The following is a 72,089-nucleotide window of genomic DNA, read 5'->3' as shown; positions in this document are numbered from 1 at the left end:
ATTTTGCATAGCAACTGCTAGATAACATATCCAAATCGTAACTCAGTGTGAATCTTTTGCTGTACTGTTTATTTGAATCATCATTTTGCTTTCTTCCTAGTTCAATGAGCAGCAATTTCACCATGCTCCATAGGTATCCACATTTTATGTATCCTGTTCACAGTTAGACAGATCGATTAAATAGCGCACAAACCAAATTATGATCACTGTTTGAAAGCTTGAAGGTACAGATAACCGCACAACATGTGTCCCACCTTGAAGTGGTACTTCCAATTTAAACAAACAAACAAAAAAACAGTCGGGATGTCATCATGGGATATCATCATGCCATCATTCAAGACGAAATGTGACATAATTCACGGACCACAAAAGTTGAAACTGCTTACCTGGTATTTGAGTTCAAGCCACAAACACACAACCATAGTCGGAAAAATATTCAACTCAAATCTCTACGCAATTGAACATCGCATATTGCCACCCGATTCTCCCATTAAAGAGGAGGGAAGATGAGAATGAATACAACTATAAACAAGAAAAAAAAAATCTATTATTACCTGCATTTAAATGTATGTATTTTTAATTCTATTTATTTTCCAAATGCAATTCGCATTGAATCCCAACACCACAGTTGTGGTGCGTGTGGAAAGGCCAGCAGTGCGGTGCTAATTTTGTAGATTTTATACAGCAGGTTCATTACTGCATTAGGTTGGGTTCGCATCGTCGAAGCACAAGCTATTGCAATATGTAGGCCTCGCATAATTAACCCTAATTATGAGGATGAAAATGTGATTGAATTGTAGTTATACGGTCGGCTATTTGACAGTCAAGTGACATGGTTAGTTTGAAAACCAAAAACAGCAGTGCTAAATATAAGATGAATAAATGTGTAGATTTAGCTGTCAGATTACAACATTGTCTGTCTAAGAATAAACCGGTATATTACACATACATTGAAACAAATATTAGTTTCTTACCGACGCCATTTTCCCTCGTCTTCAGTGTTCTACTTTTATGACAAGGTCGTATGAGTAGAAAAGTAAACTCCGATATGCATGTTTTGCGCTGTACTGCGTGACACTTTCTGAAAGATGCTCAATAACAACACTGTATACGAGGTATGCAAGGACCCAGTAATCCAAATTTCAGCCTTCGATAAACTTAGATGTGACGACAGGTCAGTCGCCCCGTAATTGTCACTACTCATAAAAAGCGCCTTTTTTTAGAAGGCCACGTCTCCAGAGGGCTCAGCTACACCTGTGAACTCATTAAGGTCTAGCGGTGATTCGTTGAGCGACAAGCAGCGCCTCACCTCACAGTCTAGGTGACAAATTGCGCGTGACAACAACGAACTTGATATCCTATGCTGTACTCTATAGCAAATACCTTTAAAGGAAAATGATGCAATGCATTCTCATCATAATCTTAAAATTCTGTATTGATAAAAAAATTTGCTAATGGAATTGAACAGGGTTATTTTTAAACTGCTGTTCATAATAGCAGTACTCTAGAATTAGTTTATCAGGATTTGAAGGCTGATAGCCAATTCTACAAGTGGATTTGTGTGTGGATTTGCTACAACTTGCAGGTTACTCAGTTGTGGACAAATTGGTAAAATAAGTCAACTTTGTTTTGAATTAATGTACTTTATTGAACCACCATTTATTATGAGTCTATGATCTATGTTTCATGCTCCATTTCAGCAGGAGCCAGTAACGGAGCCTTTCATTATTTGTAGTTACCATAAAATGCAAAAGAGTCATTGACTGAACACTGCTATATTTGAGGAATGTAAAAAAAAACCTGCCTGGTTGGTTGGTCATGGTAAAGGAGCAAATTAAACTGTGATTTACAGTATCACACTGCTGAACCTGTTTATTGACCATGTTGAGTGTGAAGTCTTCCTTGGCAACAGATTTGCTACAGCCTGTGTTTTTACATTTACGAGCTCAAGATGTTGGTGTAAGAGGCAGACAGCTGAATAAATTCTGAGAAGATGACACCATCCTCATGTGCACTCTGGTCTGCATGACGTCATTAGTGGGATATCAGCTACACATAGCTACTGGGAGATGAGAATTATCATTTTCTTAAACATGGTCTCTATTCATAATAGCACTGTACTTCCAGATAAGTTTGTGTTTAGCTTATGATACAGTACAAAGGTTTACGCTACTCAGTGTATTCTACACGGCTTCAGATTGTGAGACTTACAGGACGATGTCTGTTATGGCTTCATTTAACATGACTTCCTGTGGTCCAGTTTCTCTTTTCTGTACTTAATGGTTATGTTGCTTCTCTGTGATCCTGAGGGACACCTTTACACCTTTAATAACTCGCTGTGTAATTAAAAAAAGCTTTGTTGAGGCTTAAGATAGTTTTCAGACTGTATTTAAGTGCACTTTATCCCCCCGCCCCGTGCACACACACACCCACTCACACAATTACACGGGCTCACAAAGCCAACATTTCTGAGGTGCTGTTAGGTCTTATACACTTGCCATTTTTCAGTGACAGTATTGATTCCTCAGCCATACACACTGTAATTTCTGTGCATAGTTCCTGCCTGAACTCCCCTTGTGGTGATTTCTTCCCCTTGGGCGCCTCTTGCTACACAGGCCTGTTGGCTGCGTCTGAGTGTACTGTTGTTAATTTCCCCTCATTTCTTCATCTTGGTGCCCAGTCTAGGCAGACAAAAAAAGCAAATAAGCTGACAAAAAAGCTTGCTTTTATAGAACACAAAAATACTCTCAGACATATGTTGCTGGGGAACAGACAATATTCAATATGCACGCACCCACACACTATCAGGCACACATATCGAACACAAAAATATGTATAAAACAAATGCATGCGATTCTGTATAAGTACAAGAACAATACTTCTAAGTACTATAACCTGTTTGTCTGGCTTTCAGGTTTAATGTTTGATTTCCATTTTATGTTAAAAATATATCAACCACTAAGAATTTACTGGATTTCCAATTTGTGTGAAGTAAAATAAACACAAGCAATTGGCAATAGTGGTTTTGATACTTTGAACCAATTTTGGTTTCACTCATAAAACAATTGATAATGCACATCTGATATTGTGGATGTTAATGTTGGCATGATTAAGATCAGATGCACATTGACCACATTGTCAAACACATGCTAATCGTTCATGGTACAGTGAAACCACAGCTGTCATTGATCCATGAGGTTGTCTTGTCAAATGCCAATCCGACCAGTTTGCCATTTGAATAACGCAGTGGCATAATCCCCAGATTAGGTGCGTGTTAATGCTTTGGCTCAATAATACCACTGTGGGCTTAAGCTGTGGAGGAGTCTGCAGCCGGTGAGACTGAAACGGTAATTGGGGGCTTTTGGAGCAGAGGCATGCAAATATCTCCGGCTTTGCTCAGATGCCCTTCTGTTCCACTTCCACTTGATTCCAATCCCCTCATTCCACCTGACTGCCGAACGCACAGCTGCCTTTTGTTGCCTCCCCCCGGCCCTTTGGCGGGGCCACACTCCACAGTCCTCGTCGGCCTGATTAAAGATGTGTTTTCACTGGCGTGTCATGCACTGTACATCAGAGGAGATCAGCAGCCAGCCTGAAAGTCAGATGACACCGAACACATGCACTGCCCCGCCGCCCGCCCCGACAGAGACGGTGGCCTGAAGAAGCAGTGCCCATAACGCCAAAAAAATGGTTAAAGGAACTGACAGGGAGGAAATATTTGGACTTTATCTGAGGCGCTGTCAGATCCTTAGATCTTCTGTCTTTGTGTTTAATGGGTATGTCTGAAACCCTGTTATCTGAACAACTTAGCATTCAAAAGGAAACATTATTAACGCACACTGATTTAGTACTGACGGTCCAGCTGGATGAACTGATGTTTTGACATCTCATAGAGTGTGTTTTACTTTGATTGTTTTCCATTATAACTCAAAATAGTTGTAAAAATGGGCTGTTGCAGTGTACTGTAGATGAAGTCTCACACTCTTAATAAACAAACCGCCCAAAAACCGGCAGCCTGTACTGTCATCTTCGCGTAATAAATTGCATTACGACTCATTGGGTACATATGCGACAGCCATCAGGTAAACACATCCTGAAGAAAGTCTGGTCGGGAGGGTTTTTTTTGCTTGCACAGCACATTAATTACAGATGCCTCCCTGTCAGCTCTCCCTCTGGGCTCTCTCGGGCTCCCATGGGTGGTGAGACTTAGAGGGAATCCACATGTCACACAAAGTGTTGAGTGTTGAGTGGCCCGTCTCCGCAACGCTGCCACACACAACGCTTCCGGCCTTCGTGGCCCCACGGAACGCTGAGGAAGTCCCACTTCCTGGAGCCATCACTCTTGCTGCCCATGGGTCAGACATAAATGTGACTCCTGGCCTAAACCTTCCCCTGAATAATACCGTGGAGCAACGTGGAGCAATATTTTTCCAGCGCTAAGAGAAACACGCTCGGCAATCAAAGGTTGGAGGGCGAATATGTTTTTTTTCACAGTGTTGTTTTTTAACTGAAGGAAGCCTTTGTTTGTTATTTTCCCAACTAGACACCCTCTGTGCCTCAGATCAGCCCCTAGTGATCACCATGCTGGGACATCAACTGAATCTGGACTTAAAAGGTGCTTATGGTGCTTCTCTGAGGAGAAGTGACTTGGGGAAGGTGTGTTGTTGGTCACACCATTTACATAGATTTATAAATGTGACTAAACACTTTCTCTAGGGTCCATTGACAGTTCCAGAAAGATTAAACAATTCTAACAAACTAATAAATAATCTATATTTATTCATTCTTAAAGCAAATGATTTCCACACTACCCCTCTGACAGGTTTCCAGTCTTTTGTTGAGAGACAGACGAGCTGACAACCAAATTCCTTGTGAAATAATTTACTCTAATGATGCTTATACGTTTAACATCATTTTAGATCCAGGCATCTCTTTATGTCTCTTTTGATTGGACTTGGTATTTTCTATTTAGAGCACTAATGGCTATGACCATGCATGCCCATTTTCATATCTCTTATTCTATTATCTGAAACTGATATGTTAATGTTTTTGATCATTGTCATAAGCCTAAGGTGCAACATTACTCCGCTGATGAACATGATAAGTACAGTACAGCTTTTTAAATGTTTCCCTGAAGCACTGCATTGCTCAAGCTCTCAGAAGTTCTCGTTTGATCACATATTTCCTCTCTTGCCTTAACACTGCGCCTGGCAATCAATGACTTTGTCACATCCGTGCCATGCCATCCATGAAAATGTGAACAGACAAACCTGGTTCAGGCATTCATGCACAAATGAAACACCTTAATGACTTTGGACAGAATTTCAAACTGTTTATCTCCTTATGTAAGTCAAGTCAAATATATTAATTCACCACCCATGGGTCATAAAGTCAATACATCACTGGTTCACTTTTCTTAACTCTTGAAACTTTTTTGCTTCCCTCTTGCAGTGAATGCAAATATAGAATTGTTGCGGCACTAAAAAAGAAACTAAAATGCAATCATTTAAAAATATGCTGGAACTGTACTCATAAGCGCAGACACTAACAGTGGGCTTGTAATACCTGCTTTCTCCTACATACTGTAGATTTATGTTACATTTTCACACAGAGAATTCAATTTGTTCATAAATGAATTGTGCGATATTGCATTAGGGCTAAAATGATCTCTTCTACATATTCATAAGAAAATCTCTCATTTAAAATAAATCAAAAAATGGATTAGCAAAAAAAAAATGTGAGCGATATCTTCTCATTTACTTGTTGTTTCTTCCTGCAAAAAAGCTCCAGCATGGGTAAAATAATAAGTAATACCAGCAGATATATGTTAAAATAACGGAGATGGTACCAGAAAGCCTTAATTGCATATTTCTTGCAATGTCCACAGTCCAAGACTAGTGATGTGTGCTTTGTGAGAGGACAGAGATCACTGGCTGTGGAAGGAGAAATGGAGAAGAGGGGGGATTATGGAGGGAGCAGCATTGTCAAGATAACTGTCCAAGATCCTGACCAGCGCTAACTACTTCTCTCACTTTGATGGGTAAATATCAGGGAACAGCAAGCCGGGGACGTGCTGGACATTCACTATGAAAGTCCCCTTTGCCCTTTAGATTCAGAAGCTGCAGTAGGTCTTCTCCAATACCCACAGGGTACACTGCTGCCTGAGCGTGCCTGACTGCAGTGTCAGATAGCTTAAAGCATTTTTTAAATGTATTTTTCAAGAGGGGAAAAATCAATATAACGGCCAGAGAACAGCGGCTGGTGAAACATGAACTTCTGATATTCAGTGTTAGCGTCCATGAGCAAGACGTGTTTGCGGGGTGGGGGTCTGTTTGTGGATCAACCTCTGCAAGCTCTTTTTTCCGTAGGAAAGTAAATATATGAGATAATGGGTTTCAATTGAAGTAAACCGCGTCTGTTGCCAAAATGCTTTAATAATGATAACAAGCATTCTAATACTAATAAATATCACCACTATTAGATAATATTACTACAGTACTACTCACACTGCTAATAATAATAGCCAACCAACAGTCCTTTGATGACTGCCCCTAATACTACAACAATAACTACTACTACTACTACTAATAATAATAATAATAATAATAATAATAATAATAATAATAATAATAATAATAATAATAATAATAATAATAATAATAATAATAATAATAATAATAATAAGAGGGGCGGCATGGATGGTGCAGTGGGTAGCACTGCCGCCTCACAGCAAGGAGGTCCTGGGTTCGAATCCCCGTCGGCCGGGGCCTCTCTGTGCGGAGTTTGCATGTTCTCCCCGTGTCTGCGTGGGTTTCCTCCGGGTACTCCGGTTTCCTCCCACAGTCCAAAGACATGCATGTTAGGCTGATTGGAGAGTCTAAATTGCCCATAGGTATGAGTGTGTGAGTGAATGGTGTGTGTGCCCTGCGATGGACTGGCGACCTGTCCAGGGTGTATTCCTGCCTTTCGCCCAATGTATGCTGGGATAGGCTCCAGCCCCCCTGCGACCCTGATCAGGATAAGCAGGTTCAGATAATGGATGGATGGATGGATGGATAATAATAAGAAGAAGAAGAAGAAGAAGAAGAAGAAGAAGAAGAAGAAGAAGAAGAATAATATAAAATAATTTATGACTATTATTCCTTTTTTAGTATTGCATTGCAATTATCAATTGCCTTTGTGCTCTCTTAATTGAATGCTATGTACTTCATTTCCAAACTACTTGCCGAAATATAAGTACATTAGTGAATAAAAATCAATATTTTTTACTCAGGTCAAGTTCATAATTTGAGTCTTTGAAAAATGAAACAACAACAACAAAAAAAACTCAGCAGTGTTTCCACTGGCTTAACATGTTGATGTTATTAGTGTGACAACACAACTGTTCAATTCAATTTTGAATAACACACAACAAAATTCAAGTTTATTATTATTCTGCCAGGTTTTTGTCTGACTACTCTTCCCACAGTTTTTAAGATATCAACACCAAACCAAATGGAGAATATCCAACTCAGTCTCGTATGGTGTGCTTGTACATAACTTTTCGATATTCCCAATAATGTCAGGGAAAAATGTCCCATATGAATGTACAGTTTCTAGAGTGGTGACAGTTAAAATAAAATATAAATTTCACAGGTTTTTAAAGCATACACTCAGTGAGATCTTTATTAGGTAGACCTGTATACCAGCTTTTTACTGCAATTATTTAATCAACCAATTAAGTGGCAGTACATTAAGTACATAAAAACATGAAGATGTGGTCAAGAGGTTCAGCAGTTTTTCAGACCAAATGTCAGAATGCCACCTAGCAACACCTTAGAAACCACTTAGCAACACCTTAGCAACCACCTAGCAACATCCTAGCCACCACCTAGCAACACCATAACAACCATCTAGCAACACCCTAACAACCACTGGCAACACATTAGCAACCACCTGGCCACCACCTTGCAACACCCTAGCAACCACTGAATAAAACCCTAGCAACTACCTAGCAACACCTAGCAACCACCTAAAACATCTTAGCAACCACCTAGCAACCACCTAACAACACCCTAACAACACGCTAGCAACCACCGAGAAATACCTTAACAACCACCTAACAACACCATAGCAACCATCTAGCAGCACCCTAGCAACCACTAGCAACAAACTCGCAACTACTAGCAACATGTTAGCAACCACCTTGCAACCACCTAGCAACAGCCTACCAAACACCAGGCACACCATTATATTAGCATTAGTAGCAATCATCCACCGATTTGCTACAATCACACACATTTTCTTTAGGAAATACACATCTCTATTTGTATACTGTATTGCACTGACCTCTGACACAAGAGGGTCAGGACATGGAATTAGAGCTCTAACTGTATAGCTGCATCCCACATTTTGCCCAAAGATGTGACAAATTCACAACTCTCCACAACGTGAAGCCAGGGGGATTTTCAAAGCACGGATATGGACTTGATTGCCCTCCAGGAGCAAAATAAATGAAATTACTGGCAACAGTAGAGCTTAGCTACTGACCAAAATTGGCAAGCATTGGCAATGACCAGGGAGGCCCTTGGCTACTGTTCCTCTAACTGCTCCCAGTACCCAACAGGCATTGCTGTGGATTCAACAAAAGTGCTCCTGTCAGAGGAACACTGACTCTGAAGCGAGCAATTTCCAAACTGCAATGAGAAAAAAATAACATCCATGTGGCAGATACGCACTAGATTCCAACAAGCCTCAGAGTTGTGGGCAAATAGCACTGCATGGCAGGTCTACAAAAGACCAAGTGTACAATGTGACAGTGGCAACCAGTTGGCTCTTCTTCATACTCATTAATTTCCATTAAAAATTATCTACCATCATGTATAGGATCAGTGATCACTGTCCATTATTTTAATGGTTCATTTCTCCTGGTGACATACAGCACTGCGGAGTGCAGGTAAGACTTATACAGATGAGATAAGCCCAAAGTTGTGACACATTTCTCACAGTAGCTGCCATTTCGGTTCGAGTTGCCAGCCTCTTTCCTTAGGAATGTGTGTCTCTCTATGCACAGCTGTGGAAAAAGGTGAATATGAGTGCTGGGATCAAAGGGCAGTCATGAGGCTCCTATGGAAAAAAAAAAAAAACTCTTCTTTTTGGCTGTGTTGTCCAAGACCAGCAGTCAGGCTCCACCATACCCAAAGTACGCACGCACGCACACACACACACACACACACACGCACACACACATGCACAGGCGCAGATACAAAAACCAAACATGCACACTTTCACATGCACACATATGCATGCACACGCACACATGCACACACACACACACACACATATACACACACAGACATGTGCACACACAGAAACACATGCACACACAAGCAGGCATACACACACACACACACGCACGCAAAAACACACATGATGCAAACTCAAGCATGCCCGCTTTTACGCTCACACATATGCCCGCACATATGCGCACACATACACACAGCACTAACTCAGCTTGGAAGTACATTGCACATTGCCTCCTCCTACACACAGTCATGCTTGAGGAGAAGCTGTCTGCTCCCCTGCGCTGTCTATCAGGGCTCAGATCACACACTGACACCACACCACTTCAAAGCCGGTCCTTTTGATGCTCACCATCAATATGCGTTTCATCAAACACAGCTTGGTTTAAGCATCCTCTGCTGTTTTCCTCAGCGTAATTGCTTTTAAAGTCGATTAGAGCAAATAATTCGCAACCATTCTGCCTATGAGTCTGAGCCGAAGAGTGAGAGATACCGGGCGTTCACTGTGACGTGTGCTTCACCAGCCCCGTGACTCCATACTGGCTGGATTTCATGATTAGCATCAACCATATCGACTGAAAATATGGCGTTTGATTCTTAAAATGCACCAGCAAAAAAAAAACTGGCAATTGACTATTTTCAGGCCTACTTTTTGGCATATTTTTTAATGTAATGGAATAGCAAATATGTTTATCTAATTTGTCAAGTTTTCTGCTGGAGGTTTACATCAGCAGGTTTAATTGATGTTTCCCTAATGCTGTCAAGGGTCATTTCATCATGGTGCCCGAAACCCACTTGGAAAATACATTTTTTACTCAGAAAGCCAGATCAAAGGCTAAGTTCTGAGATCAAAGACCAGTATCATGCAGCTTTGGTCACATCGGTGTTGTTTACATGAATGCTAAAGGCACTTATATCAAAATTTCTGACTGAAAATGTACGTCTTGTATCAAAGTATTTTGATGTCACTTTTGAAGTACATCAATGCATTTGGGAATAATTTTGAAATTTTACATTACCAGTTTTAAGGCAATAACAAGATTGGCAAAGTAAACCGGAACTGTACATGCATCTGCTAATGCATATCAGACTTTTTAAACCCAGACATTTCCACAGGGTCAACATTATGCAAAGTCTTCCGTTTCCCTGTAGCTGTTAGAGGAACTCAGCTTCCATCCATCATATCGCTGGCATTAATATAGCTTAAATGTGTTTGTGTTGAACTAATTACTGCACCTAAAAAAGTGCAGACGGCAGAGTGGTGCCAAGATGAACTCCAACATTTAGCTGGAATGCTGGTCACTCCTTCACCATACAGTGTGGATTCTTTGCCCTGAACCCAGATGGCGGTTAAATGATGCGTTGGATGCTATAGGCTCATGATTAAATCAGCAGGATCTCGACGCAAAGGGGCTCTCCTTTACGCACACAGAGGAGGGGAGAGGGGAGCGGTGTGCATCGTCTCCCCCCTGACCTTTGACAGCGAGGCATTTGTGAGGGGAATTGTGGCAGGGGAATGTGTGGTTTGGGGCGGTCTGAGAGTCTGAGTCTGTCTCCCCCATGGGGCACGGCCCTGAGAGCTATGTCTACCTTCAGCCATCTTAACCCCTCCAGCAGATTCCAGCCCAATGGGGGAATAATGGAGGAGCCCCAGGAGCATCTGAAGGTTCTTTAACCCTGTTTACATTATAGCCCAGCTACAGTAAAACTGAGCTCACCACCTGCAGCATGTAAGCAGTTCCATTCTAGCAGTTTTATTTATCTATCTATCTATCTATCTATCTATCTATCTATCTATCTATCTATCTATCTATCTATCTATCATCTATCTATCTATCTATCTATCTATCTATCTATCTATCTATCTATCTATCTATCTATCTATCTATCTATCTATCTACATCAGACACATCCAATGAGTCCTACAGTTTGTAGACCTAATACCCATAAGTGAGCTGTTATGTGCCTTAAAAAAGTAAGTCAGTAATGTCAGTATAGTAAGACTACAACATACTCTCACATTCAGGGGGGCAGGGTAGAATGAAACTTGCAGTGTAGCCATTGTTGTAGTTCAAATTTAAACTTGCTTTTATAAAGCACATAGCAGCTTAGAAATATTGGGTTGAGACATCTACGGATGTAACTTAACTAACAAAATTTTAAACTCCCTTAAGCTTACGTTGACCTGAGACCTTATTTTTGGCAGAAATCAAAATCTCTATGGAAAAAAGCATTGGAAATCAGCCAAGGAAAACTTCCAGGTTGGCCTACAAAGATACGTCATCTCTGTAACTCTTTTGCTTCCATAGTGCAGGTATAAGAGAGATATTTCAGTATCTAGTCTTGACTCTAGGCTTTTGATTGCCTTTGGAGTTATTGGCTTTTGTCAACACGAGGACCAGAGTTGTGTCAATGAAAGGAATCCAATCAAAGTCGAGGAAGCCATAATGAGGCTGATAAATAAGAAGAAAAAAACTGTCGGATACATAGGCCAAACCTTAGGCTTACAAAAATCAACCATTTGCAACATCATTATAAGAAAAATATAATGGTGCATATAATAAAGAAAAACCCAGAAACACCTGTCTGACAGATCAGAAACACTCTTCAGGAGGTATGCATGGATGTGTGAATGGCTACTGTCCACTGAAGACTTCACAAACAGACCTACAGGTGGCCAGGTTTCAGTACTCTGTACTCTGAATGTGAATGAGTTCTGGAAAAAAGGTCTTGTGAACAGATGAGACCAAAATTGAGTTGTATCAGAGTGATGGCAAGAGCAAGGTGTCGAGGCTAAAAGGAACTGCCCTTCCTCCATTATCTCTGATAGCGAGAGCTAATGGCGCTGTCCTTTTCATAGGTTACCATTCATACGTACTTAATTTGAAATATCTATAGAAGTTTCCCTAATATTGAAAAGTTGTATGTTCATAGATCTAGTTGGCCACTGACCAAAGATGTCTCCATATTGTAGAGCCAATTGTAGGTTTTAGATTTAAATGCGTACACTTTTATTCTAGTTTTTAGTTTAAGAATGTAACAAATATAAAATGCAGCTGTGGAAAATATGCACTAGTAAATACAAATACGATCTTTCAGTCGTTTGAGGGAAATTGGTTCTGCGGTACATAAATGGTCCATTCTCCTGCATGTTTCCAGTGTGACTTATCTTTCTCACAATAGCTGAAACCAGAGCGTGGTACAGTTGACCTCAAGCTGCAAGAATATTTCCTAGGGCAGCTATAGATTCAGGAAAAAAACACCATGAAACACAAGCAGACACGTCCAAGGCCACATGATGGCAAAACAGGTCAGATATAGGTGAGCGAGGCCAATCAAAACAAGGTGTTCGTCTCTCTTTGCTTCAGAGCAATAGCTAAATGTGTCCTTCGTCACAATGTGGTGTGTGTTCACACACAGTATAGGCTCTTTTATATCAGTGATTTTTTAAGGATCCTTCAGGCAAACACTAATTTGTTTACCTGAGGGAGTGAAAGTACTTCACGCTTTGAGTGCTGGACCCTTTGACCCAGGCAGTGAAGATTAAACTGTATCATTCTTAAAAGGTAGCTGACAGAATTCTTTCTTTTTCAAAGCATAAATGCCAGCGGATTGAAATCAGAAGAGAAGCTTTATGGTCAACATTTATATTTAAATGGAGACAGAGCGGGGAGAACTGAGAATATTATGTACATTTGGCATTTAAGGGTAAGTGTATGTCTATGTCTGTGTGTATTTTTGTTATGTGTGCGTGCATTTAGTATTCAGTTATAACTTCATGTTACATGCATTTTACCGATTTACTCAAATAAAACAACCTTTTCTACCATTTTGCCAGATATTTAGAAAATTATTCAAATTAACTGGTCTATATTTATCATAAAACAGTGGCACTTTGAAACATGATATGATACATTTTTTTAAATCTGCTAAAACATATATTTTGAGGGCTTGACAGAGTGCATTTCCTGAAAATCTAAGCTGCATTCATAGAGCAGAGGAAAGAATATGAAAAATACAGAAATCCCAAAAGAATGAAAAAAAAAACAACATAAGAAAGCATACATGTCCAGTATTTAGGAGCGGCAGCATTCGGTTAATTCCAGCGGGCAGGTATGTGCTTCAAGGTCCTTCACTGCTTGATGGACAGTTTGCTCTCGCAGGGCTCGGTAGCAGAAACATTTCAAGTGTAAACTGCTGCATATCTGGCTAGTTTCAGATGTCATTCCAGAGTCTTGTGGCTCAGTGAAATAACAGATGCACTTTGACACTATGGGGCCCGGAGCGAGCCCAACAAACGGACGCCTGTTTAAGAAACCGGAAGAGCTGGCACAATGCATCAGGTAACATCGCTCTTCTGGCTTGCTTCCATTGCCCTGTCACACAAACTGTCATATTATTATGTCATGTCTCGACAGAGATCGGACCGGACTGGCACACGCAGACTTTGAAAGGTGTGGGAAGAAACATCTTGCAGTTGCCAGCCACTGCTTTCTACAGTCACACTCCCGTGTGGATGGCATGAGGACCTGCCCTTTTCTACTCTTATGGGTCTTCTGGTGGCTTCACAAACAAGTGAAGGATTATGGGTAAATAAAGAATAATGGGTCTTGCGAGAATGGTCTTCCTTCACCTACTGCTTCGTACTTTGTAAAATAAACGCTGTAATATTTATGTTTATCAAACCATATGTGTGAGTCTATATACAGTATATACGGTCATGCTTCTGTTAGATAATGTCCGTACATAAAATACATATATAGATATATATATATATATATATATATATATATATATATATATATATATATATATATATAAAAACTTAAATATGTTTAAAGGCATGTAGGCATTTATGGTATTTATTTGATGATTCATATCAGAGAGATATTTTACATACTCTTTAATAGTATGTATAGTATGTACAAAAACATAGCAATGATATAATAACAAGAGAATAAAATATGTGGTGGTCAGTAAGACATGAAAAATGAATAACGGGAGATGAGAGGCAGAGAGCTAATACACATTCATAGTACTATGTGAATGCGATTGCTCCATGCCATATATACGTAGCTTATCTGTACTTCCCAAACCCAACATTTGATAAAATTTGTATTCCTTTTAATATCTGCTATTTGTTTTTTTTAATGTATGGCACTAGTAATGAATATTATCAAAAATGTATATTGAATGTCTGAAAATATGTCAGTAGCAATTTGCTTTCAATTGCACTTTATGTTTCCTGCTACCCTGAATTTTTACACCTGTGGGAAATCAAATGTATAATTTTCACATTTCTTAAAATTCTGAATGACTTGGAACAAATGCTATATAAAAGAAGTGATATTCAGAGATAAGGACAAAAATTAGTGTTAATTGACGAGTGAACTCCAGGTTCCCAACAAAATTGTTGCTGCTAATTACAATTTATTTCCAGTGAATGACCTTCAGTCTTGTTAGGAATAATTATATCCTGCCAAGGGACATATTTAATGTGCTGGGTATTATTTCGGTAGGTGCTCTAAAGGAAATTACAGCATAAATAGATTCAGCAGGAGAATCCTTTTGGTGTAGATCTGGGGTCTTATTTTAAAATATTAAAAGATACTGTAGGGTCGTTTCAAATGTGATTTTGTCATCATTTTTTTGTATATAATTTTACAGGTTTGAGGAATACAAAAATTATGAGAATTTGTCTGGCCTGGGTTATACCAGTTTGGTTCTATTCCCTTTTCAAGGAAAAAAAAAATCAATCTGGTGAGTGCGTGTGGATGTACACTGTAGCTACAAGAGGTGATATGCAACAGCTCACAAAAGCATTTGGTATTGAAGTACACAGCCAGATCACAATGTGAAACAAGCAGAGATCTGAAGGATTTTAATGCGATTGCTCTGACTGAGTCAAGCATCTCTGGCAGTTACCTCATTAATATCCATGCCATACAGGCTTGATAGGCTTTTAAAGTGATACTGTAATTTGGATGCAAATCTATTTTTTATACACATTGTAATATAAAAAGGTATTTTCAATGGAAAAAGGAAACTAGCTGCTTATGCAAATGCATATGTATGCACACGTAATATTTCCATTTCCAAACTTTGAGCAGGGGTCTGGTAGTCATGTCTTTGAAGGGGAATTTTCCTTTGGTACAATTGAAAGATGTAATTGATTTTACTTTCTTTCTTTTATTTATCTTTTTATTTTTATATTATAATTATTTTATTTTGCTGCAAACTTCACAGTAAAATGTCCAGTGTTAATTCAACTCTAAAATAGTATGTTATGTGAGTCCATAGGGACCATATGTACTGTATAAGAGCTGATTTAGCACTGAACATTTCACTGTGTACCTGAATTGTTTAATCACACTGGAGGAATTAAACCTTGTGGAGCGGTTTGGTTAAGATATGCTTTTATTAGTATATTTGCTGAACCAAGCCTTTTTTTTCCAAATCTTATTTCAATGTATTTCTTTTGAAATAGAAATTGAACATGAATTGCAAGGTTCATCACTCAGTATTATACAATAATTACATTAATTAGTGAGCCGCTTGCAATTTCAATTTGGGATATTTCTTGTAACTTTATAAAAAAATCTAATATAAATCTTATATTATATTGCTTGTTGTAACTATATTCTTACATCTGAAAAAGTCCAAGTTGGAGCCCAATGAGAAGGAAAATGTGAGATGACGCATGTAATTTGATTCCCAAATATTAGTAGGTTGGACTTTATGCAAGTGTGGTTGGCTTTTGCAGATTAGAAAGCTGTTCCATATCCTCAAAGTCACTCAGAATGCCCTGCCTCCGAACCATTTCAGAGGATTGTCAAGGGATTATTTTTTTGTGGTAATTTCCATGAATAATAAACACTGGAAAAAATCATGATGTTTTGATCCTTTATCAAGTGTCGTGATGAAAGTAAAACATGGAAGCTGACATTTTAGCCTTTGTGTGCGCACTTTATGCACTCTTACACATCTGTTTTTTTGCATTGAATCATGTTTTGTAGGATGCTTAGGAATATTAAAGCGTAATCAATATTTCAGCAGTTTGACACCTTGACATTTTTGGCACCTCTGTTTTGAATTTCAGCATGCGTTTTGACATGTTTATATTAATAACATTGTGATCTCTGAAGGCTATGCCCCCAGGCTACTTGAATAAGACTACTAAAGAAAAGGATTTCAAAAGGAATTCTATAGCAGTCTTGGGAATCGTCAAATCAGTCCCAATACTTTTGCCTGATAAAAATCCATTCCACACCAGCAAATCATGGCATGGAGAAGGTTATCCCAGGTTTTTCTCTTTTTTTGGGCTGTGATTTTGCGTGTGCTATTGGTTATGCGCTGTGGCATGGTTTGAGTGGAGTCCGTGCCACTCTGTGTGTGACAGCCCGGCGCTCTGCTGCCCTGACCTTTGATGACAGAACAGCGGGTTTGACTCACACTCTGCTCTCCGAGGCTGTGGAAACACGGTGTACTACAGGGAGAGAGGTGGTCAGTGTAATCTCCAGCCAGGCAACCTCTAAGGTTGGTGCTGTTCCATAACGTTTAATCATTCATCGCCAGGCTTTGTTTCATACAGAGAACATCTGCTTTTCTCACTTCTCGGGTCTGTCCTACTGCCGCGAGCCAACACTCTCTCACAAAGGCCTTGTTTTCCCTTGCAGAAAGCAGCAGCAGTGACTGCTCTGCCTGTCCTTGTGATCCCATTATCTGTTGCAGTAAAGATGTATGTATCAGCAAAAATGATCAATTGTTTAACATTCCATATTAGGTTACTTTCAACACCTCCACTTTTGCAACTGGGGCAATTGTTGCTACATTTGGCAACACTTAAAACATAAGCTGTGAAATAATATAACCTGAAAAATTAGTAAAAAGAATTAAAATGCAATTAGTATTAGGCCGATTGAAACCCATTGGAGAAGCTGCCTATTCACATGATTTTATTATCACCTCATGCGATGAAGGTCAAAAATTTACTGATTTCCTTATTGCCCAATCATAATTGTCATACAAATCTGAAGATTATTGAATGTTCACAGAACAAATTATGTAGTATTTTGTCCTGTATTGCAATGGATCAGCGTAGATCAGTGTATACACAATACCAGTCTTACATTGGACGAAATAAAAAGAGAAAAAAATATATGCCAGCCTTCATTATTAAACACAGTATTGGATGCTGCCTTGTATATATTGGGATTATTTTTTTTGTCCCAGGCTTATAATTCATTTCTCTTTATCTTCTCTGCTCTTAAAAACTGACCTCAAAATACTTGAGATTTTATGGATGCTAGAATACAAATCTGCAGTTAGATTTACATTATTATTTCATGCAGTTCATTCTGAGTTAGCCACCAAGTACTGAACATTTGTATTATCCATCTGATGGTTTTCTTCCCTAAAAAATGTCAACTTCCATCTCATGTTGCTTGACTGTGACCCAAAATCATGTCCATATCCACTTTCTCAGAATTTCCTAAACCTCTGCTGGTTTTGTGGTTAACTGGTCTTGGAATCCTCAACAGTTTTTGTGAGGTTGAACAATGATGTTACAACGCCACAAATACATGCATGTGCTTTCAGTTCTCATATTTTTTTATTGTACCACCCAATGACTGCAATGGTACATGACTATGCATACACACAAATACACAACATCTGTGTGTGTGTGTGTCCGCATGTCTGTGTCAGTGTGTGACACATTTTTTCTTGTATTTCCTTTCTCTCTTCCTCTGTTTGGTCTCTTTCATCATGTAGACATGTGACAAAGATATCCTACAGACCTATTTATCCGTTTAATTCGAAACATTTTTCGTTTCACATACTGAACATTTTTGAAAGATCCTACTTTTAGCCACGTATATTGATTGGAAGAACAAAAAATAAGCAAGTATTGCCTCATAACTACAAAATAGATGTGAGGGGTGGCAATGCAATTCATATGTTTATTTTATCATGTTTACTATGATCCAGTTTTTCCAGTAAATAATTCTGCTTCTAAATGACAGGCACTGAAATAGTGTCATGGTCCTCAATACAGTCAAAGGCTCAGTCCATTCCGGCCACACGTTTTTTATTTAAAGAAAATAGATTTATTTAATTGAATTTCCCGTATCTTCCACTAAAGATCACCAGAGTACAGATAATTCTCTTATCCACTTCAATTAAGACCCTCTGCTGGGCTTACTGGGCGTCTATGGACCTGCTGTTCCTTGGCGGGATCTGCCAGAATCAATTACAGCGGCTTTGTTAAATGGGCTCTCCTGTTTCCTGCCAGGGCGCATGATAATGCTGGACAGTAGTAGGAATGAGCAATTGCCCATAATTATTCTCCCCAGCACAAAGCCAGAGCAGCCTGGACGCGGTACCTTCATGAACCCCAGGCTGTGTTTATGCATCCCATATTTATCAAGCACCGCAGCGTATATTTTCAAATGCAGATTGGAGCGGTCTACATTATGCACGGGTGCATTCCTATGGGGTGACCACATGGCCGCACTGGTGTCTCAGTCGAGAAGTTCCTTTCATCCTGAGGTTTATTGATGCTCCTGCCTGGATTCTAGGCATATTATATCCTCACACACGTGGAGTGTGTTTTTAAATTAGTTGTTTGCGGTTTTGGCCAACGTTTTGGACCTCTGGTTTAACTCCTCAGGAAAAAGGCTATTAGAGCCTTCTTTTTTGTTGCTTTTTTACTCTCACTTTTCCACTACACATTTTTGTCTTATTTTTCTTCTTTCTCTCTTGCTCTCTCTCACTCTCTTTTTCTTTCTCTCCTTCTCTTTCTCTTTCTCTTTCTCTCTCCCCTCTCTCTCTCTTTCTTTCCTTCTCTTTCTCTTTCTCTCTCCCCTCTCTCTCTCTTTCTTTCCTTCTCTTTCTCTTTCTCTCTCCCCTCTCTCTCTCACTGTTTTTCTCTTTCTTTCTTCCTTTCTCTTTCTCTTTCTCTCTCTCTGTTCTCTTTCATCATTTTGGTGATACAAAGCCAACATCCGAATTCAGCCAAGGGATGTGGAAACTGAACTATTTTGTTGTCTCCAAATTTCTACATAAAGGATATTGGTAGGCATATGGAGGTCATTCAAAGCTAGTCATTTACACATTTAAAGAGAATTGCACAAGATATATATGGTATATACACTATGAGCTCCATAAATGTTTGGACAAAGACGTATTTTTTCTTGATTTGGCTCGTATTCATTCTGGTTTGTAAAAATTTTTAAATTACAACAGTTTATGCATAATATTAAGGTCAAAAACAGTCATGGACATTGGCCAAACAATAGGCTTACCTAAATAAACTATTTGGAACATCATGAAGAAGAAAGAGCACTAGGGATCTGAATGATCACAGAGGGATAGGAAGGCCAAGAAGACCTCAACAGTTTATGACACTCACCATAATGACAATTAGCCTACTTCATTAGGCTAATTAAGTATAACTTATTCCATTTAATTTAGGAATACAAATGTAATAACTGTGAAACATACACTCTGTGAGCATTAGACCTGTATACCAGCTTATTAATTCAAATATTGAATCAGCTGATCATGTGGCAGCAACAAAATGCATAAAAACATGCAGACGTGGTCAAGAGGTTCAGCTGTTGTTCAGACCAATTGTCAGAATGGGAAAGAAATGTGATATCTAAGTGACTTTGACCATTGAATGACTGTTGGTGCCAGACAGGGTGGATTAAGTATCTCAGAAACTGCTGATCTCCGGGATTTTCACACACAACAGTCTCTAGAGTTTGCAGTGATTAGTGCAAAAAACAAAAAACACCAAGTGAGCAGCAGTTCTGCAGGCACAAACGCGTTATTAATGAGAGAGGTCAGAGGAGAAGGCCAGACTGGGCAAAGCTGACAGGAAGGTGACAGTAATGCAAATAACCACACATTACAATGCATCAAACCTCTAAGTGGACAGGCTACAGCAGCAGAAGACCAAAAAGTCTAAAAAAAAGTTTAATAAATACCTAATAAAATACTCACTGAGTGTATAAGTGTACAGAAGTAAAGTAATAAATCCTTCATTTTAAAATGAAGGATGTTGAAGAATTTTGGACAAGTGCTCACTGAGTGTATTTCCAACTAGTGTTATTGTAACTATTGTCCAGACCAAAATTGTAGAAATTTTTCAATTTCAATTGTCTTAAAAATATCAGATTGAAATAATATTGCAATATTAAAAACAGTGAGGTTCAACTTAGTGCATATACTGGAGCAAAAATATTTTGCAGTAAGTTCATCTACAACAAGAAGACACAATATGGAGTCATACTCCTTTCAAAACCTTGTTGGTTCATAATTACCCCTACCATTGAAAAAAAAAAAAAATTTCTGTTTACTTGTCAGTGAAAAGTATATTCTGGTGTCGATCCGTAAGCAATAAAATGAAGCCGTTTCAGAATCCAATGACAATGACAGGCTTTTTGTCAAGGAACTATGGATCTAGCAAATGTTTTCTATCTCCCCCAAACAGTCACAGTATGTTAGATTATTTTCTCTTTGTTGAGTCTTGTATTCAGGCAGGTTTAAGTGCCTTTTGAGAGTTCTATTCATCTGTGTGTTTAGCACTCTCTCCCATGGCCTCCCTACCATCTCCATTCCAGAAAAAAAACATGTCATTGTGACCCCTGAACTCTGCTGGCCCATACCCACTCTCCAGCAGGAAGCAAAACACATGCCTGAACAATTAACTTTCCAGCACTGTGATCAATTTCGCTGAAAGGGAGGAAAAGGCCAAGTCACAAAGGTTCAGACAAAAAAATGAGCACAAAGAAATGAGAGAAAAAGGACTGATCTCTGCACTGCTACTGTAGTGTGTCCTGTTTAATGGAGAAACACTTACGCGGGGAGCAATTCAGACCCGCACAAATGTTAAATTGACATTGCTAAGCCACATTCACTCAAATCAGTCCAGCAAAGTTTGTTCACATAAAAGTCATGACTTCAGGGGGGCCAAGTACATCTGTTTTTCAAACTTCCACTCAAGTATAATAACTTGGTGGCTTGTATATTGATCCTTGTCATGCTTCAGTAGGTGTTCAGCATGACTCCAATGGAAACTTTCATTTCTATGCTGCCCTACTTGCTTGCATGCGGTTTTTAAATCCCCATGGAGACACAATTAGTCGTCTAGTGTACCTTTGCTTCATTTAAAGCTGCCTGAAACTCCTGGATAATATTCATTAAAGTGACTCAAAGAGCCATGTATTGACCACGGACTGAGGAACTGTGTGGATTCAAGGTCCTGAAAGCAATTGAAAGAAACTGCTGCCGCTAGATAGCCTCAGTGATTGTACCATCCTCTCTGGCCAAACATATCAATGAATGAACATTATGAACATGTGTCCAAAATTCTTCTACATCCTTCATTTAAAATATATTTTTAATTTGTCTGAGAATTAGTACTTTTCTGTTGTACACTCTGTGAGCACTTTATTTTTTTGACTTATTTGTAGAGTTATTGGTCTTCTGCTGCTGTAGCCTATCCACTTCGCGGTTTGACGCATTTTGTGTTCAGAGATGCTCTTCTTCATACCACTGTTAATGCTTGGTTATTTGCGTTCATTATTTGCTCCTGTCAGCTTCGACCAGTCTGGCACTTCTCCCCTGACCTCTCTCATTAACGTGTTTTTGCCCACAGAACTGCTCACTGAATGTTTTTTGTTTTTCCCACCATTTTCTGCAAACTCTAAAGACTGTTGTCCCAGGAGATCAGTTTCTGAGATACTCAAACCACTCTGTCTGGCACCAACAATCATTCCACGGTCAAAGTCACTTAGATCACATTTCTTCCCCATTGTGAACCAGCTGAACCTCTTGACCACGTCTACATGCTTTTATGCATATATTTTCTGCCACACAATTGGATAATTAAATATTTGCATTAACAAGATGGTGTACAGGTCTACCTAATAAATTGCTCACTGAGTGTATACTTTCATGTTAACAAATTCCTCATTTTCAACCAGCCAATGAAAGCAGAAATTGTTCACCATTTAATTTCTTATGCAGCCATTATCCTGGACGTGTTGATGCTGTAGCTATTTTTGTTTCGAAACACAAAGGTCAGAGATTGTCATGACACAACCGCTGTCCTGAAGCTGTAAAAAAAAGAAGCACACACAAAAAAAAAATGACAGTGGGAAAGTGCACTGGAAGGAGATATCAGCAGTGGGAGAGGTTTTCCATTGTTTTACTTCCCTTTCTTTGATCCAAGGACAGTGGTAGGAACTTCCAAGGTCAGGAAGAGAGCCCACTGGAGAATGTGTCTGACATGCAACGCAGGGGAGAGGCTTTCCGGCACCTTCTGACGGGAGTCCCGGCATCTCTGTGAGCAGAGTCTGCCAATTAGTGCCAATCAGGAGAGCCATGCCTCGTGCTGTCGGCTGCCCGGCAAGGATGTAGGACCACCTGGACCCAGTCCACATCTGGCCCTCTTCTCGCAACTGTCAGATCCCTGCCCACGTTAGAGCGCAAAACCACATCTCAGTGCGCGCCACGGAGCTTCGCGGTCATGATTTATTCATGGAGCGCCGCGCGAACGTGCCGCGCACCACAGCTATTCGCCTCTCATCTGAGACTCCGCTGAAACCCCGGGTTTAAGATTCAACATCTTTACAGAAATGATGCCTGATCTGCACTCTAAATAATGCATCTCCTGGATTTTTTTTGTTATGTAAAAAAAGGGTCAGGTTTTAGTTGCGGAGGCAGGACAGTAATGGCACCTGACAGTCTCTCCCCACAGTCCCCACTGTGGCACTGAGACAACTGTGCAGCTCGGCTGATTGACAAGGACAAAAAGAAGCATAATCCCATTTATGTTTTTGAATTGTCAACCACAGCGCTGGGACTTGTAAATGAAACGTGAAGCCGCGACTTTGAATGCACGAGGCAAGGACTTTAACATGACAACTGTGATTACAGTATCCAGGGAAGTCACTTAAGGTCTTTAGAGAAGGGTTGCCCTGAATGAAACATTCAATTATTTATAGCAAGAAGGTAAAAGAGTTTCAAGGCCAAACGTGTTTGAGCCACAGTTTGGCAAGAGTTTTTTCTTTGCTGACAAGTTTTACATCAATACTAATGTTAAGGAGGCTTTGCCATCATAGGTACAAGAAAACTAAAACTATATACTAATCTGTTCTTTATTAGCCAGCCATTCCATAGTATGGCCATTCATAAATCTACCCCTTGAGAATGTTAAACAATAATGACTGTTTACAAACAGGCTAAAAATATCCTACTCTTGTTCACCCACCAAAAACTGTGATATCAATATTACATTTTTTTAACAGGAACCTCAACTTAGAGTGACAGCCTTGTGACCATTTTATTGATTTCAGGATGATAGTAAGCTGAAAATAAGATCAAACACAATAAATGATGTAGTAATACAGGAAGAAAAACACAGTGCAGAAATGACAAAGATAAATTAAGGCACAGTTAACTCTTGCTCTGCCCTTCGGTATGGAGTGTTGCAAAAATCTCAAGAAAAGGGTTTCTTTTAACATGCTAATTTACACGTTGACTCACATGAACATGCGCTTCCAAAACAAGTCTTCCTAAATGTATCCATTGAAAGCATCCAATTACATCATACATACTGGCACAACATAATACACAACATGCTTCAGCCTAACAATGCGTCAGCATTAACAAACTTTGTGTAATATATACAGTGCCCTCCGTAATGTTTGGGACAAAGACCAATCATTTATTTATTTGCCTCTGTTCTCCACAATTTGAGATTTGCAATTAAAAAAAAATCACATCGTCAGATTTTAATAAAGGGCATTGTTATACGTTTTGGTTTCACCATATATAAATGACAGCAGTGTTTATAGATTGTCTCCCAATTTCAGGGCACCATAATGTTTGGAAGAAGGCAATGTTATGTGAACGAGTAGTCATGTTTACTATTTTGGTTACATATCCTTTGCATGCCATGATATCTGTGACCTATCAACATCATCAGTCTGGATATGTTATTAAGCGACACTAAAACTCTTTGCATCTGAATGGATCGCTATGGGAATTGGGGGGGCTAGATTCAGCTGTAAATTTTGCTGATACAGTATGGAACATATTTGTTGGCTAAATGTCTTTATGTCACCAAGGGTCCAAGGTATCTAATGTGATACGCAGAGGATACAGATTGTTTAATATTTTTTCCATTGAGTTCAACAAGACAATTTATCAGGAGAAACAATTATTTTCGTATCTACAGCATATCTGGCAGCAGCATGATGGTTTGAGGCTCATTTGATACATTGGACCCTTGATGACTTAAAGCCATTTAGCCAATAAATGTGTTCCATACTGTATCAGCATAAATTTCAGCTGAATCTATTCGCACCCCCCAATTCCTATAGAGATCCACTCAAATGCACTTGTAGGATAACCTGAAAATAAGATACAATATCCAGACTCTAATGATGTTGACATCAGGAAGGTATGGCATGCAAAGGATATGCAACAAAATACTAAACATAACAATGTTCATTCACATAATATTGCTGTGACCCAAACATTATGATGCCCTGAAATGGGGGGACTGTGTATAAACACTGCTGTAATTTCTACATTATTACCAATCTCTGATAGCGGAGTACAGGGGCAAATAAATAAATGATGGGGCTTTGTCCCTCCTGTGATCCAGTGAGACATATTTGCCAGCAAAGATTGGAATGATTTTGCTGACAAAACAGCAGCAAGACAACTGCATTTGAATATGCTGAGCATACAGTATACCTTTAAAAGCACTGAAAATGCTGATATTGATTACCTTGGTCTGATAGCAGAGGATCCCGATTCCAAGAAAATATAGAGGGGTAGAATTCTCCGATTGACTGATTTGTATTGTGTATTAATTTGTCATTCAAAAACTCAGTGGTAAACTTAGATCAGAGTAGCTCATTGACATTAACTCATTTATATGCAAGTGAAATATTATGACTTTTTTTTTTCATCAAAATAAATGTCATTTCTGTAATAAATTATTACAATATCCAGTAGTAATTATTTGATGAGATTAATAAGGTTTTTATGGATAATGTAATAAATAGAATGAATACTGGAATGGCTAAGCAAAATCACCGTATTCTACGATATAAAGATGATTGCCTCTTGTTGTAGTTTTCAATAATAACCACTAGGTGGCTGTTAACAGCGATGTTTGTGCACGACTCCATCATTCTTCATTCAAGTTTCTTTTCTTCCCCCATTCAGAGCATGATGAAATGTAGGATATGAAATTATTTAATATGTCATATAATGGTTGTTCATTCCATGTTAACAGCACCTTGTAGCACCTTCTTGTACAGTAACAGTACATTACTTTAAGTGCAGGTTTTAGCTGTCACTCCATACTCTTTGATAAGACAGTCCTGATGAAAAATTGATGATAGTAATTATGTGTGTGCTTCCTGTAGCAAGAACACACATTGGGTTTCCCATTTTTCTCACTAGTGTGCTCTGCAAACTAGCCCTCCCCTGCTCAGAGGTATGGGAATGGGGGTTGTTCAGAACTCTGAAATGTTCATAGCTTTGAAGGTGAAGCCAAAATACATCTACCTACACTAATTTTCATTTCATAATAATTTATTGGAATCTTAACTTTCTTAATCTTTAACTTTATTTTTTAAACAGGTTTATTTTGTCACTAGAGGCAGTGGCCAAAGAAACAGGTGAAGTTATGTAGGAATGTTCCAGGATCTCCCATAACTGCGTCATTATGTTTTCATCTGGGGATGGAGAAGGCCCTGACATTTTGTTTGGATACCATTGCTTTCAGGCTCATCAAACCATTGGGTGACCAAATACTGTATCATCTGTGGATAAGGGCATTGTCATCATGGAAGACACCCATCCCAGCAGACAAAAAAATGCAATGATGGTGGTCCAAAATGTCGCTTCCCACCTGATCTTCAACCTAAATTCACACATGCCATTCCAGTTTTTAACACCTTTCACCCTTCACCAGACATTAGCATTACCCTTTCCACATCATAGAGTACACTCCACCTGGCCCTCCATCCAGCAACCGTCTCCCTGTGCCCGATAGCCCCAATGGTGGAATGGCAGGCTGATTCACTGACTGTTTTTAACAACAACCCTTTTAGAAAACACATCAATGTTTCTATTTTTAAAACTGAATGTAAAATTGTTTTATCCTTCTCTTTCTTTATGTCACAGGTCTTGAGGCACCTTGATGGTGGCTCTTACAGTATATTTTTACAGCGCTGTGCTCTTATGGCAAGTAAACGCCATGCCAAATATACTCTTGCAAGTCATTTTGGCTACAAGCATCAAGCCAAATGACTAAATTGCAATTGTATATTGATAGCAATCACTCAAAATTGTTAAGTATTAGTGTGATTAGCATTGACCTTGCCTTGCAAAGGGATGAGTGCATCCAAACCACGCCAGGAAAATGTGCCCTATACCATTATAGAATCATCTCTACCCTTCACTGTTGCATCCAAACCCTCCAGCCTTCTTTAGGTGTGTGTCACAGGTGCACTCGTTTGTTTGTTGAGAAGATGATTAGAAGTTTGTTGAAGGATGATTCATTTGAAAATATCACATTTCTCCATCCTTCAGTAGTCTATTGCCTGTGTTCTTTGCACCATTGCACTTGCAAGTGTGCATTTCCTGGTGTGAAGAATAGTTTGCACACTGCAACCCTGCTACTATATACGGCTCTGTGGAGTTATTGACGGGTGTTCTTGATGAAGCTGCTTGCTCATGCCCATTATTGAAATTTGCAGAAAATCCAGTTGAGATTTCTTCATCAATGAAGCTCCTTGAAAACATGTCCAAACAATTACCCCCTTCTCTCCTTGCCATGGTTGCCATAATTATAGGCAGCCAGACCTGACCACTATTTTGTGCATGACCCTAAGCATGCTGGGATGTTAATTGCCTAAATAAGTCAGGAATTGCACCTGTCTGGAAGTACCTGCTTTCAATATACTAAGTACCCCTCATTTACCCAAGTGTTTCTACCTTTTGTCTACTACCTACATATGTGCTCTAAGAGGAAGTGATGCTAATGATTTTTGAGACTTCAAACAAATAAGTGTATGATTTACAATTTGTTAGCACAAGCACTCCAACGGACTTTAATGATGGATCTTTTCTGCTGGCACTTTATTTATTTATTGTGTACTGTACATAAAGACCATGAAGAAACCGAGGGCAAAGCTGCTTGAATTGATATAGAAAAACATGAGTCGTATAGTTTTGAGATGGGGTTTATAATATCATTTATGTGAAACACAAGTGAAAGCTAAGTTGTAACTTTGTATCTTTTTGATATCCATAATTTTGTATAAAGAGTTTGTATAAAGATTTTGAAGAATTCTGTTGTTTGAAGCTGTATGAAGTATGTTTCATGTATGTAACCTACAAAGCTACACTGGGATCATCCAGTGCTATTACATTACATTATATTACATTGCCATTTTTACAGGTACACAATCACCAGTATGCTTCCTACCTGTGACCTGGCTGCAAAGACTTACACCCATAACGTATCTGGCTGGGACTGCTGCCTTTCAAATATTATATTGAGGCAGATATAACACATAGGGTAAGTCTTTAATGGGAGATTTAGTGGGACACAGTGATTTACACTGTAACATAAAGCCTCTTTGAAAGCATGGTAAAAGCATCATGTTCTGACATTAGCTAAGAGAGCAGAGACACCTGCCACACATGGCCCACCAGCCTTTCCATACACACACTTACATTAGTGCTGCTGCACAAACAGACTACCCGCGTCTCCCCCATCTCTCCAGAGGGACATGTTATGCAGAAACTGCCTAAATCTGTTCTCAAGACCAGGTTCAAGGCCTTGGGGAGAGCTATGTAAGGCCCTTTCAAATGCAGCTCTGCAGAAGAAAGTCAATTAATTGAGGACGAGGTGCATGTAGTCACAAGCCTGTTCTCCTGTGATCACTACAAGTGGCAGGAGTCACTCAGATACAAGCCCTCCACCAATCATGAGGCGCTGTTCGGAGATACATGGAGGTAAACAAAATGCGTTTCACATCCAGCTGACCTCAAGAGCTCAAGTGGTGTGGAGATATTGATATGTCGACTGTCTCTAAGGCTCCTTTGAGTTATTTGTGTGCAATAGCTACAGCAGTGTCTGAATTTCAGTCAGAAACGTCTTCAATCCCCCCCTTCAATCCTCAGCTTCCTGTGAAAGGAAAACACATATTTGACCAACCTCATGTAACATTTAGAATATAGCGCAGAACAATAGGATCAACTTTTTTCTGGAATATGGCAACTAATCTTTTTTTTTCCAGTTTTTTCAGTTCCCCATTTTTGAAATGCAAAGGCTCATAGGTGACGTGCTACTCAATTACTCTATGTGCATTAGCTCTGAAAACGATTACCAGAGAGTCAGCAAAAAGCCACTGTAGCAGACTATAATGTGCTATCACTTATATTATGTCCCTGAGAATGTGTTTGCATCACAAAGGGGCTTGCATCAAATATTTTTCTGTGGCTTTCCCACACATAAAGTAAAGAAGTAAAGACTTAGATGATCAAATATTACTGAATCTATTAAATAAACTGCAGCCCAAGACAGCAGTCAGTGATATCCCTGTGTGTTTTTAAAACCTGAAAGGTTATTCTAGAAAATGAGTACTGCTGTTTTAGAAGGCCTGTGTGGATGCTAGGTTCACAATGAAACAGTAGCTGGCCTTACAGAGGAGATGTGCATTCCTGCTCAGAGGCATCCCTCGTCAAAAAAAAAGGGTCTACCAATATGGGGAAATAAGCACCTGTCATGCGCCAAGTGAAGTGTTAAGTGTACAAATTGTGGAGGCGAGGGTGATATTTCCGTAGGGGTGACAGCTCGGGGTCCGGGTGCCGTGTCAAAGCCTGGCAGGTCATGTGGAGCATGCCCCAGCCCTGCAGTGGCTGAGGGCACAATGGCAACAATTATTTACTAGCTGTCTGCTTCATTTCCCCAGATTCAGCCTGGCTCCGTGGCATGGGCCATGGGGTCCATTTCCCTTTGTGTCATCGCTGAGGGGGGTGCAATGGCAAAACAATCTCGGCGAAAATGCATTTATTTATTCAGTGCGCTTGGTGTCACCCGTGAGTGAAATCGCACACGTTGGGGGCTAGTCCTCTCGCGCATTCCCCCCGTTTGGCAGCGGACAGGGGCCACTGAGAGCCCTCAGCTCACATGTCACAGAGCCTTTACGCCGCCCGCCGTTAATATCACATGAAGGTACGGCCCCACGCAACGCAAAGCTGAAAACACACTGCAAATTGGCCGAGCCGGAGGGTTCGTGGCTGTGAACCATTTCCTGCTAAAGCCATTCACGTCTGCGACTGCTCCTGCTCAGGATCATACAATGTGACGGAAGCACAGCTCCACCAGGCAACGGATGACTTTCGTGTACGAATAAGCATCGCAAAAATATCGTTAAATTAGGAGTAAAGAGTTACAACTTTAGACAAACGGGTTCTATCATTCTTTAGGATGGAAGTATACTGACACAACGAACAAAGGAAGTATACAACATAATGCATGGATTCTTTTGAAAGAATTATGAAATGGCTACTAGTTTCTTTTATGTATTTTGTCACCTATATGTCATAGAATTTCAACAATAATCCAATAAATTTAAAATAATGATTCAAAAACATATAGCAATGGACATCCCAAATAAATATTTTCCCAAAATGAAATGTTGCTTAGATTCTCAACAGATGAGCCATTTCAAACATATGTCGGACAAAAAGGACTAATTTTAATGCATATCACGTATACTTACAGACCTGACCAATACTATTTGTACATGTAGATGGTGTAGCATTTCACATCAACACAATATTTTCTGCACTGTTTGAAATATATTACATTACATATAACGGTGTGTTGTTCTGCAGGAACTGTAGTAATGTAATATATACCTGTATATACAGACCAGGGAGAAATTAAAGGAAAACCCTGAATAAATGAGTGGAGAGATGCAGTTGCTTCCATACAGGAGTACTGCATGATACAGTTGAGCTGTTATCATCTTATCATGCTCTGTGGCATTTATAAAAAGCCTGAGCAGGCCCAGTTTATCTCGATTCCAGCAAAAGGAAAAGATCTAAGTGACTTTGAAACAGGGTTCATTATTGGGGCAGTAATGGTAGGAGCTTCAGTCACAAAGACTGCTCAACTGACTAGTGTTTCAATAGGAACAGTGACTAATATAACATCTGCATTTAGACCTGTAGTAAAGACATTATAAAATATGGTAATGCTTGATGTCTGTGATACTAATTCATTAGTGAGATATGTAAGAAAAAATGGAAGAGCAACTCAGGTGACTGGGAATGTCAATGCAGGACGTGATCAAACTGTGTCACCAAGAACAGTCCATGGACAACTACATAGAGAGGGAAATTATACTAGGGTTGCAGTGCATAAACCACTCATTAAAAAACGAATGCACATTTGAGATTTTGATGGTGCAAAAACCATAGGCACTGGTCTACACAGATGTGGATGTGTGGTGTGGTGTACACCAAGAGAACGGCCTGAGTGCTTGACCCCTACAGCGAGGGGGTCCAGTGCTCTGCTGTGGGGGGCATTTTCCTGGCATGTTTTGGGTCCCCTTTGTTTTATACAAAATTATTTTGAGGGATCACCCTTAATCCTATGATGAAATATTTCTGTCCTGATAGGAGTGGTCTCTCCCAGGATGACAATACCCCCACCGGCAGAACACGAGGGGTCACTGAATGGCTTGATTAGAAAGAAATCACTAGATCTCAACCCAATTGAACACCTATGGGTGTTGGTGACAGACAGGGTGGTTTGAGTATTTCAGAAAGTGCTGATCTACTGGTATTTCCTCAGTCTGTAGAGTTCATAGAGAACATAGAGATTGGTACAAAAAACATGCAGTAAGCAGCAATTCTGTGGGTGAAAATGCCTTGTTAATGAGAGGTCAGAGGAGAATGATTAAATCTGACAGGAAGGTGACAGTAACTCAAATAACCATGCATTACAGCAGCAGAAGACCAGTAATTCCAAAGAAAGAATAATACCTAATAAAGTGATCACTGAGTGTATATACAATATATGTGCGCGCACGTGTGTGTGCTAAATACTCAATGGAAATTAATGTCTTTTAAAAGGTTTATGTCGCCATCTGTTGGCTAAAATTGGTCTTAGTTTATGCACATAGAAAAGGTACACATTTGCATTCACACTCACTTATACAAGCAGATACACACACATTCATTAAACTACTCATTCTGAAATGGTTTTAAAAATTGAAATGAAGTATTAGCTGTATTTATGTGAGTGTATACCAATTGCAATTTGCCCATCGCTTTATATGTTTCATAAAGAAAAGCTAAAAAAAAAGATAAACGTATAACCAAAAGCAACTCAGCAAGCATCGTACTTTTGTTTTCTTATCCAGCTGCTTTGGCCAAGTGTCGGCAGTTTACACTTGATGGTGAGGGGATTTTTCTGTGTCAGCCCTGTCTTCATCGGTTTAGCCATCAGGGACAAGAGTTGAGGCATGATCTGATGACAGGCAGTATCACAAGACATTTAACTTCTCTGTGTGCGCCTCAGACACAAAACATTTTCTCAGCTCAGCAAGATTATGGGCAGATGAAAGTTTCTGCTCTCTGTCATTATGGTGCGTCAATCCTTGCATAAAATGGTGTCACCAGGATGGAAAAATGGATAATGTTCAGTATATATTTTGTAGCAAAGATGCTTGCACAGCTCTAAATCTTTTATGAATCTGAATAGTGTTGTGCTCCTAAAGGTCGTAGATTTCTTTCAGTCTAATTACTTATCTCTGCAGGCAACAAAAGTTTTATCATTGGCCCTAAATGACTGTCGCATTCTTGCCTGGACATCATTACTTATCATTTCATTGATTTAATTAATTTAGTCTCTAAGGACTCAGCTTAGACTGAACACTAATGGGACAAGTTGTACATCTATAACACAATTTTGTTTTTGTTCAACTGTGATTGTCCGTTTTTGTGCACGAACAAATGATGCTGTTGTAATGGTCGTCATTATTTAAACCACGAGGGGGCAGCAGTTCCACTGAGACGATATCTTTTTTTTCTCTAAAGAATAGATGTTAGCAGAAGGTCATTATTACCTCAGTATGCCTGTCAAACACTTCAAACTGCTGCTTCCACACAACCCCCTCAGTGTCTTCAGACAAAAAGAAACAAATAAACAAGCTATTGTATGTGATTATAGTTACGCTGAATAGCACAGCTTGAAAAACGGAGAAAATAACACTGTAGCAGCCTGAGTGCAGTACAGGAAAAAAAATGTTCAGCCTGTATTTCTGACATTTACAATACAAACAATCAATCCCAAAAGTACATACATTTAGCATAAACAAGCTTGGTCTAACAGATTGGACAGCCTATGCTTGTGACATCTTTAAATGGGTTAGTTGTTTACGTTCTTTAACCCAACTTTGAGGTAAAACATACAGTATATTGTAAATATCCATTGTTGATGAGGAAGTAAAAAAATATTAAATTAAAACTAGCTTGAAATTTTCATGCAACATGTACACTAATTAAGAAATTATGATCGTCATGCATTAATAATTCACAAAAACAGCAGCTGTATTTTAAATTCAATTCATATTTTGATTGTGAAATGTATGAACACCAATACATAAAGAATATACTGTGGCCTATGCACACAGCAGATAATCTTTTTCAGGAAAAAGATCAATATACATGAAGGACAAAGCTCTTCACTGTGCAAGTGCACAAATGCCAGAAACATATTGCACATTCAGCATATTGCACATAAATCCCCCCTGGTGATATAATACAGTATAACTGCAACTAAAGGAATGGGGAGATCAAAAGCACCCAGTTCAAATGATGGTGGGGATTGTTATGATATAATTATGACTCTTGAAGCGTGTGAACAAGCACTGAGCAAAACATCAGAGAACACATTTATCCAACAATATATTATCATGAAATAGATTAGCACTCAAATAAGAGGCGATTCCTTCAGAAAAAGCTTTGCTGTATTCTAAACTGCAGTGGCATATTAGATTATTTTTACACCGCAACATAATGGATAATCACAATGATAAGAGATCATACAATTCGATTAGAGGTGAATACAACAGGAGATTTTAAAAAGTTTAAATGCTACTTTGAACTATTTTATGTCAGAAGTCATTTGTCAATAACAGACATAAACAACTGAATTCATCATGCAGCCTTAAAACTACAATCCCCAATCATCCATATTAGTGCAGCTTCTAAACCCATGCCCATTACTTGTGAGACTATACTGCCTTTAGGTGGACAATTATTCAATTTAGATGTGGTAAAAAGGATATTTATCATATCATCATTCTCTCTCTGCTGCTGCCTTCTTTACGTGCTGCTTGTCCCCAGCACTGACGTGCGTGGGTTTATTTTGCTGGCATTATTTCCCATAAACACAAAGTATCCACCAATAGGATTTGAGAATAGAGAACGTCACTCCGTGGAATTCACCCTTTCACGGGCTGCAGCAGCATTTTATTCATAGCGGATTGACAGCTGCCTGTGGGGGGCCCAGTGAAAAAAAGCAACGAGTCTGCTGCCCCTTTTGAACAGTTCCCCCCACTTCCCATTGTTTTCACTTTCACTTGTTTCCTAATTCTTCCAAATCTACTCTTGCAGCAGTTCGACAATATTTATTTTGAGGATGTCGGTGGCTGGGTTTAAGAAACAGTTTCACAAAGCAAGTCAGGTAAGGAGACGCCCCATCATCACTTGCATATGTTTTTGTTGAGCTTATTTTGATAAAATATTGCGTAGCTAGCTTGCTTGCCAATGGAGGGACTGCACATTGCACCGTTATAACTAGCCATCTGCATCAATCAGTTAACGTACAGCAGCTGCTTCGAGAATGTAGCGTATGTCGAGCTGAGCCATACAACTATCCGTTAGCTAACTAGCCCAGTTGCTAGTTGGCAGTAGCTGGCTAGATCACCTAGCTAACAGTCTGTTTATTAGCTAGCTAGGCAGATTAGGCTACTAGTAGTATGCATGTTTGTCATCCTTCTGACTTGGAAGCTAGCTACCTAGTCATGCGAACTATAACGGTAACAATACACAATTTAGAAAGCTGTCTTGTCATATAGCCTGTGGCTTTGTTAGCTATTGCTAGTTAACCAACGGTAATATTCTTATTTGGATGTAGCTAACTTGGCTTTACCAGCCAAATAATAGATGCTGTGTCCTAACCTTGGTTAGTTAGTATTACCTAGCTACATGGAAAGAAAAAGTTATCTAACTTTTGCTGTCTATTATTTTCATGCACTGTAATGTTAACTAGCTAGCTAGCTAACTTGTAACACAATTGACCACCTGCTATAGCTAGTTACATTGTAGCGAGCTATATCATTTGAGAAATAAGGATGCTTCCGTGTGCGTAACGCTAAACTATACGTTCTTTGCATCAGTTTACTGATAATTGGTTGCTAGTATCTATCACTGGAGTATTTACATTGCTAGTTTTCTGTTTGTTAGTTTATGCCTCTTTTTTATGCCTTTTGTTGTAAAGTTTAAACTACCACGTATACATTAAGATCCAGTGAAATATAGCATTATTTTATACTTTAGGCTATGTTAAACTTTGTCATGTATCCAGCACGATGATCAATATAATTACAAGAGCGACTCGTGTATAGCTACTATTATTTTTCATTCGCTAACTTAACGCTTAATATTGACGTAATTGAGCAAGTGGTCCGTTCTTTAGAGAATGATTTTGGCCGATTTATAACCACCTTTTCTGTACTAGTCTGTATGTGTTACGAAAAGATAGCTAAGCCATGGAGAGATTTAGCTGGCTTTGGTCTGTGCGCGAACATGGTTGTCCAAAAGGATACTATTATTTCCTAATCTTATAACATCACACTCTTTCTCCTCATTGTCCATACGTTTTTGAAAACCCATGCATTTATTTATTATTCACAGAAAACGACGTTTTAAGTGAAATGTTTGCATTTGCTGAAATTCTCGAAAGACAGGAAATTAAACTGATTAGCACTAACGCGAACATGAACCTGCTGCTATCAGCACAGAACTGCTATAGCCATATATAAAGTCTACAATACGTCGAACAACATGTGCTCGCACCTGGGCAGATTGTTTAGGATTCAAACCTCTGTAAGTGTTCATCGTCTTAGACTAGTGTATATTGGCACTGTTGCATATTCAAGTTAGAAGCAGTATACTTATTTTGCACTTTTCTTAAGCATGCTTTATTTCCAACATGCCCATGTGTCCTATTTGGGACCACATACCTTGTATCATTCTTTCAACATAGCTTGTCCATTAAGTGTTTCAGTGTGTAGCATACAGCTTTTAAACTAGAGCGATTAATTGATAGATCATGCATTACACCGTATATTGTTGAGTGTAGAGTCTGTATTGCTTTGATCTCATTCATATAGGCCTACTGTATGTCAGTCTGGCCCTTCTCCTCTGATTATCTCTTTAACAGTGCTTTTTTGCCTGCATAACTGCTGCTCACTGGAAGATTTTTTTTTCCTGTACCATTCTCTGCAAACTCTTGAGACTGTTGTGCATGAAAATCACAGGAGATCAGCAGTTTCTGAGATACATGGAAGGACTGTCTGGCTCCAACAATCCTTCCATGGTCAAAGTCACTTAGATCACGTCTTCCCTATTCTGACATTTGGTCTATACAACAGCTGAACTTCTTGACCACATCTGCGTGCTTTTATGCATTTAATTGCTGCCATATGATTGGCTGATTAAATATTTGCATTAACAAGCTGGTGTACAGTTCTACCTAATAAATTTGCTCACTGAGTGTATATATATATATGACTATTATAATTTGTCCAAAAGTAAATGAGCGATTAAGCAATGTCATGGCTAACTACTGTGCATTCACAGTCAATCAATGATAGTGTCACCCACAAATCATTTGATTCTCTCTGTGGGAATAAATGTTATGTTGTATGTAATATATATAATTTGTTATCTGTGAATTTATCAAAATAATATTATGCTGCCATGTTAATGCTATGCAAATAATTGGGCATAAATTAGAAAGTCTTGTTCTGCACAAACTGAATATACACTACAGGGCTGTACCATGTTGTCAGAGATCTGTACTGTTACACCTTGATGGAGAGCAGGCTGATGTTAGCGTTAGGGCTAATAAAAAAAATCTTTTGATTTCAATAAATTATGCAAACATTTCACTTGAAACATAGTTTTGTGATTCATTTTCTCGTTTTTACACCAGGAGGTTAAATAAATTAAATATATATGCATTAAAAGTAAAACCCTTGGTTGAGAAGTTGGCTTAAATTAAATAATTTATTGGGCCCACTTGCCAACGTTAAATAGAGTTACAGGACATCTAGTCTTGCAAGCCCTTCCTCCCCATTCCTTATACGCTAATTAATTTGCCGTTCATTGAATGATACATTTTTGGTTGAATTGAAAGTTCTCAATCAAAGTTTTCTTTTTATATCTAGCATGCATACCAACGCATGATGTAAAAGTATAGCTCATTAGTGTCCTTATTTTCCATTTCAACAATAATTTCTGTGTAGCTAGAGCTTGCTGGCTAGCCTCGTGAACTCAATTTGTTGGTGTTCATGACAATAGCTAAAATAGCTGGCGATTTAGCTGTAAGTCTTCTGTTTATGTACACCGACCAAGCTGGTGTCTTTTCGCCCGCCCTGTATCCTACACGTTTTCACAAATTGGGTGCTTGCTTTCCACTTTGGACAGACAGTTTTGGTCAATTCATTGTTGAAATGTAGAAATTCTGTCATGAAATTCGAAAAAAGCATGCATGCTTCTGAATTATGGACATTATAAGTGGTCTTGTGTCCGGATTTTTTATTTATTTTATTATAATTTTTGTGTGCAAAACAAGTCTTAATTTTTAATGATAATTTTTTAAGGGTTTTCATAACAGAAATGGTGCAATGTAGCAATACTAAAATAGTAGTTGCCATTGTAGACCTGCAAAATGGGATTGAGATTGGTTATGAAACGGGTGAGATATTGAGGTTGAAAATGAGCTTTTTTGAATGGAAGTGCCTACCAATGCAAACATATACTCAGTGAGCACTTTATTAGGTATTTATTAGACTTATGTTTTAAACTTATTGGTCTTCTGCTGCTGTAGCCTATCCACTTAGAGGCTTGATGCGTATTGTGTTCAGAGATGCTCTTCTGCATACCACTGTTGTAATGTGTGGTTATTTGCGTTACAGTCACCTTCCTGGCAGCTTTGACTTGGACTTCTCCCCTGACCTCTCTCATTAACAAGCCATTTTTGCTTGCAGAACTACTGCTCACTGGATGTTTTTAGTTTTTAGCACCATTCTCTGCAAACTGTAGAGACTGTTGTGCATGGAAATCCCAGGAGATCAGCCATTTCTGAGATATTCAAACCACCCTGTTTGGCACCAACAATCATTCCATGGTCAAAGTCACATTTCTTCCGCATTCGGACATTTGGTCTGAAAAACAGCTGACTGAACCTCTTGACCATGTCAGCATGCTTTTATGCATTTAGTTACCACATGATCGGCTGATTAGCCTAAATATTTGCATTAACAAGCTGGTGTACAGGTCTACCTAATAATGATGATCACTAAGTGCATGTGTGTTATGTGCTCAGTATAATTAATGAATTAATTAAATTTTATTTCATGCCATTTCATGTAATTTAATTCAAGTTCTGCATCTGGCTATGTGAGCATGATTTGAAACACAATAACCATTAGTCTACATACTACATACTAACAAAACGTTACTACAACCTGAAATACTCTAAACCTTTCCCTTGTTCTTCCATGCATGTGTCCTATTGACTGCATTGTGGTTTCCAAAACTAACGCATATATATATATATCGATATAAGTTGTTCTGTCTTATAACCAGAAAGGGTATATCTTCAAATCAATACTGGGGCACTGAAAATTTTTATGGATTATGATTCAGCTTTGAAGGCCTTGGTTGACGCATAGCACTGAATTCTTTGTGAGTTTTGAACATTTCAACATTGAATAAACTCTTGTCTTTTTAATAGTTCATTAGCATACACTAATTCAGCACCTGACAAAAACATTATATTACATTTGAAAGGCACTGCATGTAAAGCTCTGTAACCAAGTAGCATACCCTGATCAAGGATGTGGTGCATTTGCCTTGTTAATATTTGAAGAGAAAATGAGATGACAAATGCTTCTTTGTTAGAGGGGATGCTGTCATTTTCAAGTCTGCAGTGAACTTCCATACCTCTCCCTCATTGCATTATATGTGGTTGTCATCATGGACATAGTGGTCTGAAGGTGCTTACATTGCAATGATGAAGCGGTCCCGTTAACCAATGTATGCAACTCTTATGAAACATAGAAGGACTATTGAACTTTTTTAGATATTGAATCTTTTACATCCTCTGTTTATATAGTATCGATTTATTGAGCGGTATGCTACACTATTGTTCTGACATTTTTTCATGTTCTGTTTTTTTATAACAAATTTATGTAAGCACAAGTTAGCTGCATAACAGAAAATCTTTAAGCTCAAAATAACATGACATTTGAATGACTCATTCAAGGAAAGCACTATTTGACTTTTTTTATACATATCTTAAATTATTGGATTATTTTCCTCTCTATTTTAAAAATAGAGAATGTAGAATGTAAGTCCTTAAATTAATTTCTGTGTACATCTGAAACAGAGGCACACTATTGAATTAGCTGTACACCGTACATCAATTTGTTTTACTGTAGCCTCAGTGGACAGTCATCATAAATACATGACTTATTAGTATTGTGAAAACAACTCATCTGTCAGTACTTTTCAGTCATAATTCCACAGATCTCAAAGAATGGAGTGAATGAGCGGAGTGAGCTTTGACCAGCAAGTCACCGTCTGTCACCACAGTTGTTTATTTGTGCCTTTGAGCACATACTGTATTGTTCAGCAGAATCTCATTTGGAAGTGCCTGGACAAATGAACAGCAGTGAACATTGACCTCTCAGTGTTTATCGAGGCTAGGTAATGGCAAACTTAGCCTCCCATTCTGCTCAGGAATGCATGCTATTATTTGACATACTGTATTAGGAATAAGTAATCGTATTGGTCGCAGCGCAGGGGCTATCTAGGTGAAGAAATGTTCATGGAGATACAGAGGTACATGAGATTAGTACAGGTTATATTTTTATAGTAAAGGAAGATACAAACTGTTAAAGTACGTATCCATACTGTGTTCAGATCACATGAGAACATACATATGAGAAAGTGCCAAACTTCATTGTGGATCCAGGCCTATAGTTCAAATCATGTGCTGCACTAAGAATTCAGAATCCAGTGGTCAAAGCCAGGAAACTGATAATAAAATGTTCATTGTGCATGATCCTGTATTTTAGTTTTACATTCTTTTCAGTGCTCTTTGTTTTTTCAGCCTATGATTTAGGAATATAGGCCTGCTGGATGTCTAATAATAACATAACCAGATATGGTATCATTAATGGATCAAGCTGCCTAAAAGTGTTAAGTAAGTACAGTGCATTTAAAGAGAGTAGTGACTTACTTTCTTTAGTAGTGCATTTTGTCAGGTATGGTTTTGGGGGTGGTTTTTTGCTTATCCTCAAGGATGAGCAGCCAAGGGCTGACACAGCATATTCTATTATTGCTTCATTGTCCTTTTCAGCCTCACTGCGTAAGACCTTTCAGAATCCACGGGAATCGATTGATAAATAGAACTTTCGCTATTGGTTCAGTTTATCTGGGTACCTGCATGCCTAAAGCGGTGTGCAGGAGAATTCGAGTTTTGGCCTGCTGGTTGATTTAGTATTTATGCTAGAAACTTTCAGCCTTAATTGATGAACAGATTGCACATTAGGGCTAAACGTTGGAAATGACAAAGATTGTTCAGTAGATGATGAACCATGTTTGTATGTTTTGCAGGCCTCGCTAAGTTTTGGCTGTACATTGTATGTGGCTTATGTACCATATTGAATTGTACATTACTATTAAGTCTCTCATAAGCACTAAACATCTTTTCAGGCTATGCATACTTATTATGCCCTGATAGTTTGTGTCTGTTTTTTCCATTTAGTTTACGACCTTTATTAGGTGACCGAAAACAAAACAGGTCTTCTGTTTTCCCAGCCTCGGCAAAGCACTCTTTCCTGTCCAGATACAAAAGAAAAACAATCGGTATCTGAACCACTTTTTTGTTTTAATTCCTGTTATTCCCTTCAGAGCTAGCGCTAGCCGTAGCCGCCGCTCTGGGTTTCCACTGAATCTGAGAGTGGAAGAATGACATTGTTAAATAAATAAACGCGCTGCTGATCCCCAGCTTGTGTGTACAGCTCATGGGTCATATTCTGCAGGGACCCAGCAGGACACACCCTTTCCAGTCATGCCTGCACGGACATTGTCATGTTCCAGAGAGCAAATCTTTGTATTGTGTTTGCTTATCAGCTTTGTGCAAAAAAAAGGACAGCAAAGAGCAGTGTTGTTTCCCAGGTTAATGGGGATAAAATCTGTTTATTTCTTGTTGTCAGTTAATAGCCTATTTTCTAGGCTTTTCTTTCTTCAGATTTATATGTAGCTGACATTTTGTATTACTTTTATAGTGCTTTGGGGTTATTGTTTATAGTAATGTGTTGTGTTTGATCAGCACGCCAAAATCTACTATGTTTTTGACTTTAGTATCATGATACCATTGTCATTTGATCAAACCACTGGGAACTATTCAGGTAAACATTTGACTTCTGTTATAATAATACGGTAATATGAGGCCTATGCAATGAAGGTCTGAGTGTTTAGAATAGCTGGCAGGAGTGGTAGTTTAATTGAGTGAAGGCCCGTTTCATTCAGTGGAACTCCTCTCTGACAAACACACTGCAGTATGAATTATCTGAGGTTTCACTCTGAATCATATTTCTTCCATCACATATTTGTGTGGATTCCAACGTACCATAACATTCTACACAGCTAAAAATAGAGATAAAAACAGATAGAATTGAAGAAATTGCTTACGATTAGGTAATGCAGAACCGTTCTTTGAGTGACCATGCATAATGACTATTAAATGTAATGCTCACCACAAATATTTAGATCAAACCAAACATTAAAGAAATACTATCTTTTGCCATACTGTAAGTTACTTTTTAATTTGCATTACACATAACATTACAACATAGCGTTGTGTTGGTGGATGCACATGGTTGAAAATGTGTCCAGTAAAATAGTGAAATGTTATTAATCCAGTCCAGTTTTATCCAGTTTGAAGCAGTTTGGTCCAGGTGGGTAACCCTTGTGAAATGGCCGATATTAAAGAAGCTGGCCGTTGCATGGTGAAGTGTAAATGGTGAGAAAAGATAAGCATGTTGACAGAGCTGCACTGGATGTCTGGAAGATCTCCTTTTAGGAGACCTAAGGGCACAGGGGCTGGCATTGCTGTTAGCACTGGAAAGACTCGACTAGAAAGACGAGAGCAGAAAACCCTTTCTGATGAGATTTACTCCCTTGATTTTTCTGGTTCTGGGACCATGGTGGGACTACTAAAAGACAGCACATGACCTTAAAGTGTGAGATCAAATGATTGGAATGAGATGCATTGGAGACTGAAACTGAGTGTCTGATCTCATTTCCTGGTTTTATTGGGGTCAGAGCTCCATTGAAAGTGATTTGTACTGTGTGCCGAATTTGTCATGTATGATATTTTTGTATGCATTGTATCGGCTGCCTATTAACCATGTCATTTGTATAAATGAGAACTAGTTTGAACGAACGTACCTAATTTAATAAAGGTTAAATAAATAAAACCCATCAACGCTGCATGCACCTCGAATGTGTGAGTTCACTCCAGAGCCCTTTCCTAGCTCAAAGTGCCATGTTTGCTGTCCAGGGATAATAGCTGCCGTTTTCGCTTTCTCTGTTCAGTGTAGGGCTGTCTGACCAGACTGCAGCGGTTGAATACAGTTTTCCGTCAAGTGTTATGTGGGTCCCTTTTTAATATCAGCATTTTTATCTCATAATTTTGATTGGCCAGTTGTATTTTTAGGCCCAGCACGTTGCTGTAACACCCGCCCTGGAGACTAACTTCGAAACGTCATCCGAAATATGTGTAGTAACTTACGTCATTCGAAATGTGTGTACTAACTTAGGATCATCCGAAATGCGTGTACTAACTTCCGTCATCCAAAATGTGTGTACTAACTTATGTCATCCAAAATGTGTGTACTAACTTATGTCATCCAAAATGTGTGTACTAACTTATGTCATCCGAAATGTGTGTACTAACTTATGTAATCCGAAATGTGTACTATCTTACGGCATCCGAAATGTCTGTACTAACTTACGTCATCCGAAATGTCTGTACTAACTTAAGTCATCTGAAATGTGTGTACATTTTACATCATCCGAAATGTGTGTACTAAGTTACATCATCCGAAATATGTGTACTAAGTTACGTCATCCGAAATGTGTGTAGACAAGCACAGATTCTTGTTACTCTAGTGTCCACCGGCTGAGCTGTGTAGACATTGCAATGGAGGACTGCTGTACTTGTGCAAATGATACAGGTCCCTGTCTTGGCCAAGCCAGAGGGAATGCTCTTTCCCATGATGCATTGTTCCCCTGCCAGCTGAAACCCTCCCTCCCTGGGTGAGGCTGTTGCACAAATTATGAACATGATCATGCAGTTTCCGAGCTCCTATCCAGTTTTTACCTTGTGATGCATTTCATTGTATGTCCAACTTTTTAAGTTCAAATGTAATTGTACATGCACAAGACCAGGCTGTATCCATGCTAAAGCTGGCAATTGAAATTGGAAATTGACAAGCTCTCAAGTGACTCACTGTCATATGAAATGGTGTGCGATTCATGACGTATATGTCCTAACCGTTAAAGGTCATATGTTCAGAGACGTTTTTTGTGGCTTGTCTCGTGAGGTGTCAAGGTTTCACTTTATTGTACGTAGACAGTGCAACACTCTCAATGCCCACACGGCTACTTCCTGCCTGTCAAAATGAAAGTACAATACAGCACCTACATCATACTATTAAATATACAATGTATAATGTACCCTGCAAATGTGTGTAATATAGATGCACAAGCAAGCTGGACCCTTAAACAAGTACTTTGTTTTCCCCCATCAATAGTCACATGATGGCACACAGACATTTGTACATATTTATTTATGCTATGTGTCTAAAGGTAAGGGGAAAGCTAGCCATTTTATATTGATGTAACCCTGGCTATAAAAAGGGCCGCATTAAACATTAATGGATGAGTTTTCAGGATCTGAGCGTGTGCGGCCGCCCCATGGCTCATGAACATTTCAGCAGCGTGCCTTTGAAACTGGCGCTGTGACGTCCCTCATCCCCAGCCCTGCGCTGGCCTGCACTCTGCACACAGGACATGAGCGTGCTTAAATAACAGACAGCGCTCCTGCACTCCAATGTTTGTCCAGATTCAGTCCACCTTCGTCTTTAATCTTCACTTAAGAATACATGCGTTTTTTTTTTCACAAACACCGAGTGGCAGGTTCATTTTGGTGATTACTATCCTTGCTAAGATGAAAATGAACACTTTAGCATTTAGTGGTGAGTCAGATTTAAGGACGACAATTGATTGAACCCAGAGAGCTGTAATTATATGCACACTTCTATGGCATTTGAGGATATTTGGCCACAATAGAATGGGAGGGAAGTTTTGGTTATTTGATTAGTTTCAGTAACATTAGAATGTGTTGAATAAATAAACATCTTTAACATCCTATGGTCAATTCATTCTCGTGAATGGAGCCATTACTGTGAGGCTACTAGTGCAGTACATTCTGTAGATATGCTAAAAATGAACAAACAGCCGATAGAGCCATTGGAATGCTCAAGAAAATTAAAAGCAAATGCTGAATTCATTTTTTTGGTGGAGAAACTAACTGGCTGTCAGGCATGTTTCTGGATAACACATCTTCTTTGTTCACATCTGAAACCTGCACAAAGGCCACACTGAAGCATAAACATGAAAACAGCAGAACAACAGGTCTTTCCATGCATCGTCATCTGCATGCGGTAGGCCCTGTCTGTGCTTATTACTGGGTGTTTTCTACCCATGATTATTTTTGAGCACCTGTAATGTTAAAGCAAGTTGCCTAAATACAGTGATTAGGCCTCGCCTGACAGACCATCCACACACCTGGTGCGGATCTCCCAGCACGGTGTTCGGAGTGAATCTCCCTGCTGTGCACCATTATGGTGCAGTGAATGTGCTTTGAGCTGTCTAACCCCTGTAAACGTGTAACTCGGCACAAAGAAAAGGCTTTGCTGTAGGCCGAGGGGCGAAGCCTGAGTGGGAATGATTGTGTGCTTTGCCTGGGGATTCTGGGCTCGGTCAGCTACGTGTGTACACAGGCATTACAAAAGGCAGTACAGTTATTTCAATGAGCGCTCTAATGAAAAGGGATGGCACTGAGCGTCCTCTTTCAGCATGTTTCGTTACATTTCCTATGTCAGTTAGAGCAACAAATTCCTTTCACATCCTCTCACAGTGTGTGGTAATTTTTTCTGAACGGAATAGACGGTATAGACTGCTTCCTCCTTCTTGTGGGTAGGTAATCGCGATTACAGCCATTCTGGAATGTGCACGAGCGTTAGAGATGTTCTCTGCCGTTCAGTATCAAGCGTGCGATTATCATTTCTGCCCTTCTGTCGCCTGTGTGCGGGGCCTGTGAAACGTGCCCTAAACTCCCAGGTGGCTGGCTGGAAACCGCGTGAGAGCAGCGTATCCCGCGCCCTTTCGGCGGCAGACGCTGACGGAGAGGGAGCGCCGGGGGCCAGGGGCCCGGGGGCCGGGGCAGGGGAGCCGGGGCCACGCTCCGCCGGAGAGCCGCCTGAGAGCGGACGCTTGGTCGCAGGCCAGGCCACGGCAGGGACAGGAGGAGTCTGCAGCGCTGCGGAGACTGTGGCAGCCGTAGCCTCAGAGTGAAGCCCGATGCCACTGCGTTTGTGGGCTGGAAACCATGGAAACCCGTATTTTAATACAATTCCTGTGATACATTTGGGAGTGAAAATAATGTTTCAAATATTAAAAGAAGATTGTCAGAAAGGGTCATTTTGTATGAAAATGATATTCATTACTCAGGGGCAGCCAAAGCCATAGCTTGCTTTTCTTTTTGTTTATTAATCATTAATCAGGTGGGCAATAGGCCCAAAACATATTTTTCAGCATTACATGATATAAAGCAATATTTGGTATTGCTATGGTTAATAAACAAATCAGTAATCATGATAACATGATTAATAAACAGTGTTTTTTGTTATTTTGTTTTATTTTGTTTGATAGTTAGCAACCATACCTTTTCAGAAAAGTTTCAAGGAGGATCTTCGCATTCTGTGTGAAATGGCAAGGTTGTACCAGTGTTTTTCAGATCGCCATATCACCCACCTTGGAATATGAGTATGGCGTGCAGTAGTGGTGATATATTTCTAAATGAGGAAGATTTGCCAGGGAAGGATTTATTGATTTTGGCTTCAGGGGTAAACAAGGGTAGGCTGGGTAGAAGTGTGAAGTGTGGCAGGAGTGAATTAAGAAAAGCACTGGTGAAGACCAGAAGGAATGGGGATCTGAATGACGAGGTGTGGGTTCTTAAAGGTAGCATCTGTTACAGGTTTGGCCATTTTGTAATGTTCTGAGGGTTAGGCATTATGGCAGTAGTACCGCATGCATGATAAACACCTGTTATCAGATGAATGGAATTTGGGGATGGTTGGCATTTATATAGCGCCTTTATCCAAAGCGCTGTACAATTGATGCTTCTCATTCACCCATTCATACACACACTCACACACCGACGGCGATTGGCTGCCATGCAAGGCACCGACCAGCTCGTCAGGAGCATTTGGGGGGTTAGGTGTCTTGCTCAGGGACACTTCGACACAGCCCGGATGGGGGATCGAACAGGGGATGTTACATGGAAGCATTTGTGTGTATGAGAACTACATCCACCTTCACTGTGACTGATGGTTTTAATCGGCACTCCTGGTAGTAAACACATTATCAGTAATGGCAGGGTCCAGTGGCCATTTTGTAGAATGTACCAGCTGTCATGTTATTCTCTTTGGGAAATCAGTCAATTGTACAAAAAGGGGCATCAATTAGTGCTTAAGTGGGCCATTGTCACCATGCACAGTGAGGCAGTAATCTGTCTCTGCGTAGTGATCGACAAAATCAATGTGAGAGCAGTTTGTGATTGTTACTGTGCTCGCAATGTGTGTTTAATGTGTTTTGTTTTTGAAAGGCACGTAGTCTGTGTTCTTGAGATGGCTTCTTTTCCTGCTTACTTGGTGAGTCATGTCTTGTACAGTAAAGGATGGCTGAGTACTTGTGAAATGTTCTGACTTGTCGGTGATAGGGGTAGATGTAAGTCAATGTCTGTTAGGTTTAGTTCCTGAAACCTTGATTCAGCTTGCCAGCCGACTCTTTCGCAACACCGTGCACTAATGGAGAGCAGGGACTTTGCTACAGCAAATGGGATTATGAGCAGGGTTTGTGGGGGGAGGGGGGGCAGCCATTGTCCCCCTTGCCTATGAAAACAAGCCCCTCCCAGACAGCAGCAGGATGTTCCCAGCCAAGGGTACGGAGCGGACTCTAGCGTCTCTCAGGAAACACCGGTGAAATGCCCCCCACTCCCCACCCCCTGGGGCCCAGGGAGAAAACAACAGGCTCCTGTTATCACAGACACAGAGAACTAGAGTGATGTTATCACAGGCACAGACAACTAGAGTGATGTAATCACAGACACAGAGAACTAGAGTGATGTTATCACAGACACAGAGAACTAGAGTGATGTTATCACAGACACAGACAACTAGAGTGATGTTATCACAGACACAGAGAACTAGAGTGATGGTATCACAGACACAGAGAACTAGAGTGATGTTATCACAGACACAGAGAACTAGAGTGATGTTATCACAGACACAGAGAACTAGAGTGATGTTATCGCAGACACAGAGAACTAGAGCGAGCCAGCAGATGATGTTATCACAGACAGAGAACTAGAGCGAGCCAGTAGATGATGTTATCAGACACAGAGAACTAGAGTGATGTTATCACAGACACACAGAACTAGAGTGATGTTATCACAGACACAGAGAACTAGAGTGATGTTATCGCAGACACAGAGAACTAGAGCGAGCCAGCAGATGATGTTATCACAGACAGAGAACTAGAGCGAGCCAGTAGATGATGTTATCAGACACAGAGAACTAGAGTGATGTTATCACAGACACACAGAACTAGAGCGAGCCAGCAGATGATGTTATCACAGACACACAGAACTAGAGCGAGCCAGCAGATGATGTTATCACAGACATACAGAACTAGAGCGAGCCAGCAGATGATGTTATCGCAGACACAGAATTAGAGAGAGCCAGCAGATGATGTTATCACAGACACAGAGAACTAGAGCGAGCCAGTAGATGGTGTTATCACAGACGCAGAGAACTAGAGCGAGTCAGTAGATGATGTTATCACAGACACAGAATTAGAGAGAGCCAGCAGATGATGTTATCACAGAGAACTAGAGCGAGCCAGCAGATGATGTTATCACAGACACAGAGAACTAAAACCAGCAGATAATGTTATCACAGACGCAGAGAACTAGAGTGAGCCAGCAGATGATGTTATCACAGACACAGAGAACTAAAACCAGCAGATGATGTTATCACAGACGCAGAGAACTAGAGCGAGCCAGCAGATCATGTTGTGACGCCCAGCCGCCAGGCCTCCAGGAGTGAGGGAGGTGACACCACACTGCGCAGAGCCCTGTGACTCATCCTGTGTGTGTGTGTGTGTGTGTGTGTGTGTGTGTGTGTGTGTGTGTGTGTGTGTGTGTGTAGTGGGGGGTGGTCTCTCCTGGCTCCCTCTATTGTTTCATCCCACTTCCACTTGTGCTGAAATGGAAATGCCTCCAAACACAATGCTGTTAATTAGGATCCTGGCATTTTCCCAACCACGTAGCGCCCGGAGCCTGCAGTGGCTTGTGGGTGGTGCCGATTGGTCCGTGGAAGAGCCTCACCTGCCCGGTGAAGCCCGCTCCTGTTTTGCACAGCACTCTCGGTGTACTGTACCCCGCATGCTGCACTGTGGACAGGCTGTTCTCTGCTTATGCCATTTCTGAGGCCTGGAGGACCGAAGCTTTGTGCAGCTTTTTTAACGCGCAGGCCGGATGAAACCACCGATGGCACAGATGTGTCGCTCTCCCTTTCATCCGACCGGCACCATTTCCTCCCCTTCTGGAGGAGGTGGCCTGGGGGAAGCCTGCAGGAAAAGTGCACATGTTTGTATTCTGCAGGCACTCTGAGGACGCCAATGTTTATGGCTACAGCAAGGGGCAGATATTACCACGGCCTCTGTGGGTTTCCTTATGGGCCACACGCAACTATTAAAACTCCATTATGCACTGGAATCATATGATGATCCACTCTTGAGAGTTGGCTTATTGGAGGTAAGTGAACGTGGTTCCAGAAGTGTTTCTTCCCCTTCCTGGTGCATACTGTTGCAAGCCGGCCCATTACAGCAAAGTATAGAAAGCATAGAACAGAATACAGGAGCGTGTGGAAGACGCTGCATGAGGCTGGGATTGCGTTGGGCGGCAAGCATTAAGCCACTGTGCCTTCATAAGTTCATAATGTTTGTCAAACTTTGACAAAGCACTCTGTGTAAATTAGCAGGGACATACCTCTCGCCTACCTTCAAGACAGCAGAGGAATATCATTCTCATGCTCTACATATCAGACCTGGACACATTTCCATAGTCGCGTGTGGAATATTTTACCCCAAGGGGTGGAAAATCTCCTAAACCCAAAAAGGTCCCTGAACATTGCAGAAATTAGTGCAATACTTCAGCTATCAACATTCATATTCAAATTTTGATTTCAAGTTGATTCTTTAAAAAAAAAGAGAAGAAATCATATCGTAAACTTCTCCTGTATTGACTGTATAGCTCTATGTCTATGACTGACCGGAGTGTCCATGAAGCACTGAGAGAGCTCCCAGTGTAGTGCTGCAGTGCTGTTAACTGCACACTCATACTTGTCCTTTCACTGCTGCCTTTGCCTCTGTGTCTCTCACTGCTGCCCATGAGTCCCTGGGATAGAGGACTGGAGATGTTTGTCTAATGAGCATTCCTGAGTCAGTATCTGCTCTTCCCACTGGGACATTCCTGAGTCAGAATCTGCTCTTCCCACTGGGACATTTTCTGGAAATGCTCTGTCCGATCCAAACTTCAACAGTGTGTACTCAGCATTGGCCTTCTGGAAAAAAATCCGCCTTACTGTAGGCCCTAGGGCTGGGGACTGAAGTAATATCTTTGGTAATGATGGCCCTTACACAAACTGACATGTGACATCATTGTATAAGCATTTATTGTAATTGTTGAGGGTTTTAAACATCATACGCTAGGATAGTTTTTATTATCAACTACTGTTTGTTAAATTGGAAACAAATAATTAATGCAAGTAAATTGTACACTAAAGCGCTGGCTTGCTCTAATGGAGAATAATGACTTCTGTGCCTCTTATGAAATGACTCGTTGGCTCGTTCCAGTACAAAATGAGCAAAGGAATATTTCTTGAGGATTTAAAACCGGGAGAGGTCCAGGCATTTAAGTTTGGTTATAGTACTTGTTACAAAATAACTAGCCAATATTACTGTTGGGACATATTGCTTATAAGTTGTGACATCATTTGGAGTGCACCTGATCCAGACTGTTTCACTGCATGCCTTAACTCCTATTTGATTGGCTTTAAATACCAACTTTAAACTTTAAACCCAGTGTGTGCATGCAATGTGTGTAAACAGAACTGTCCCCAACACATCTAAATAATAATGGTGAACTATTCCGGTAGTAGTCTTTCTGTCCCATGCTAATATTGTCAGAGTTCAGAAAGGAAGGAAAAGGTTGCAGTTACTCATTTAATCTCCACTCTATAGCAATTGTTCTGTATTTATCTGTGCATTGTTCATTGCATTCAGGAAACCTGACTGGAAGAGAGGCAAGGGCATTCTGTTTCCTCTTTAGCGTAGGAAGACTCACGCCAGAACAGTGCTGATTTGTATGAAATTTTATTTGTATGAAATTTAATAGTTAAATTGTACATTTGCCACTTCATGCGCTCCATGAGTGTACATTTGGGAATTATGGACGGATTATGGCCTGGTTTGTGGGGAGGCTGATAGTACTGTAATTAGCAAGCTGTGTTTTCTTTACTGCATGTGCCTTGATAACGCTAGCTGGGATCCAGCTGTTGCTGCTTGATGAGTGAGCTCACAGCGCCCGGCTCACTTGCGCTAATGATAATAATCATCGGCACACTCGTGGTCAAGTGGTGTGGTTCCAGATGCTCTTGGCTCTGCCACAGTGCTCTGCGTTGACCTTTGACATGTGGATCCGTGTGGCCGTGTACTGCAATCAGCATCAACCCAAGGCCATTTTATTAGGCTGTTGGTCCTTCCTGGCAGAAGGCTGCACTTCAGTGCTTCATCACTAGAGGTCAAAGTTGAATCATGGAGATGAGGGAAGCAGGGTCCATTCATAGCATAGCCGGTCTGAGTAAGCAGCCCTAATATTTTCTGCTTTGATAACTAGTCACAATGCAAGGCTATATACGATAAGATGCATTCAATGCTAAAAACAGCTAGATTCAGCTAGATACAGCTAGATGGTTTTGTATGTGTTGTTTTTTAGTTTCTGTGGTTATTTTGGGTGTTTGAAAGGGTCTGTAACAAAGCTTGCTAATGGTCTCATAAGGCATTGCATTGTGTCACTGGGCCCGTGGGGCCTCTGCTGTTAGGACCCAGCTGGTGCACTTTACACCAGCGACAGATTAGTGCCTGTGAGTGCTGGAGACTGCTACACGTTCATTTCACAGACTCAGACTTCATTTACAGTCAGTTTGCAGAAGAGATTATGTGCCTTCACTGTTAGTGCAAATGAAAAGAAGTGAGATTTCAATAAAAAATTAGTTCTTTGTTCTTGTTTGGGATTTCCTTTGAAAAGAAAAATGTACACAAACACACCATAAAAGAACATTCCTTCACAACAAATTTGATTAAAAAAAATTATACAGTGTTGATTGGGACAATTGCATACCGTATTTTCACACTACTGTTAAAAAGTTTGAGGTCACCTTGTCTTTTTCTGATTTAATATTTAATATTTTCTCTGTTTGTAATCAAACAATTAATATATGATCAAAGCACAGACTCAGAGCTTTTATCAAATGGCATTTTTATACATTTTAATTTCACCATGTAGTAATCGCAGCATTTTTTATATGTAGTTCCCTATTTCAATGTATTGAGACAAATTAACATAATGTCAAATAAAGTAGTCATGTTCTGTTTTTGATTGCATATGATTTGCATGCCAGGACTTCCTGATGTCTGTGACCTATCAACATCATCTGAGTCTGGATATCTTATTTTCAGGTTGTCCTACAAGTGATACTAAAACTCTTTGCATTCGAATGGATCTCTATGGGAATTGGGGGTGGGACTAGATTCAGCTGTAAATTATGCTGATACAGTATGGAACACAAATGTTTTTAAATAATCAAGGGTCCAAGGTTTGAGGCTCATTTGATTCCACTCTGCTGTTGTCAGATATGCCATAGATACTACAATAATTGTGTCTCCTGACTATTATAAGTTCAACAGGAAACTTTGTCAGGAAGGTGACAGTAACATAAATAACCACACATTCCAACAGTGATATGCATCTCTCAACACACAATGCGTCAAACCTCTAAGTGGATAGGCTACAGCAACAGAAGACGTAACACGTCTAATAAATACCTAATACAGTTCTAACTGTGTGTATATGGACTTTGAAAAATATAGGCTGCAGTGCATGCTGTATGATTGAAGTGCGGCATACTATTTCAACATATTTAGGTTTCATAAGTATGAAGGGAGCAGAACAGTAATGGTGATTAATAATTCTTATAGACCTGTGTCCTGTGACTCTCAGGGCTGGAGCATGGCGTTTTTGGTTTATGTATGAGGTTGGCTAACTACAGTGTATGGGGTTGGCTAACTCCTTGAATGTTGCTCATCGTGTAATGGTTTGTTTGCATGCGTGGTCTCCACATGCGATTCAGTTGGGTTTCATGACAGAGTCTGGTGCCATTCTATTAGAGCATCCTGATCTCATTTGCACTTGGAAGCTCTGCCAGGCTTGGCCAGCTCTGCTTCTCTGGGGTAACGTCCTAGAAACACTGGTCATATGAGACCTGCAGCGTTTCGTTGAGGCTGAGGATTTTTTTCTATGTTTCTAAATGTAGTTTGTCTTCCTGATGAAATCAGATATTTAGGTCAGATATTACAGACCTATGTAATAGAAGCCTTGTTGTTGGATCGTATCTACAAATGCTTTTAAGAGCAATGTGCAGACAGGTATAGTTCGATCACAAAACCTGCAAGCAAATACCGAAGCAAAATATTACAGGCTAAAAGTCTGCTATGTTAGTCAAATTCAGAGAGCATCTGTGTGTCTGAATACAGATTCCACTTGGAATACATGAAATCAGAAAATATTTGTCTTCACGCGTTCCCAACAGTTATACACTCAACTATCTGATAACATTCTGCTATAAGCAGAGCCTACAGCACCTGTAGTATTAGCATAGCATACCATCTTGTTTCTTCCAATGTTAAACAGTCCAAGGTCCTTAACCCTTCCTGTATCTGGTGCCTGGTAAGTGAAAGCTTGGAGTCCAGTACTTTACTTGTTAGTCCTTTTGGGGAAGTGTGTCTTCCTGGCCCTGGACCATGTTGCAGGGGGTCTCTCAGGTTCAGCAGTCTGCCAGGCGGTCCTCCTCATGCCCCACAGCACTTCACACAGCACCCCTTCTGGCTCCATGTGCCCCTCTCGTCTGTGGGCCCTTCTTTAGGCCCCTAATTCTGTCCCTGTGTAACACCAGTATCAGTCAATAGGAGATATACAGCTCAACCTGGGGAGAGAGCACCTTGTTCTGGAGGCCAGAGATGGTACTGAACATGCCGGAAGAGAAGACCTCTGGGTGAAGATGGCTGCTTGGCTTCTCTCATACAGACAGATGTTTTGGTTTGTTCTGGACACGTCAGAAGCAGCACAGTCCTCGACCTCTTGCAGCAGAGCTTGGCTCCATCTGGAGCGAGGGAGGGAACAGAATTTGTTTTTTCTGGACGGTGGGGACGTTTTTGCATTTGGATATTGGCAGCGGAGTACACCCAGCTCTACGCATGAAGCAAATAGATTTTTCTCCTTCAGCGCTAAGAGAAAGAGCTGATTGTGCCGCTTCTTAATCAGGCTTTACTCAATGTGCCAATATGTTTTCATTTACCTTCGTTGCAGGACTCCTTTACATTTCTGCCACACGGTGACACACTGGACAAAAAGCCTTGCCTACAATATTGATCGACATTGTGTCACCCTGCCTGAATAAGTAAACTTAAATACAGGTCTCCGGAATTTATATGAATCAACCATATTGTCACTTCACCTCCCCCCACCATATCCTATGTCTACAACTACTTCCTGCAGTCATAGCACTTTCTGCACTCTTGTCTTACGTATGCAGTTGTTGTTCCTTTGCTACAGGAATTGAGGCATTTGGCTGTCTTTCCTCTCTTTGTGAATGTTGTTGAAAGCTTACCTTAGCTCACTGTCTTCTCTCTCAGATGTTTGACTTGTATTAAAGGAGATTTCACTTGATTCAATGTATTCCTGCATTTGTGTTCTTTTGGTAATCTTGTGTTTAATACTATTTAATATGACAAGTTTTCCCTTCTGTTTAATTCAAGATTGCACAATTTGTGACCTGGTAAGAGCTTGCCATTTATTCACTTCTGTTTTTTTAAAACTGGAGAACAGGTTAAAGCAAGCTCATCAGGAGGTGCAGTTCTTTCAACAGAACACATTGCCTAATACAATGTGTTGTGTCACACTACATATGTGCCTGGTCCCAGTCATGTTTTTTTTCTACCTACAGGAATGTACAGTGTAGGAATGCAATGTAATGTTTGCAGATGAAAAATATTCAAAAGACAATGACATACCAGAGGAAAATCAAGGGCTATAAATGGCCAAACAGCTTTAGCCCGGCCTATGACACACAGTACATTAATGGTCCACTTGCAGCCTCACTTTGTGCTCTCTCTGGTTGAACACTCTTCGAATGTTGCCATTTGAGTTTTAGAGTGCTCCTGTGCTTCAACTGTTTAAATTCATTACTGTTGTTCACTGTCGAACATTTTGAGTCTTTCTTTTCCCATACCGAAGATAAAAACCTGACTTTCCATCTCATCCTCTGTCATTAGCAGAGGTGTGGGGGCTTTGTTTCATTAGCCTTTTGAAACGTGACGTCAGATTCATCAAACGCATCACACCTTCAGAGTCTGAAATGGACGCCTCGTGCAATATTAATGGAACAGAGATCATTAGCCACCCAGGCGTTACAGTATGGCTTTCATGTCCGTGAGACTTGATCGAGGGCAATGGGAGCAGTTCACTGGCACGAGACCCTTCCTTCTCTCAGCAGACGCGAGACCAACACGAACACTGTTTAATTACGTAGAGACGAAGGAGTGTGCTGAGTGTCTCAGAGAGACAGGGCTCTGCTGTGTGGGTGATTCTGCTGACGTGCTGCTGTGGTTATGATCAAAACGGCACTCATATTAGTCAAATGGTGCTTTTACACCAGTTATATCATGCATTGAATGTGTATGGTTTGTGTACCTTCGTATGAAATGCACATATTTAAAGCATGTTTCATGCTAATCTATTCAGCATTCAAACACAGAATGAACTGCAAATGTATTTTATTTACCAGCATTCCTGTAGTTTTATTACAGTAGCAGCCATCACATTTTTTAAAATATATTTTGAAAGTCGAGGATTTGTAGCCCATTGGGATTAAATAAATTATTTTTTATTTTTTTCTACCAAGCTTTTAAATCCTGTCTAGCCTTTCATGTCTATATTTACAGTAAACTCTAGGCAGTTCCCTAAGTCACTGTTAGATCTCTTCTGGTCCACTTCTCACTGACCTGATTAGCACAAATCCAAGCCTGCATTCTTTCTCAATGTAATCGCCAACAGTATGTTTAATCGTCTTAGAACTGCCAAAGAATGGGGTCCTGTTCTAAACAAACTGTTTGGCCTTAATAAAGCTGACCGTGGACTGGCGTGTAAGCAGGAGGTTGAATAAAACTACCTGTAGGCGAGGGAATGCTCTGCTGTACTGTGCTGGTCTGAAACAGTCTTGGAATTCAGACAATATTATTACAAAGCCTATTTTCAATTTGGAGCCCCAGCACTGTTGGGATAGCAGTTTTAAAATAACTTGGGCCTAGCTGAAACCTACTGTAGTGCTTTTCGCATAAACTATACTCAGTAGTTTGTTGGGGGGATCTCACAGAGTAAATTAATCTGAGATGGCTGAATGCTTGATGTGCTTCTCTGAGCTCCTCTTAGGCCCAAAATTTGATGTAAAACCATTCTGGATAATTTATTGCAACATTGACTTTGCTGCCGGTTCACATTTTCTCAGGCCTGTCAGTTTTGTGGGAGCAACAGAGCGAAGAGCTGCCAAAGGTGTGCTAAATTGCTGTGGTCAAGCTGCCATGAATTAGCGATGACAATTATTTAGCCATAGATTCACTCAAAGTTTTCATTTTTCCATGTGCATGGGTTTGGTAGCAATGAGTGGCAAGCTTCTTTTAGCATGCGGCTCTCTGAGCCAGATGTGTGTCTTAGGCACAGTGGCCAATGGAGTTGGATATGTCCCTGTCTCCCATGATAATTCAGGTCATTAGCATTAAATGGCATGTTATGCTCTCAATACAGTGATTTGTTCACCTGCAGTTATATGGGGAATCTACAAATGTAGCTATCGGTGAAGACGGTACAACTTAATGTATATTGTGTGCAGGCCAGTGACTGTGAAGGGAAAATTGCTTAATTCATAATGAGCAGTCAGGCTGAAATGACTAGATTACATTGTGTCAGTCATTATTTGACATAATGTCATTATGGCCATGTTCGATGCATCAAACTTCTTCTTCCGATGGAGGCATACTGGTGTGTTGAAGGTTTGTTTCTGTTTGTGCAGAGACATATGTCCAAATGACTGACAATCTGAAATTATCAATCATAATATAATTGTATAGCCCTTACATTAGTATGGTATTTCTGTAATCTTTAAAATCATATCAAGCTACAGTAAAACTTATTTTTAGTAAATTACAATCTGCAGTGCCTTTCCTTGTCCTTTAAATGACGAGGGCCATTTATTTCTGATGAAATAAACAGAGTCAAACAGACTCCTTGAAATTAAAATTGAAATAAGAAAATAAAAATGTTTTTCAATAACATAAAACAATTAAAAAGCTTACATATGAAATACAAATAAAATAAGCTTTACATATTTATGTAGTTGGATGCATACATTTCACACAGTTATATTTGCATATTTGCTCTGCATCAGTTCTTCAGCCATTTGAATGGCTGCATGTTCAGAACTCCATTCTCCATCATAATCCTATTATCAATAGAGGCCACTGCTGTCTTGCTGGTGGTGTCACATAAGATATTAGCATATTGTAGAGAGATAAAACTTTCAACTATTCTGAATTAATTACCTTGTCTCACCTATAATTAATTGAACAGCTCTGTTCAGCGGGTTCAATATCTTCTGAATTTCTGCTATTTCTATACTCCTAGTCTTTTAATAATTAATCACAGGCTTTCATTAGCAACATGCAGAGGCGCAGTCATTTAGAGGAAAATAGTGCCGGGGCTTGTTGTTGCAACCAATAATCTGTCACCTCTAATGAGATTAGCTTCAGCTTCAAGGACCCAAATGCCATGCATACTGGACCACAAAAGGAACACCCCAGACCAGAGGTGCCTTGGATAAGGTTGCACTGCCTTTCTCTATCTCTATACAGTATGGTTTTCATTGGTTGGTCTTTTTTATGGCAGTATTACAGCACAATACAGGACGTGTGCTAATGTGTGTTTACTGTGTCATTAGAAATTCAAGAGCTCCCCCAGTTATCTTTATTGGCCATCAGGAGTGAGGTCACTTAGCACTAAACTCACGTTGAGTGTTTTCATATTATCACAGTGTTCACATGCTGGCTGGTCGCAAATTCAGTGCCCTGGAGGGCCGGGGGCAGGGGAACAGCCATCAATCCGTTCGCTGAAGGAGCTAGACCTGCTGTTTCTAGTGCCAGGCAGAACCGTGTGCCCCCAATAAGATTCAGATCATTATCACCATCAAGTCCTCTCTCTTGCTGGAGGTTACGGCCGGTTTTGAAAGTCTTCTTATCTCAGCTGGAGCGTACCCTGGCGGGGAGACGGGTGAGGTTAGCGTGGGAGTTATCTGGCAGGACGGGATGGGCATGGGCACCACACCCTGCACCCCCGGAGATGTTACTGCCAGTGGTTTCATGTGGCGGTACTTTAGCGCTGATCTCCGTCTCTCTGTGCCGTAGCTTCTGAGTGAGAAGATAAGTGGGGCAGAGGGGACCAAGCTGGATGAAGACTTCATGGAAATGGAGCGGGTAAGAGAGCCGTCTGGAAGGAGCAGCCTTCAGCCTTCCAGCACCGCCACCAGGATGTTCTCACCGGGACATAAAGGGGAAAAACACTCTTCAGTGTCAGTGGTGATCGTTAAATGTGTTTTTGCTAAAATTTGTTTCTTTTATTCCAGAAAATTGATGTCACCAACAAATCTGTTTTCGACATCCTGTCCAAAACCACAGAATACCTCCAACCAAACCCAGGTACGGTATTACTCTTTTAGGGAGTAAGCTTTGAAATTGGTGTACTTTTAAGTACTGCAATATTCATCCTATAGCAGATGTGATATCCTGAAGTTAATTAAAATGGCTGGCCTTAAGTGATCAGTTTAATTTCTTGTGTGGTTCATTCGGAATCTTAAATCCATTGAACAGGCTTGGCATTCCAAATCTAATTAAATCTACCGGGTTGTCGCTGTTTAAGTATGTTTACCATTTACTGCTGTTTCTTTGCAAAAAATTTACAATTAACCTCATGTTCCAAATAATTAATAATTATTTTTAGATAAATAGATACATTTTTCTAATATTTCTTAAAATATTTGGAATTGTGCTATGTACACTGCTGTCCACAGTACTACAGTAGAGACAGCACCAATCAGAGCTATATCTCTCAGTCATCATGGAAAACAGATGCTAACATTATTGTGGGGAGCGAATGCAGCGGTGTCCAGAGGATTGACTAATCATATTTTCAGACAACCTTCACAGCTGCCCTGCACTTCCAAAGATGCGTATGACATCATACTTGTCCTCCGTTTATGATTCGTCCTCAGCATCCAGAGCCAAACTGGGCATGCTGAACACGATGTCCAAAATCCGGGGCCAGGTGAAGACCACGGGCTACCCCCAGCCGGAGGGGCTTCTGGGAGACTGCATGCTGCGCTACGGCAGGGAGCTGGGGGAGGACTCCGCGTTCGGTGAGCTTCCCCCTCCTAATCCCCAAAGTCCTGCTGTAATGCTATCGCTATGCACACACACCCTTACAGGCATGTCCAGCATCCGCGCCTAAGTGCGAGAGTTCTGTCCCTGTAAGTAACTCACCTCTGACACCTAGTGGCTGGATCGATACGTCCCTCTCACTTAAAGTGCGCAATATAAGCACTTTACAAAGAAACCTCAATATTAGAAGCAATCGCCAACAAACACCCTTAAAGTGGTGACTTCCTATTGACATGTATAGGCCGTATGAGGTGTCAAAGCACCTTTCCCAAATGGATTTATCTAAGCAATTTGCTTCAGCAAGGTTCAGCCAGGCTGTGGAAATGGGTCAATACTTTTTTATAAATTTTTTGCCTGTGACAAATTGAGCAGATGCTGATCTCTTGAGGGCTGTGTTGTTGAGGTGGTGCGTGATTACTTTCTCAGAGAAAACCGTCATTCTCACATTGTATCTCCAAAATTCCCTCCAGGGTCTGCGCTGGTTGACATCGGCGAGGCCATGAAGCAAATGTCGGACGTGAAGGACTCCCTGGACATCAATGTGAAGCAGAACTTCATCGACCCTCTGCAGACCCTGCAGGACAAAGACCTGAAAGAGATCGGGGTGAGCACTGCTGTGTGAAATGTGCTAATAATTACAGGCCAAATAAGTGTACATTCCCCTATTTCTCTCCCATGCGAATTGACAATGTTATTAATGTATTCATGTTATAGTACAACTAAGATGGATTTGCTCTGGGCTGTTCAGAAATTATTTAAAGTTGGCTTACTAGATTAACTGAAGTGGGAGTACAGGCTTTTTTCTTAGTGATATATGGCATTGTAAAATAACATAATAAAACCAAACGGAATTACAGTCAGTTTAGGCATTTAATGACCACCGCAGTCAGTGTATAAAACTCTGTGGAGCGAATAATAGTTCATAAGCATAACTGATACATGACAGATACCATTATGCACCACTTAAATTAAGGGTCTAACTAAAATACATAAAGAGGCCACATCTGCACAGTGCACACAAGCATCCCTGGTTTTTTTCCCCACAAAAAGCTACCTATTTTATATACTTACAGTATTTTAAAGAATGAAATCTGCTCAGTGGGATAATATATGTCAGATGATTTATCAGATTTATATTAGTCATATTTCCAGTATTAGTTATTTCATCTGAATGTAATGTTTGCAATGCAGAGACAGAAATCTTGTGGTTTAGTCATTTGTTTCTGCTACGGGCAATGTTCCACACTCCTAGTACATGCAGATTCGGGCTGGTACAGTGCAGTTGTAGAGTACACATTGTACAGTATCCCAGCATCACCAGTTCAGCGCTCATTATTAGCATACACTATAGCTGCAGCATATGTAAAACACAATGTAAACAAATTTGTTGGAATAAATGTTTGATGTCAATGCTTGACCAATGCTTGGCTGCATGCCTGAACTATTTTAATTGAATCGATGCAGATGTAGCTGCAACATACAGGTATTTGCATTGCACAGGCAACATTCTCTACAAATGAGTGTCTGTAGAAAGGCCATTGCGGGTAATGGTTACCGCCCTGACCAATCGCTCTGCAGCATCACTTAAAGAAGCTGGAGGGCCGGCGATTAGACTTTGATTACAAGAAGAAGCGGCAGGGGAAGATCCCAGACGAGGAGATCAAGCAGGCCGTGGAGAAGTTCGACGAGTCCAAAGAGCTGGCGGAAAGAAGCATGTTCAACTTCCTGGAGAACGACGTGAGTCTGGGCACGAGGCGCCCCTCTGGTTTGCATAACATGGCCTGTAGCTATTGAGCATGGCGAGATGGGCAGCACTGAGATAAAGTTGCATTAATGCACAGGAAGGATTTTTCTACAGTATACACCCAGAGTGGTCAATGCATGGAACAGCTTACCTAGCATTGCAGTGGAAGCAGAGACTCCTGGGAATCTGAAGACCAGGTTTGGTAGAGTGCTAAATCTGCACTAAGACATCCTATACATTTTCATAAAAGGGCAAAGGCAGCCCAGTGCTGAAGCTGTGTGTAAGATACGCTGGCTGTAGTCCTGATTTCTCACCATCTCCAGCACAGCGTCTTGTGTTTTAGCCTAACCGCTCTATGTGTGTTTTCATGTGCTGTGATTGCCTGCACGTGGGGATAATGAACATGGCTGGCGCTTGTTGTGTGGATGCAGGTGGAGCAGGTGAGTCAGCTTGCGGCCCTGATAGAGGCAGCGCTAGACTTCCACCGCCAGTCCACAGAAATCCTGGAAGAACTCAACAGCAAGTTACAGAACAGGTAATGGCCAAGGAGACATTCATTTTAACCTACCTGCCTGCACAGGACACCCGCATGCAAAGTGTTGGTTAGTATTTTTTGTTAAATGACACGAAGAATTATATATATTTTTTTTTACATGATTATGGCCTCTTTTATATTGTAGTAGTAGTAGTAGTAGTAGTAGTAGTAGTAGTAGTAGTAGTAGTAGTAGTAGTAGTAGTAGTAGTAGTAGTAGTAGTAGTAGTAGTAGTAGTAGTAGTAGTAGTAGTAGTAGTAGTAGTAGTAGTAGTAGTAGTAGTAGTAGCTATTTTTTTCGGTCCTCATTAACAGAATGAATGCACATAGAAATAATGAATCACAATATTGACTAAAAAGGTGTAGGCTGAAGCTTTAGCTTTTTACACCTACCCTTTTTACATAACATATTCATAGTCAACCCTTTGACTACTAGGTTTAGTCTATACAAAAACAAAACACAATAGAAACAAAAACAAGAGTTGAAAAGGTTTCCTCATGATCTTTTCTTTCTCATCCCTCCTAGTATAACCGCAGCGAGCAACCGTCCTAAGAGGGAGTTCAAGCCAAAGTCTATAATGACCAGCTTAGAAACCATCGATAACATACAACACAATGGACTGACTTACAGTTCGTCTATCAAATCAACAGGTATTGGGTTATTCATTTCTCAACAAAATAATATGAGACACAGTGTCGTTCTTTTGAGTTTTCTCTGTTTTTATCATAATCATTGTGTTATTTTATCACTCATGGCAGAATCCTTTTATTTTTGCTTCAAACATTTACATTTCATCACAGATGTTTACAGAGAATTGGCCTTTTTATGTGTTCTTAGCGCTTTAGAAATCTTTCATGTGTAATTCATTGAGTAATATCAGCAGAAGTGGTCTGAGCTGAAGTTCATGTTCCTGGGGAGGAGGCAGGATATCACTTTTACTGTACATGTGCACTTTATACTGCCTTCACAGCTGTGCAAACATCATTTTGACATTTTCACAGAATGTAGTGAGGACTGGTTCATTGTATGTTGTCACATTTCTGGCACATCTCCACTATATTACAGTACCACTATAACTCATCATTGGAATGTAAACTGAAATCACATTTGGCACTGAGATGCGGCGAGAAGAGACGTTCCACTTACACAGTGCAGTGGAGAGATATTCCTCTCTGAAGTTTGTTGTGTGGTTTATTGTATTTGTGCTGGTCTACTGTCCTGATACACCACACTGTACACCACACTGTACTGTCAAGCACAGCCTTAAATTGGTCACTTTGTAGGGCCACGCTTGTATACATGGAGAACTGGTCTGCTGTTGCTTTTAGTTTAGGTTATTAATGTGTTCATTGTTCATTGCAGATATCCAGATCAACCACACTGTAAACGGAAAAAGTAGGTACCACAAAAGCACAAAGCTTACTGCATCCCAGATTCATTTAGCTGACTTATCAGACTTCCTTACTAACCCTCAAACTTAACCTGAACAACCCTTTTCAGGTAATTTTGTTTGACATGCTTGCTAATTTATTTGCAGGTTTTCCATGTAAAACTGTAGTCATAATTGGTTGGTACATGCTTCTTTCTCAAGTTAACACTGCTGTGAAAAATGCATTCAAGATAATTTCATGGATGAGATTCATTCGTAGTGAGTACAATGGCTGCTGCGGTTACTATAGTTACATTTGGCTAAAATGCTAGTAAATGTTGGATGCGTGTTCCCTGAGCAGCCAGATTACTTCAGTGTTGGTGTATTGTGCCAAAATATTGTGTAAGAACTGAAAAGCTGTTCCAAAATGGTTTTGCAAAATGTGCCCTCTTGTGGCCATGAGGAGATGTAGCCTTTCAGAACAATAAACATATCGAGGCGCTTGTCATTCAATATTAGACTTAGATTTATTAGATGCTTCTGGGGGGGAAAATAAGTGAAAAGGCTATCTCAATAAGCCTTATCCTGCTAAAGCAACCTGTTCAGTCGTCTAGCGTTTTATATAACAATTTATACAAAGAATTGTAGCCCAATGTACATTACAGTAAATAAATAAAAGTTATTAGAACAAGTTAAGTCACAACAGTGCCATCAGAAATAAAGAGCTGTTAACACATACAATAAGATGAGGTGCAGACTTGAATGAAACAGGACAGCAGGGTCATACATGCTTCCACCTGCCTGGCTTCACGCCCATCTCCCTGTGTTAATCTCACTCAGCGGAACAGTTCACACCCATGCCCCTGTCATGGCCCGACAGCCCAAATGGCAACCGTGAGTATCCATAACATTCACATTCTCATTCTGCCCTTCCTTTGTCACGTGTGTTATTGTGTGTTATTGTGTGTTATTGTGTATTATTGTGTATTATTGTTTCTTTGGGTATTTTGGGAGCAGTCCCTGAGCTCAGAGGAATGTACAGTAGAGTATCTGGAGTCATTTTTATTCAGTTTAAAATAAAGGTACAGTTTTACAGTATTTTGACACCTGCCAAAGAATCTCGAGGACGAATTCAGTCTGTACTTCAAATGGCCCTGAAGTTCCCTATAGTGGATGAAACATTTGCTACAAATTGAACGACGCCATTAGCACCATACAGTGAACTAGCGGGTCGTTTGATGCACAGCCTCAGTCTCTCAGGGTGTTCTCCTGGCTGGGGTAGCAGTAGCGGTGACCTCTCACTGTGGTGTCCATGCAGAGTGCGAGGTGCACATGGACCAGCCCTGCTGCCGCTCGCTCTACGACTTCGAACCCGAGAACGAGGGCGAGCTGGGCTTCAAGGAAGGCGACCTCATCATCCTCACCAACCAGATCGACGAGAACTGGTACGAGGGCATGATCCACGGCGAGTCGGGATTCTTTCCCATCAGCTACGTGGACATCATCGTGCCTTTGCCACAGTGAAAAACCCCCCAGACCACTTTCACAAAGACATTTCATTACTGTATCATTCAACGTTCACCTTGTTTTTATATATGCCTTACCACACAGACTTTGTGAAGTCTCATTTCCTCTATATTTATTTCAGAACGTTCTACTCGTGGCCTACGCCACCTCATGTACGTACTGTATGTCTTCTTTGTTATTGGCTTGTTCTTTTTCGTGATCTTGCGTACAAAGGGTTTTGATCCTCTGGCTGTTTCTGTACATTGTTCTGCTCCGATGTGGACTTGTTTATTTTACCGCCTGCCGTGGTCTTAAGTGTTGATGAAACACACTTTTAAACTGTGAGTATATTAACTGCAATTCTATGAATGTTCTCACTGAGCCCCCCCGTTTACAAGGTATAACTTACTGTGATGCAAGGAGTCGTAGTAAGTATTACAAACTGTCGAATAAGGTCGAGAACCTTATTGCACTCACCTTTCAAGTGCTTTTTTAAATGTTATTTGTATTGCACTAAAGCTTTAGAATTTACTTCCATGAATGCACATTTTATTTTTCCTTTTAATTGCAGAACATTGCACCTTGTTTTCTTCCTTGTTAAGATGAAACACACATATTTATATCAGTCATCGCAGTATGTCATCTATCTGTACCTGTGTGTGTGTATGTGTGTGTACACTCACCGAGCACTTTATTAGGTATTTATTAGACTTACTGCTGTTGCCTATCCACTTAGAGTTATGATGCGTTGTGTGTTCAGAGAGCTCTTCTGCATACCACTGTTGTAATGTGTGGTTATTTGCGTTACTGTCACCTGTGACCAGTCTGGCCATTCTCCTCTGACGTCTCTCATTAACAAGGCATTTCTGTCTGCAGAACTGCTGCTCACTGGATTTAATTCTTTTTTTTCACCATTTTTCGCAACTCCAGAGATTAGTGTGCGTGAAAATCCCAGGAGATCAGCAGTTTCTGAGATACTCAAATCACCCTGTCTCCATCATTCCACAGCCAAAGTCACTTAGATCAAATTTTTTCACCATTCTGATGGTTGATTTGAACATCATATAATTGGATGAATAAGTAGGTGTAATAAAGTGTTCCTAATAAAGTGCTCGGAGAGTGTATATATAAATCTATACACACATACACACATATATACAGACACATTATATATATAGATTGATATGGACTTGTACTTTTTACTGTATGTGATAAGAATTTCCTGCCTGCTATGTAATGTTAGTCCATTATTATTGGTTGAATGAACTTAACAAATTGCAGATGTTAATGATGCCTAGTCCACCTTCACATCTTCAGTCAGATAGCTCTGTGCTTTTATTAACTGAGAGAAGCAATGCTTTCAAGTGTTGCAAGTCTTTGTAGCCAGACTGATTGTGTTTAACTGACACTGTTTCTTGTCTTTATAGATTAAAAAATGCAATGTACTATATGTTGTCTAGTGAAATTGCCAGGGAAGATTAGTAATGAAAATTGCAACCCTCAAATATGATATAGCCATGTCATAAATGACTATTTATGCCATATATATGTTAAATTGTATAACTGAATGATTTTTTTGTATAGACACGTTTTTGTAGGAGTGTCCTGACATTCCTATTACCCCAAAAAAAGATTGGGTTACAGCCTTTCATTGTTTCACAAAGTTCTCATTTTACATGTGTATTTTTGTTATTTCTGAACCAACAATGAAGAGAAAAATAGAAGAACATTCGATTTCTTGTAAATTAATGCAGATATTTTGATACAACAAAGTAATCAAATGCCATACGTTAATTGTAACTTCATGTTAAATTATGAAGGACCTTCCCTTTCTTCATCCTGTAAAATAAGTGGAGACTTTATATGGAGGGGGAAATCAGGGAATGTTTAAAAGGACATTAACTGAGGAAAGCACAGAGCAATTGGCTGTGCCAGTATTTAACCCAGTGCACTGATCCACTTAATTGAGACTGACATGGAGAAAGCAGCCAATTGCAAGTGGAAAAACCCATTGAAATAAAATTGTATTACATTACACACATCTTAAATGATGGAGACTGAATTGAAAATGTCACGATTGAGATTGTAGATTGTAGAAGTGCAGTTCAGTAATACAGAATTAATCTTCTGGCTTTGTTCAGCTATGCCGATATCTCTGTTCAGTATTCACTTCCCCAAACCTTGGTGGAAAATTATGACTAGATTAATTTTTAACCCTTTCCTGCAGCGTAATTTATACAAAATGGTTTTATAGATGTTGTAAATGAATATATTCATACATATATTACGTAAATAAACAAGAAGGCAAATACTTAAATGTCTACAGCATTTCTTCTTGATCTATTTCATGTTATGTATGGTTATGTCTGGTGACTCCATATTCAGTCATTAATATACACTAGCCTATATAAACCATACCAAATAACTACTAGCATTTTTAACTGCCGTATATTCACTGGACCAATGAAGCAGCTTAAAGGCAGACGCGGATTTGTGTGAAAACACCAGCACTTATTTCCGTGTTAAGACTTACTCGTCGCTGTGACACATTGGCATTGCACTGTGGCACCTTCCAGAAACGGGAGTCTATATCCAGACCTCGGAGCCCCTCTGCTTGGAGGACCTCCCTTTACTGGATTTGCTCTTCACAGACTGCGTTCCTCTGGGGTTGTCTTGGCTTTGCACTTCCACGGCCATTTCATCTTTGATCGGGGAGCAGTTTCCCGCGCAGGTCCAGTCTGGCTTGTGCTCTACCACCAGGTCCAGCGTGGGCAGAGACGTGGTGCTGGTTATGTCCCGGAACGTAAGGGAGGCCACCGATTGGCTATCCTGGTTTATGGCCTCGTAGCCTCTCCAGGGGCTCTCTTTAATGCGGATGGACCTCTTGATCTTTTTCCAGCCCAAGTGGTTGAGCTCCAAGAAGTTCAGGAAGATGCAGAATATCCCGACACAGAACATGAAGACGAGGAAGATGGTCTTCTCCGTGGGCCGGGAGACGTAGCAGTCCACCGCCTGCGAGCAGGGGAAGGAGGAGCACAGGAAGTGAGAGGGGACGTGGAACCCGAACAGCAGCCACTGGGCCAGGACGAAGCCGATCTCCAGGGTGGCCCGGAAGCAGACGTGGAAGACGTAGTATTTGGACAGGACGCCCGACTTCCCGGCCCTGCTCTCCCGGAAGACGCGCGCCCCGGCGGCGGAGTGGGCGCTGGCGGCTTTGGGGTGCTCCTGAAGGGCCATGCCCTCCAGCACGTCCGCCAGGCTGTGCCCCAGGTGCCTGTGGGACCTGACGGAGCAGCTGTCTGAGTCGCAGCTCCGCTCGTACGTCTCCCTGGCCTCGCGCGCGCGCTCGCCCTTCGGCTGCTTGGAGAGGTTGTGCCAGGTGTAGATGATGAAGCACAGGGAGGGCGTGGACACGGTGATGATCTGGAACACCCAGAAGCGGGGCTGGGAGATGGGAGCGAAGGCGTCGTAGCAGACGTTGGAGCAGCCCGGCTGGATGGTGTTGCAGACGAACATCTCCTGCTCGTCGGTGTAGACGTCCTCCGTGGCCACGGCCACGATGAGAAGCCGGAATATCACCATGACGGTGAGCCAGATCCGCCCGATCATGGTGGAGTGCTGGTGCACGGCGTCCAGGAGACGCTTGAGCAGGGTCCACTCCGTCATGTCTCTGCGCAGAACCTTCCTGAAGTACAGCACCTGAAATAGACCCACTTTAGTCCTGGCAGGGCCGCGGACAGGCGTTTTCGTGTTGCAGCTCTGGCCCTGCGGCTGCGGTGCCATCACTGCCGCCAGGCATGGCTTTCTCCTTCAGAGATAAGGTGAGTCCGCACCACCGCCGGCCACTTGACACCAGTCACATGGTCACCTCGCTTGTCTTCAGCCTCCATTTAAAACCGTTTGAGAGACAGCACTCTTCCTCCTTTAGAGGGACACTGCGATAGCGGCCCCTGATAACATTCTTTATAGATTACTCTGTTTGAAGATGCTGGGGTTGCTCTTTCCTTTAAATGGGCATGCATTTATAAATATTTCTTAGATAAAGAGTGCCATTTGAGGGCGCAGACCCCAAGAATACCCTGAGTATAGATTATGCTGAAGAAAACCTTCACAAATATATATACATATATATATATATAGATAGATATATATCCAGGCGCTGCAGGAGAACCAAGATATTTGGAGAAATTGGTATGATGTAATAATTTTATATTGTCATAGGGTGGAAGTAGTGTGTCTATTATTAAGTCTGGATAGAGTTCATTGCCTGAACCTCTAATTGGTTTTATCATTTATCTCAACATGTAATTAACACCTTAGGCCAAGTACTGTTTGGTTAGGATTGTTTTTATTAATATTGTAAATATAAATTATTTTGATCGTGGGCCTGTCCAAGAAGTACATAAAGTATAATGCATTAAATATTTCCTTGATGAAATGGCAACAAGATAAATAATAAAAAAACTGCCTAAACAATTTGATTAAAGACAAATCACTCAGCCATTATAAAGCAGGCACAGCTGGCCTTGACCAACATCACTGCTGGTCTCTCCAAAAATCATTTGCCTGCTTTGATTTCTCAGAATAAAACCTGTCAATAAAATCTATATTTAATAACATTTGGGTATCATGCCCAAAAGAAATATAAAATACTGTACATTATATTTGGAAAGTTCTTTTTTCATACCTGCATGGCTACTCTGCATAGTGCACTGAGTTGTAAAAGCTGTTTTATGTAGGAGTGGATTTATGTACTTTCAGGTGTCGCTGTGATTATTGTAGTGAAATAAAATATGATATGAAGCATAATCCCTTGTTAAAGTGAGATGGTTTTATTTAATGATATTGTTTCCAACTTCACAACAACTGTGCCAAGTGCCCAGCTACACACTGACCTCCTCTCCTGTTTAAGAGCGAACCATTACACCATGGCTAAATCGCTTCTCTGAAAACTCTTCCCTATTAATGCTTCAAACGCTGCTGCATGGTCGCTCCTCACAGCTGTCTAACTGCAGGGCTGTGTCTGACATCTTTAAGGAAATGAGAACGATTCTCAGAATGCACCCAGCGCTGGGGGCTTACAGCTGAATGAGTCTTGGGTGCCCTTATTTGCGTCCAACATAAGGAGCCATAATGATAAAATACTTACCATGACTAAAGTTCTTACCGATAGCCTTTTACACCCACCCATTCCCTCTGGCTATCAGATTAAGGCCCTGAGGTCCCCCTCTCCTGGCTGACTGTGTGAGACAAAGGGGAAAGGGCTTTCTGTATGTTTCTGTTCCAGCGGAGCACCCAGACAGGGGCTGCCCCAGCAGGGGTGCTTCCTCAGAGGGGCAGACTGTCTGATTACACCCTCACCCTCCAGCAGAGCCAGCCACACGCTGTATGCACAGCCAGGTGAACAAAGCGCATATGCATTTACACACACACATAAACATACACACACACACACACGCACACATGCACACACATACACACACACACACGCACACACACCCAAACATACGCACATTCACACGCATGCATGCACACACATACACCCATACATATACACAAACATACACACCCAAACATACACGCATTCACACACACGCACACACACACATAAACATACACATATACATGCACATTCACACGCATGCACGCACACACATACACCCATACACACACACATACATACACACACATACATACACGCATTCACATGCGCACACACGCATACATACACACCCAAACATGCATGTATTAACATGCATGCACACACACACATACATACACACAAATGTACACACACTCAAACACACACGCATTCACACGCAGGCACACACACAAACATACACATGCACCTGCACCCATACATACGCACATTCACACGCATGCATGCACACACATACACCCATACATACACACAAACATACACACCCTTACATACAAGCATACACATACACCCCAACATACATGCATTCACATGCACACACACACAAACATACATACATGCAAACATACACACATTCACATGCACGCACACAAACATACACATATACCCATACTTACACACACATACACATACAAGCATTCAGACGCACCCACACATACACGCATTCGCACACACACACACACAAACATGGACAGGCACACAAACAGGGATGAAAACACAGGCAGACACTTACACATCCAAGTATGCACACATGAACACAGAGGCAATAAGCACACAGTTTTTAATTTCATGTTTAATGTTTAATTTCACCATATGTGAAATAATTTTGGTACCCCTCACCTTCCTGACGGTTAACTGATAACACACAAAGAAGGGACAAACACATTTTCCAATATCCTGTACAACACTCCAATTTTACAATTTCACTGAGTGCTTAGTATTCAGTAAAGTAGCATCAAACATATTTGTGTATGTTACAATACAAATATATGCAATAGGCTGTTAAACCACTTGCACATAACTCTTGCCAGTATTGAATCATTCCTGTTTTTTTTTTGTTTGTTTTTTTATGTCTGTTTGCCTTTTTCTAAAGCCAGCCATGAAAGTTTATGTGGCTGGGCTTCCACTTGGAATTAATATGGACTTAAACATCAAGTGGCTGTTTGGGCTATGCCCAGGGGACAGCATAACGGGGTCTTTTCCTGCCTCTAACAATAGGGGTGTTATCCGCGGACGCTGGGACAGAGTGCGGGGTGTGACACGGCACCTCGCTGCAGCCTGCCCGTCTCGTCTGACCGTCGAAAAGAGGAAGTCCATCTCCATAACCGCTGCCAGGTCTGTTTTTATCCCTATGATAATCTGCAGCGTCTGGGCTCCCTATACTGTCCCCAAAGTGTCAAAGGAATTATTCACCCCCTCTCTCTGTTCATGAAGGAATTCACAATGATGCCCGTCCCCCTTGCCTTTGTCTGAGGCAGCTTGTGAATGAATAGCAGATAGGATTAGAGCAAATACAAAAAAAAAGAGAGAGAAAGAAAGAGACAGAGAGACGGAAAGAAAAGGAGAGCTGAGAGTGGTGGCAGGTCCCAGCTTTGCCCGCAAGAAAGAGAAAGTCTCCCACAACTCCCCTTGGCACTGTTTTATACCGCCACACTTTCATCTTAGCTTAGGGGAAACATATAAAGAAAGAACAAGCCATAAATATGAATAGACAGGTCGCTTTTTATTGCTTTCTTTTCATAATCTCTCTTTTGGGTTACAGACTGTGGATTTCTCACATTTAGTTCTATTTTCCGTCTGGCATATGGCTGAAACCGTGTGTGACTGCTCCTCTTGAATGGCCATTCTTATTTTAACTTCAGTATTTGTGCGTTCCTTTGGTCGTAACAGTACTTCACTTCACGAAGGAAATACTGTATCTTCTACGGTGACGCAAACAAAATACGAAATAGTACATTGGAAATGTGTGACCAGTCTACCAAACAACACTCACAAGGGAAAGCAGCCATTGTAATAATTTATGGCTTCTTTGCAGGCACAGTGTCAACATTACAAACACAAGCCATTGTCCCTGAAAATTCTTCTTGCATTTCAAGAAATATTTGTTTTGTCTGGGGTGCTTATGGAGGAGAAAACGATGGCTGGCGCAGTGTTTTGGAGGCCTTGCTGAGTGTGAAATTGAAAAATCTAGCCTTATCATATGCACCTACAGTCACTGTGGATTAAAGCAAATGTGAATGTTTCTGCATGTTTCAGTCTGCATTGACTAATAAAATATCATGTTGATCTATTTGAATTTGACAGGGCTTGGTTATGCTGTACTGAAGAGTTCCTTACTGTACTATTGTCTTTCTGAGTATGTTTGTTATTATGTTTCAACATATCAGTGGTCACATCCACATTCCCTATTTGGAGGTATTTTGCAACGAGTGCTTTTTCAATAACAGCACCATTAGTACAAGTCATGTGCACCCAAGTATTTCATTATGTTACGGCAAATGGGATCAAAGACACAATGCGTAGGGAAGAGATAAGCCAGGCCTCTTAACCAGGTGGCTAAAATTAG

The 72,089-nt window shown here is 40.5% G+C and overlaps 3 protein-coding genes across 4 annotated transcripts in view; 1 reads left to right on the top strand and 2 right to left on the bottom strand.

Annotated features, from left to right (window-relative positions):
- The window catches only part of bnc1 (basonuclin zinc finger protein 1), a 34,225-nt gene extending 33,166 nt beyond the window's left edge, over positions 1 to 1,059 (bottom strand). Inside the window, exon 1 of the mRNA XM_061245640.1 lies at positions 975 to 1,059. Within this exon, the coding sequence (XP_061101624.1) occupies positions 975 to 983 (9 nt within the window). The 5' untranslated portion in view covers positions 984 to 1,059. The remainder of the gene's footprint in view (positions 1 to 974) is intronic.
- A 32,828-nt stretch (positions 1,060 to 33,887) lies between these two features.
- On the top strand, positions 33,888 to 66,394 carry sh3gl3a (SH3-domain GRB2-like 3a). Of its 2 annotated transcripts, XM_061245838.1 has the most exons (11): positions 33,888 to 34,086; positions 57,903 to 57,971; positions 58,121 to 58,193; positions 58,766 to 58,909; positions 59,402 to 59,535; positions 60,510 to 60,668; positions 61,107 to 61,210; positions 61,734 to 61,858; positions 62,571 to 62,603; positions 63,418 to 63,471; positions 63,896 to 66,394. In XM_061245838.1, the coding sequence occupies exons 1-11, from the start codon at positions 34,042 to 34,044 to the stop codon at positions 64,099 to 64,101; spliced, it is 1,146 nt and encodes a 381-aa protein (XP_061101822.1). In that variant the 5' UTR covers positions 33,888 to 34,041; the 3' UTR covers positions 64,102 to 66,394. The 2 variants fall into 2 exon arrangements, with proteins under 2 accessions (XP_061101822.1, XP_061101823.1); XM_061245839.1 differs by lacking the exons at positions 62,571 to 62,603; positions 63,418 to 63,471.
- A 275-nt stretch (positions 66,395 to 66,669) lies between these two features.
- Positions 66,670 to 67,749, bottom strand: gjd6 (gap junction protein delta 6). Its single transcript, XM_061246795.1, has one exon. The coding sequence runs from the start codon at positions 67,747 to 67,749 to the stop codon at positions 66,670 to 66,672; it is 1,080 nt and encodes a 359-aa protein (XP_061102779.1).
- Between the last annotated feature and the right edge of the window lie 4,340 nt (positions 67,750 to 72,089).

The sequence above is a fragment of the Conger conger genome, chromosome 6 (assembly GCF_963514075.1).
Source record: "Conger conger chromosome 6, fConCon1.1, whole genome shotgun sequence".
NCBI classification, from domain to species: Eukaryota; Metazoa; Chordata; class Actinopteri; order Anguilliformes; family Congridae; genus Conger; species Conger conger.
Note: the sequence above shows the minus strand (reverse complement) of the source record. Positions and strands in the feature narration are given on the sequence as shown.

Bases quoted from the DNA above. Each gene is read 5' to 3' on its own strand.
- sh3gl3a (XM_061245838.1), top strand. From the start codon at position 34,042: ATGTCGGTGGCTGGGTTTAAGAAACAGTTTCACAAAGCAAGTCAG. The intron at 58,910-59,401 runs GTGAGCTTCCCC...AATTCCCTCCAG, and splicing joins GGGGGAGGACTCCGCGTTCG to GGTCTGCGCTGGTTGACATC. The intron at 61,211-61,733 runs GTAATGGCCAAG...CATCCCTCCTAG, and splicing joins AACAGCAAGTTACAGAACAG to TATAACCGCAGCGAGCAACC.
- gjd6 (XM_061246795.1), bottom strand. From the start codon at position 67,749: ATGACGGAGTGGACCCTGCTCAAGCGTCTCCTGGACGCCGTGCACCAG.